At 33.9% G+C, this 72,089-nt stretch overlaps 1 protein-coding gene and 1 long non-coding RNA gene across 3 annotated transcripts; one reads left to right on the top strand and one right to left on the bottom strand.

Moving 5' to 3' along the window:
• Positions 1-24,191: 24,191 nt before the first annotated feature.
• LOC143055573 (uncharacterized) lies at positions 24,192-45,628 on the bottom strand. The gene is made up of 4 exons (XR_012972091.1): positions 45,496-45,628; positions 27,552-27,648; positions 26,255-26,419; positions 24,192-24,933 (listed from the first exon to the last, which is right to left on the bottom strand). It is a non-coding gene; the product is annotated as an uncharacterized LOC143055573 (long non-coding RNA).
• Positions 45,629-52,302: 6,674 nt separating this feature from the next.
• LOC143054326 (uncharacterized) lies at positions 52,303-54,697 on the top strand. 2 transcript variants are annotated; one of them, XM_076227303.1, is made up of 3 exons: positions 52,315-52,545; positions 52,748-53,216; positions 53,751-54,697. In XM_076227303.1, the coding sequence occupies exons 2-3, from the start codon at positions 52,991-52,993 to the stop codon at positions 54,449-54,451; spliced, it is 927 nt and encodes a 308-aa protein (XP_076083418.1). In that variant the 5' UTR covers positions 52,315-52,545; positions 52,748-52,990; the 3' UTR covers positions 54,452-54,697. The 2 variants fall into 2 exon arrangements, with proteins under 2 accessions (XP_076083417.1, XP_076083418.1); XM_076227302.1 differs by having other exon boundaries at positions 52,303-53,216.
• The last annotated feature ends 17,392 nt before the right edge of the window (positions 54,698-72,089 follow it).

Raw genomic sequence — 72,089 nt, 5'->3', positions numbered from 1 at the left:
TCAAGTACAATTTTGATCAGCACGGCGAGATTCACAAGCAAGTCATATTTTGCGGATAAAGTAGACTATCATTCTTCATAGGAGTGACTGCCCTTAAATGAGAATTTTGTTTAACCTCTTATGAGTTTTTTCTTATTTAAATAGCAATGATAAATGCACGCAGTAGTTTCTGAATTTACAGTAAAGCATTTTGTAGAGCTCAAGTTTGTTCATCATGGTCAATGTCAAAAGTACGGAATTCAATTGACTTATTATTGAATATTTGAAAATCTCTAGAAAAGATTGGACGTATGACATTTGATATTTTCTTCGTGTAAATAGATCATGTCAGAATTAATGATTTAATGACCTAGCCTATCCTGTTGTATAAGAGAGCCAAATGATGTCTTGTATAACTATCAAGTTATGAATATATGTATTTAGTCCTGTTATCTAATACACGTGACTAAATTGCTTATCCACGTGTACATTCACGTGTGATTGTTTATTTACTTTTAATTTAATAAACATTGACCATTGATCAGAATTGAATCTTTAACTTATGTTAAGTTTTATGTTTTAAATAAAGTTGCAACTTAATGAAAAAAGTTCTGCTAAACTAAAAATAAATAAGCTAATACTAAACACTGAACACTGAACACTGCCCTTTCCTGGATCTTGATAGCTTTATCTTTAACGGGAAGCTTAAAAAAGGGACGAAAGATACCAGAGGGAGAGTCAAACTAGAAGTAGAAAAATAAACTGACAACGCCTTGGCTTAAAATGAAAAAGACAAACAGACAAACAATAGACGTACACAGGTCATAACATAGAAAACTAAAGAATAAGCATCACGAACCTTACCAAAAACAAGGGGTGATCTCAGGTGCTCCGTTAGGGTAAAAAGATCCTCTCCACATGTGGCACCCGTCGTGTTGCTCATATTATGAAAAATCCGGTAAATAATTCTAATTCTAATAAGTCTAATTTATGTAGGTCACATTCATGAAAGGGAAGGGGATTGTGGTTACGACGTAAGGAACATATCCGATATCATCCGTAAAACGGCCATTCCATAACGATCAACCAACTCGTGATGGCGTCCGAAAAAATTTACGAAGGGATAATTTCATCTTCATCATTTGGAACTCTTGGTTTAATATCTTCCTTGTGAGGAGCAACCTTCTATCAAGAAAATCATGATAGGAAATACAAGCACGGGTATATCGTATCAATTGGGAGATATATACCCCGTATGCAGGTGCTCCAGAAATGTGCTACTTTGAAATGGAAAGTTCACAATTGTGAAGCTGAAATCATCTCTTTTGTCGTAAAGTTTTGTTTTCAACCGACCCTCATTGTCAATTTCTAGATGTAAGTCAAGATATGAGGCCGACTTAACTGTATATGTTGTATCCTTTATCTTTAGTTCGATGGGATAGATGCGTTCAACATAGTCACCAAATTTTGAATTATTTAGTGAAAGAACATCATCTATAGTGGAAAGTAAAGTTGTTAACTTCTTATCTTTCTTAATAAGAAGTTCCTGTATTAAGTCAGCTTCATTAGAATAAAGAAACAGGTCGGCAATAGGAGGGGCACAATTGGTTCTCTTTGGAATACCGACAGTCTGTTGAAAAAATACGTCCTCCGAAAGTAACAAATATGTTGTCAATCAAGATATTTAGCATCATGATAATGTCAGTTTTATAGAATTTGTTATTTGAATCAGAGTGGTCCTTTACAAAGTAAGATTTATCCCTCCCGAAGACAAGATACTTGTATCTACGTTGGCCATTCTTTTTTATGAAACAAAGCGATACGAACTCTTTCAATTTGTCTTTTAGTTTGGAATGTAGAATACTTGTGTAAAGTGTAGAAAAGTCAAATGTTTTAATACTATTGCCAGATGAAAGAGAGTTAGATTGTATGTACTCTAAAAGATCTTTGTAATTTTTTAGTATCCACATCTGATTGTTCACGCAACCTTTAGAATAGGCAGTTTCACAATAACTTTGAAACCCGGCTTTGATTGCTGATAAAATAGATGTTAATCATCAAGAAAGAGGTTTCGTGGAGCACTTGGAAGACCCAGCAATATACCGTTGTTTGTAAGGAAACTTATGTAGTTTTGGTATCCAATACTATGGTGGAAGATCCAGTTCTTTATCTTTGGTTGAAATTCTAAAGGAACATAGAACAGACCTATGATTATCCAGTATTTCCTCTTTGGTAAATGTCGTGATGGTAAATGTTGAGTTTCCAAGTGAATTGTCTATACCTCATTCGTTTATCAAGCAGTTAATGTAATGAGTTTTACACACACAATCGATGTTGTTTGGGGCTTTATCTGCGGGGACAACAACATACTTGTCATGGAAGTAGGATAAGTGTTTTGCAACATTTGGGTCTTTAAAGATTGATGTAGCATGGGCATTGATATACCCATTCAATTTCTGATTTGTATCAATGACTTCACAGCCTTAATTTATTCGGAAAGAGTGTCTACGTTACCTTCTCACGCTTAGCCCCATTGCCTGGCATAATCTTCGACTGAATCCATCAAAAGTTTGAAGTTGTATTTCCAATTGATGGATTTAGGCTCACGATAATTTGGACCTTTCGATAACACATTTTGAACTGTTATTGACAATGCTGAGGTCACCGGTAATAACGTGGCCAGCCGGGATGTATGTGAAGTTAGCAGCCGGTTCGTTATTCGTTATTCGATATTCAATATCCAACCGGCTGCTAGCAGCCAGTTTGATATTCAAAATTTAGTGAAAAATCATAAGAAATTAAATACTTGAAATTATAAAAAGCACGATTTTCATAGTCAAAAGGACTGAGAAGATACGTAGGAATCATTAAATGACCTTTTCAAGCTGTCGCAATTTCTCGTTGTCCTCGAATATAAACCCTTTTCCGTGCGACTTATTTGTCTGTATGTAATATAGAGTTTTGTCATAAAAACGACTTCAAAGATGTACTTTTGTGTATAATGTTTCTTACGACAAAAAGAAAAACCAATAACTCTAGAAATATTTTTAACTATAAATAGAAATATATATGGAAAGCCAAAAAAAAAAATTTCAGTCAAAAAATGTCCAAATTTTAGGACAAAGGGCACAGGGTGATGGTGAGAGCCCCCTGATCTCTCAATCTTTCTAATATTTAACAGACATTTAGTCAATAGGTAGATACAAACGTGACTAAAAGGACTTTGGGTACACTTCCTGTCTTCTATGTTTACGGAGCGCCCAAAGTGCCAGTTGGATATTCAAAATATATAGCGAAAACCTACCCGAGACCGCTTAAATGAGGTTGAGACCCCCCTGGTCTTTCAATGTCCCTAAAATTCAACCAAATCATTGACTCTGTATATATAAAGATTGTATTAGATGGAGTTTCCAGAAAAACGTCATCTTCAATATCTACGGAGGGCTAAGATTGTCACTTTTCAGTCAAAAAATGTCCAAATTTTAGGACAAAGGGCACAGGGTGATGGTGAGAGCCCCCTGATCTCTCAATCTTTCTAATATTTAACAGACATTTAGTCAATAGGTAGATACAAACGTGACTAAAAGGACTTTGGGTACACTTCCTGTCTTCTATGTTTACGGAGCGCCCAAAGTGCCAGTTGGATATTCAAAATATATAGCGAAAACCTACCCGAGACCGCTTAAATGAGGTTGAGACCCCCCTGGTCTTTCAATGTCCCTAAAATTCAACCAAATCATTGACTCTGTATATATAAAGATTGTATTAGATGGAGTTTCCAGAAAAACGTCATCTTCAATATCTACGGAGGGCTAAGATTGTCACTTTTCAGTCAAAAAATGTCCAAATTTTAGGACAAAGGGCACAGGGTGATGGTGAGAGCCCCCTGATCTCTCAATCTTTCTAATATTTAACAGACATTTAGTCAATAGGTAGATACAAACGTGACTAAAAGGACTTTGGGTACACTTCCTGTCTTCTATGTTTACGGAGCGCCCAAAGTGCCAGTTGGATATTCAAAATATATAGCGAAAACCTACCCGAGACCGCTTAAATGAGGTTGAGACCCCCCTGGTCTTTCAATGTCCCTAAAATTCAACCAAATCATTGACTCTGTATATATAAAGATTGTATTAGATGGAGTTTCCAGAAAAACGTCATCTTCAATATCTACGGAGGGCTAAGATTGTCACTTTTCAGTCAAAAAATGTCCAAATTTTAGGACAAAGGGCACAGGGTGATGGTGAGAGCCCCCTGATCTCTCAATCTTTCTAATATTTAACAGACATTTAGTCAATAGGTAGATACAAACGTGACTAAAAGGACTTTGGGTACACTTCCTGTCTTCTATGTTTACGGAGCGCCCAAAGTGCCAGTTGGATATTCAAAATATATAGCGAAAACCTACCCGAGACCGCTTAAATGAGGTTGAGACCCCCCTGGTCTTTCAATGTCCCTAAAATTCAACCAAATCATTGACTCTGTATATATAAAGATTGTATTAGATGGAGTTTCCAGAAAAACGTCATCTTCAATATCTACGGAGGGCTAAGATTGTCACTTTTCAGTCAAAAAATGTCCAAATTTTAGGACAAAGGGCACAGGGTGATGGTGAGAGCCCCCTGATCTCTCAATCTTTCTAATATTTAACAGACATTTAGTCAATAGGTAGATACAAACGTGACTAAAAGGACTTTGGGTACACTTCCTGTCTTCTATGTTTACGGAGCGCCCAAAGTGCCAGTTGGATATTCAAAATATATAGCGAAAACCTACCCGAGACCGCTTAAATGAGGTTGAGACCCCCCTGGTCTTTCAATGTCCCTAAAATTCAACCAAATCATTGACTCTGTATATATAAAGATTGTATTAGATGGAGTTTCCAGAAAAACGTCATCTTCAATATCTACGGAGGGCTAAGATTGTCACTTTTCAGTCAAAAAATGTCCAAATTTTAGGACAAAGGGCACAGGGTGATGGTGAGAGCCCCCTGATCTCTCAATCTTTCTAATATTTAACAGACATTTAGTCAATAGGTAGATACAAACGTGACTAAAAGGACTTTGGGTACACTTCCTGTCTTCTATGTTTACGGAGCGCCCAAAGTGCCAGTTGGATATTCAAAATATATAGCGAAAACCTACCCGAGACCGCTTAAATGAGGTTGAGACCCCCCTGGTCTTTCAATGTCCCTAAAATTCAACCAAATCATTGACTCTGTATATATAAAGATTGTATTAGATGGAGTTTCCAGAAAAACGTCATCTTCAATATCTACGGAGGGCTAAGATTGTCACTTTTCAGTCAAAAAATGTCCAAATTTTAGGACAAAGGGCACAGGGTGATGGTGAGAGCCCCCTGATCTCTCAATCTTTCTAATATTTAACAGACATTTAGTCAATAGGTAGATACAAACGTGACTAAAAGGACTTTGGGTACACTTCCTGTCTTCTATGTTTACGGAGCGCCCAAAGTGCCAGTTGGATATTCAAAATATATAGCGAAAACCTACCCGAGACCGCTTAAATGAGGTTGAGACCCCCCTGGTCTTTCAATGTCCCTAAAATTCAACCAAATCATTGACTCTGTATATATAAAGATTGTATTAGATGGAGTTTCCAGAAAAACGTCATCTTCAATATCTACGGAGGGCTAAGATTGTCACTTTTCAGTCAAAAAATGTCCAAATTTTAGGACAAAGGGCACAGGGTGATGGTGAGAGCCCCCTGATCTCTCAATCTTTCTAATATTTAACAGACATTTAGTCAATAGGTAGATACAAACGTGACTAAAAGGACTTTGGGTACACTTCCTGTCTTCTATGTTTACGGAGCGCCCAAAGTGCCAGTTGGATATTCAAAATATATAGCGAAAACCTACCCGAGACCGCTTAAATGAGGTTGAGACCCCCCTGGTCTTTCAATGTCCCTAAAATTCAACCAAATCATTGACTCTGTATATATAAAGATTGTATTAGATGGAGTTTCCAGAAAAACGTCATCTTCAATATCTACGGAGGGCTAAGATTGTCACTTTTCAGTCAAAAAATGTCCAAATTTTAGGACAAAGGGCACAGGGTGATGGTGAGAGCCCCCTGATCTCTCAATCTTTCTAATATTTAACAGACATTTAGTCAATAGGTAGATACAAACGTGACTAAAAGGACTTTGGGTACACTTCCTGTCTTCTATGTTTACGGAGCGCCCAAAGTGCCAGTTGGATATTCAAAATATATAGCGAAAACCTACCCGAGACCGCTTAAATGAGGTTGAGACCCCCCTGGTCTTTCAATGTCCCTAAAATTCAACCAAATCATTGACTCTGTATATATAAAGATTGTATTAGATGGAGTTTCCAGAAAAACGTCATCTTCAATATCTACGGAGGGCTAAGATTGTCACTTTTCAGTCAAAAAATGTCCAAATTTTAGGACAAAGGGCACAGGGTGATGGTGAGAGCCCCCTGATCTCTCAATCTTTCTAATATTTAACAGACATTTAGTCAATAGGTAGATACAAACGTGACTAAAAGGACTTTGGGTACACTTCCTGTCTTCTATGTTTACGGAGCGCCCAAAGTGCCAGTTGGATATTCAAAATATATAGCGAAAACCTACCCGAGACCGCTTAAATGAGGTTGAGACCCCCCTGGTCTTTCAATGTCCCTAAAATTCAACCAAATCATTGACTCTGTATATATAAAGATTGTATTAGATGGAGTTTCCAGAAAAACGTCATCTTCAATATCTACGGAGGGCTAAGATTGTCACTTTTCAGTCAAAAAATGTCCAAATTTTAGGACAAAGGGCACAGGGTGATGGTGAGAGCCCCCTGATCTCTCAATCTTTCTAATATTTAACAGACATTTAGTCAATAGGTAGATACAAACGTGACTAAAAGGACTTTGGGTACACTTCCTGTCTTCTATGTTTACGGAGCGCCCAAAGTGCCAGTTGGATATTCAAAATATATAGCGAAAACCTACCCGAGACCGCTTAAATGAGGTTGAGACCCCCCTGGTCTTTCAATGTCCCTAAAATTCAACCAAATCATTGACTCTGTATATATAAAGATTGTATTAGATGGAGTTTCCAGAAAAACGTCATCTTCAATATCTACGGAGGGCTAAGATTGTCACTTTTCAGTCAAAAAATGTCCAAATTTTAGGACAAAGGGCACAGGGTGATGGTGAGAGCCCCCTGATCTCTCAATCTTTCTAATATTTAACAGACATTTAGTCAATAGGTAGATACAAACGTGACTAAAAGGACTTTGGGTACACTTCCTGTCTTCTATGTTTACGGAGCGCCCAAAGTGCCAGTTGGATATTCAAAATATATAGCGAAAACCTACCCGAGACCGCTTAAATGAGGTTGAGACCCCCCTGGTCTTTCAATGTCCCTAAAATTCAACCAAATCATTGACTCTGTATATATAAAGATTGTATTAGATGGAGTTTCCAGAAAAACGTCATCTTCAATATCTACGGAGGGCTAAGATTGTCACTTTTCAGTCAAAAAATGTCCAAATTTTAGGACAAAGGGCACAGGGTGATGGTGAGAGCCCCCTGATCTCTCAATCTTTCTAATATTTAACAGACATTTAGTCAATAGGTAGATACAAACGTGACTAAAAGGACTTTGGGTACACTTCCTGTCTTCTATGTTTACGGAGCGCCCAAAGTGCCAGTTGGATATTCAAAATATATAGCGAAAACCTACCCGAGACCGCTTAAATGAGGTTGAGACCCCCCTGGTCTTTCAATGTCCCTAAAATTCAACCAAATCATTGACTCTGTATATATAAAGATTGTATTAGATGGAGTTTCCAGAAAAACGTCATCTTCAATATCTACGGAGGGCTAAGATTGTCACTTTTCAGTCAAAAAATGTCCAAATTTTAGGACAAAGGGCACAGGGTGATGGTGAGAGCCCCCTGATCTCTCAATCTTTCTAATATTTAACAGACATTTAGTCAATAGGTAGATACAAACGTGACTAAAAGGACTTTGGGTACACTTCCTGTCTTCTATGTTTACGGAGCGCCCAAAGTGCCAGTTGGATATTCAAAATATATAGCGAAAACCTACCCGAGACCGCTTAAATGAGGTTGAGACCCCCCTGGTCTTTCAATGTCCCTAAAATTCAACCAAATCATTGACTCTGTATATATAAAGATTGTATTAGATGGAGTTTCCAGAAAAACGTCATCTTCAATATCTACGGAGGGCTAAGATTGTCACTTTTCAGTCAAAAAATGTCCAAATTTTAGGACAAAGGGCACAGGGTGATGGTGAGAGCCCCCTGATCTCTCAATCTTTCTAATATTTAACAGACATTTAGTCAATAGGTAGATACAAACGTGACTAAAAGGACTTTGGGTACACTTCCTGTCTTCTATGTTTACGGAGCGCCCAAAGTGCCAGTTGGATATTCAAAATATATAGCGAAAACCTACCCGAGACCGCTTAAATGAGGTTGAGACCCCCCTGGTCTTTCAATGTCCCTAAAATTCAACCAAATCATTGACTCTGTATATATAAAGATTGTATTAGATGGAGTTTCCAGAAAAACGTCATCTTCAATATCTACGGAGGGCTAAGATTGTCACTTTTCAGTCAAAAAATGTCCAAATTTTAGGACAAAGGGCACAGGGTGATGGTGAGAGCCCCCTGATCTCTCAATCTTTCTAATATTTAACAGACATTTAGTCAATAGGTAGATACAAACGTGACTAAAAGGACTTTGGGTACACTTCCTGTCTTCTATGTTTACGGAGCGCCCAAAGTGCCAGTTGGATATTCAAAATATATAGCGAAAACCTACCCGAGACCGCTTAAATGAGGTTGAGACCCCCCTGGTCTTTCAATGTCCCTAAAATTCAACCAAATCATTGACTCTGTATATATAAAGATTGTATTAGATGGAGTTTCCAGAAAAACGTCATCTTCAATATCTACGGAGGGCTAAGATTGTCACTTTTCAGTCAAAAAATGTCCAAATTTTAGGACAAAGGGCACAGGGTGATGGTGAGAGCCCCCTGATCTCTCAATCTTTCTAATATTTAACAGACATTTAGTCAATAGGTAGATACAAACGTCACTAAAAGGACTTTGGGTACACTTCCTGTCTTCTATGTTTACGGAGCGCCCAAAGTGCCAGTTGGATATTCAAAATATATAGCGAAAACCTACCCGAGACCGCTTAAATGAGGTTGAGACCCCCCTGGTCTTTCAATGTCCCTAAAATTCAACCAAATCATTGACTCTGTATATATAAAGATTGTATTAGATGGAGTTTCCAGAAAAACGTCATCTTCAATATCTACGGAGGGCTAAGATTGTCACTTTTCAGTCAAAAAATGTCCAAATTTTAGGACAAAGGGCACAGGGTGATGGTGAGAGCCCCCTGATCTCTCAATCTTTCTAATATTTAACAGACATTTAGTCAATAGGTAGATACAAACGTGACTAAAAGGACTTTGGGTACACTTCCTGTCTTCTATGTTTACGGAGCGCCCAAAGTGCCAGTTGGATATTCAAAATATATAGCGAAAACCTACCCGAGACCGCTTAAATGAGGTTGAGACCCCCCTGGTCTTTCAATGTCCCTAAAATTCAACCAAATCATTGACTCTGTATATATAAAGATTGTATTAGATGGAGTTTCCAGAAAAACGTCATCTTCAATATCTACGGAGGGCTAAGATTGTCACTTTTCAGTCAAAAAATGTCCAAATTTTAGGACAAAGGGCACAGGGTGATGGTGAGAGCCCCCTGATCTCTCAATCTTTCTAATATTTAACAGACATTTAGTCAATAGGTAGATACAAACGTGACTAAAAGGACTTTGGGTACACTTCCTGTCTTCTATGTTTACGGAGCGCCCAAAGTGCCAGTTGGATATTCAAAATATATAGCGAAAACCTACCCGAGACCGCTTAAATGAGGTTGAGACCCCCCTGGTCTTTCAATGTCCCTAAAATTCAACCAAATCATTGACTCTGTATATATAAAGATTGTATTAGATGGAGTTTCCAGAAAAACGTCATCTTCAATATCTACGGAGGGCTAAGATTGTCACTTTTCAGTCAAAAAATGTCCAAATTTTAGGACAAAGGGCACAGGGTGATGGTGAGAGCCCCCTGATCTCTCAATCTTTCTAATATTTAACAGACATTTAGTCAATAGGTAGATACAAACGTGACTAAAAGGACTTTGGGTACACTTCCTGTCTTCTATGTTTACGGAGCGCCCAAAGTGCCAGTTGGATATTCAAAATATATAGCGAAAACCTACCCGAGACCGCTTAAATGAGGTTGAGACCCCCCTGGTCTTTCAATGTCCCTAAAATTCAACCAAATCATTGACTCTGTATATATAAAGATTGTATTAGATGGAGTTTCCAGAAAAACGTCATCTTCAATATCTACGGAGGGCTAAGATTGTCACTTTTCAGTCAAAAAATGTCCAAATTTTAGGACAAAGGGCACAGGGTGATGGTGAGAGCCCCCTGATCTCTCAATCTTTCTAATATTTAACAGACATTTAGTCAATAGGTAGATACAAACGTGACTAAAAGGACTTTGGGTACACTTCCTGTCTTCTATGTTTACGGAGCGCCCAAAGTGCCAGTTGGATATTCAAAATATATAGCGAAAACCTACCCGAGACCGCTTAAATGAGGTTGAGACCCCCCTGGTCTTTCAATGTCCCTAAAATTCAACCAAATCATTGACTCTGTATATATAAAGATTGTATTAGATGGAGTTTCCAGAAAAACGTCATCTTCAATATCTACGGAGGGCTAAGATTGTCACTTTTCAGTCAAAAAATGTCCAAATTTTAGGACAAAGGGCACAGGGTGATGGTGAGAGCCCCCTGATCTCTCAATCTTTCTAATATTTAACAGACATTTAGTCAATAGGTAGATACAAACGTGACTAAAAGGACTTTGGGTACACTTCCTGTCTTCTATGTTTACGGAGCGCCCAAAGTGCCAGTTGGATATTCAAAATATATAGCGAAAACCTACCCGAGACCGCTTAAATGAGGTTGAGACCCCCCTGGTCTTTCAATGTCCCTAAAATTCAACCAAATCATTGACTCTGTATATATAAAGATTGTATTAGATGGAGTTTCCAGAAAAACGTCATCTTCAATATCTACGGAGGGCTAAGATTGTCACTTTTCAGTCAAAAAATGTCCAAATTTTAGGACAAAGGGCACAGGGTGATGGTGAGAGCCCCCTGATCTCTCAATCTTTCTAATATTTAACAGACATTTAGTCAATAGGTAGATACAAACGTGACTAAAAGGACTTTGGGTACACTTCCTGTCTTCTATGTTTACGGAGCGCCCAAAGTGCCAGTTGGATATTCAAAATATATAGCGAAAACCTACCCGAGACCGCTTAAATGAGGTTGAGACCCCCCTGGTCTTTCAATGTCCCTAAAATTCAACCAAATCATTGACTCTGTATATATAAAGATTGTATTAGATGGAGTTTCCAGAAAAACGTCATCTTCAATATCTACGGAGGGCTAAGATTGTCACTTTTCAGTCAAAAAATGTCCAAATTTTAGGACAAAGGGCACAGGGTGATGGTGAGAGCCCCCTGATCTCTCAATCTTTCTAATATTTAACAGACATTTAGTCAATAGGTAGATACAAACGTGACTAAAAGGACTTTGGGTACACTTCCTGTCTTCTATGTTTACGGAGCGCCCAAAGTGCCAGTTGGATATTCAAAATATATAGCGAAAACCTACCCGAGACCGCTTAAATGAGGTTGAGACCCCCCTGGTCTTTCAATGTCCCTAAAATTCAACCAAATCATTGACTCTGTATATATAAAGATTGTATTAGATGGAGTTTCCAGAAAAACGTCATCTTCAATATCTACGGAGGGCTAAGATTGTCACTTTTCAGTCAAAAAATGTCCAAATTTTAGGACAAAGGGCACAGGGTGATGGTGAGAGCCCCCTGATCTCTCAATCTTTCTAATATTTAACAGACATTTAGTCAATAGGTAGATACAAACGTGACTAAAAGGACTTTGGGTACACTTCCTGTCTTCTATGTTTACGGAGCGCCCAAAGTGCCAGTTGGATATTCAAAATATATAGCGAAAACCTACCCGAGACCGCTTAAATGAGGTTGAGACCCCCCTGGTCTTTCAATGTCCCTAAAATTCAACCAAATCATTGACTCTGTATATATAAAGATTGTATTAGATGGAGTTTCCAGAAAAACGTCATCTTCAATATCTACGGAGGGCTAAGATTGTCACTTTTCAGTCAAAAAATGTCCAAATTTTAGGACAAAGGGCACAGGGTGATGGTGAGAGCCCCCTGATCTCTCAATCTTTCTAATATTTAACAGACATTTAGTCAATAGGTAGATACAAACGTGACTAAAAGGACTTTGGGTACACTTCCTGTCTTCTATGTTTACGGAGCGCCCAAAGTGCCAGTTGGATATTCAAAATATATAGCGAAAACCTACCCGAGACCGCTTAAATGAGGTTGAGACCCCCCTGGTCTTTCAATGTCCCTAAAATTCAACCAAATCATTGACTCTGTATATATAAAGATTGTATTAGATGGAGTTTCCAGAAAAACGTCATCTTCAATATCTACGGAGGGCTAAGATTGTCACTTTTCAGTCAAAAAATGTCCAAATTTTAGGACAAAGGGCACAGGGTGATGGTGAGAGCCCCCTGATCTCTCAATCTTTCTAATATTTAACAGACATTTAGTCAATAGGTAGATACAAACGTGACTAAAAGGACTTTGGGTACACTTCCTGTCTTCTATGTTTACGGAGCGCCCAAAGTGCCAGTTGGATATTCAAAATATATAGCGAAAACCTACCCGAGACCGCTTAAATGAGGTTGAGACCCCCCTGGTCTTTCAATGTCCCTAAAATTCAACCAAATCATTGACTCTGTATATATAAAGATTGTATTAGATGGAGTTTCCAGAAAAACGTCATCTTCAATATCTACGGAGGGCTAAGATTGTCACTTTTCAGTCAAAAAATGTCCAAATTTTAGGACAAAGGGCACAGGGTGATGGTGAGAGCCCCCTGATCTCTCAATCTTTCTAATATTTAACAGACATTTAGTCAATAGGTAGATACAAACGTGACTAAAAGGACTTTGGGTACACTTCCTGTCTTCTATGTTTACGGAGCGCCCAAAGTGCCAGTTGGATATTCAAAATATATAGCGAAAACCTACCCGAGACCGCTTAAATGAGGTTGAGACCCCCCTGGTCTTTCAATGTCCCTAAAATTCAACCAAATCATTGACTCTGTATATATAAAGATTGTATTAGATGGAGTTTCCAGAAAAACGTCATCTTCAATATCTACGGAGGGCTAAGATTGTCACTTTTCAGTCAAAAAATGTCCAAATTTTAGGACAAAGGGCACAGGGTGATGGTGAGAGCCCCCTGATCTCTCAATCTTTCTAATATTTAACAGACATTTAGTCAATAGGTAGATACAAACGTGACTAAAAGGACTTTGGGTACACTTCCTGTCTTCTATGTTTACGGAGCGCCCAAAGTGCCAGTTGGATATTCAAAATATATAGCGAAAACCTACCCGAGACCGCTTAAATGAGGTTGAGACCCCCCTGGTCTTTCAATGTCCCTAAAATTCAACCAAATCATTGACTCTGTATATATAAAGATTGTATTAGATGGAGTTTCCAGAAAAACGTCATCTTCAATATCTACGGAGGGCTAAGATTGTCACTTTTCAGTCAAAAAATGTCCAAATTTTAGGACAAAGGGCACAGGGTGATGGTGAGAGCCCCCTGATCTCTCAATCTTTCTAATATTTAACAGACATTTAGTCAATAGGTAGATACAAACGTGACTAAAAGGACTTTGGGTACACTTCCTGTCTTCTATGTTTACGGAGCGCCCAAAGTGCCAGTTGGATATTCAAAATATATAGCGAAAACCTACCCGAGACCGCTTAAGTGAGGTTGAGACCCGCCCTGGTCTTTCAATGTCTATAAAATTTAATTAAATCATAGACTCTGTATATATGAAGGTTGTATTAGAAGGATTTCCCAGAATATTGTCATATTCGATATATATATGGAGGGCTTATATTGTCACTTTTCTGCTAATCATTATCAGAATTTTAGGACAAAGGGCACAGGGCAATGGTGATAGCCATCTAATCTCTCAATCTTTGTATTACTAAGCAGACATTTAGTTAATAGGTAGGCAGAAATTATAACCTTATGTTGGAAAGGGCCAACCATATCCCCACTTGGGGTTGTGAGAGATTAAACAAGCAGCTGACCACCGTCTTGACAAAGAGAGAGACCGATTGAGCTCGGCAAATTGTGAGCTATGGGATGAAAAAAAAAACAGGCGCACCGGGTATGATTACCACGAACTTTATATTTTTTGATATGGACGATAGGATCGAAAGATCAAAAGCTGGGTCTAAAAACCGTTTAATCGTGGATATTGGTTTTGGGTGAAACAAATTGATTTTATTTTGGATTGTTATAAAGATTAAGACATCGATCCAATAACTATTAATAGCTGGAATTAGTTGTTGAAAACGTCAAAGCCCTGAGTGGTATTGCCAAAATGAACCACCGCCGATGGTACTCCCGGATGAGGAAGGATCAGTTGGATCAGTTGATCGGAACGAAGACCAACATTTTTTTAGCGTTGTTCCAACCCTATACTAGGAAGGATATTATCACCCAAGCCAAACAGCATGAGTTGATAGAGGTTAGCAGGATGTCGAAAGATCGACTACTGGATAAGTTACAGGAACAGATCAGAGAAGATAGGAAATCATTGGGGATAAAATTGAGGTACATCCACTAAAGAAAGCCTTTAAAGATGTATTTACTACCTGAAAGATGACCACTATTATTGACATGGAGGTGCAGACCTTCCTTGAGGTCTCTCAGATGTCAAGAGTGGAACTTATAGACGATTAGGCATTGAAAGGATAACAAGTCAATGTGATGCTGCACTGTGAAGATTAACCCAACAGGTAAGATGGATGATGAGAACGTGGGATACTTTCACTCGGGAAACCAGATTTTCCCTTCAACCACGGACTTGCTTGAAACCCTTGAGAAGGGTAGATTAACCCTTGATTTAGAATAGATGATAGTGAAGTATACCCGCTGCACATTTCAAACATTGGTGAACAGCGGGAGAGAGAACTCAACTTACTGCTGATCCAAGGCTACATGTGCTTAAACCACGTTTATAGCAAGGAAGTTCTGGAAACCAACAAAGAGTGTTGCGTCAACCACAAGGCAGCCAAGATCAGAGCTGCCCAAAGAAGGGACATACCAGCTGACTTTTGTCAACAACACCCACCCGATGAGAGTCCCTTTCGTAGTGTACGCGGACTTTGAGTGCTTTGATTTACCGATAAGGTTGAAATCAAAAACGATAAGGTTCTGTAGCAATACACAGTTTAATAGAAGTTTAGTATCGCATTATGGCCATGGTGAATTTTTTAAATATGAAAGTTTTTGTACAATGAAATACATTTTTAGATAATTGAAGAATAATATAGCCTCCTTAGTGGGGTTATATGAACATTTAGATTGTTTTTAGCATGTTTTATATGGTATGTATCTGTTTGACAGTCCGTATTTTTCTATCCGTACCACCCATAGGTCCATAAATTATTGTAGTGTTTATCAACAAATATTTATAGCTCGACCTTTTCAATTCAAATTATGGAAAAACGAGCAAAAATGCATGTGTGTTTTTTTAACCTTTCGATAGATATATGCCTATAGTTTCAGGAAAGGTACAACTGTTCAAACCAACGCTTAGGGGCGTTCAAACAAACGCTTACAGGTATTCAAACCTTCACTTAGGAAGGTTTACGTCAACGCTTTAAATAAATGAACGTTTATAAAGATTACAGACCCGAAACAGTGTGAGGCGCTCGCCAAGGAGTTGCAAGAGATCAAGCGGAAGATTCAAGCCAGTAACATGCAGCATCGCCTGGAGAAGATTGGACTCAACCCTGACCTTTCCAAGGTGTTAAGCCTGTGGTTGAGGCTCAGCGAGAGGCAGCTTCACCGATCACCTAAACGATCGTTTAACTTCCTGCAGCAGTGACAGCCCTCCAGCCTCCACCGCCCAAGTTTGACTACCCACTATCCATTGCACCACCTATAGACACCATCCTCGAACTTCGAGCACAGCAGTATTTGCAGATCAGTAACGATCCTTCGCCGACCACACCTTTGGATCTCGATCTCTTCATCGGAAGCTAACCAGTTACTTCTGACGACGATGATATTTTCGTGGATGGTGTGAGGTACAAAGGAACCCTTAACCTCTGGGAACTCATGGTGAAAAAGAAATCAGAATCTTTCGAGTCCGAAGTTTTTAAGACCTTGTCGACTATGCAGAGATCCTGCACAGTTCCGGTGCATGTATCAAGGCAATTAACCCTCTCGAGAACCCTAAGGCGATAAAGATCTAAGTGGACGAAGATTGTGTCTCACATCTAAAGCAAGATAAGCATTGTAGCGGACTTCAAACCGTGTTTCTACCCTCCGACTTTGACCAGCTCCTTTTTTGCTTGGATCTGTGCAACACTGCATACCGTGCTGGAAACAATGGTGTGCGCAACGCGATTATGGCGATCATCGATGCCATAACGAAAGGTGAACACATCAGCATCAAGGAATATAAGCAACTCCATCGTAATATCCTCAATTAAGAAAGGTTTTGTTTGAAAGTATGCATACGGTGGTAGAAGTTTTTTTGACACTATCACCAGTATCGCTGGTCGCATGTTCACCTCCTCTGCTGCCAAGACATTGAAAAGTAGGCCTATGAGCACTGCCACCAATGCAGCCATGATAGGAGTGGTAGGTGGTAGTCGTCAACCATGTCGTTGACAAAGTGACCCGCACTCGAAAACCCATTGACCAACGCAGCAAGCCCAATCAACAGCTCAGTGTTAAACGCAGAAAGCCCAACAACCAAACCCAGTTAAACAATTTCATCTCTGGTCGTGGCATCGGTACCATCCCAACTTCCTCCAATGCTATAAATAAATACATAATGTCTGACATCCTTACAATCACAGAAGGGTTGACCTTCGATGAAAGTCTTCAAAAATATTAATACTAGGTTCACGAATTCGAACCTTAAGCCGGCGCCCAACTTACCAACTCTGGAGCGTCACTCCTGCAGACGAAAACAAGATGCAACTGTACAAAACCATCCAGAAAAAATCCACGATCCTCTGTGGATTTCGCATGAGACAGTGTGATTTCATAGTCGTTCTCCAAGCCTCACAGTTTAACTGCCGCCTAGCTGCCAATAGTGGTCGCGAAAAGCCAAGATATATTATCGTTGCCTTTCAAACCGACAGAGATAATGACAAAACCAATAATGCTTCCGTGTTCAATCGCTGTCGATTGCAAAATATCCATGTCACCCTCAAAGCTGAACACTACTCAGCCGTCGACTTTAATACCGGTTTTTTTCAGAAAACAAGGTTGCCATAGTGTTCAAGGAGGATGTAGACTTCAGAAAGAAATTCTACAACATTGACACCCTCCTTAGTAACGGTGATGTCAACCCCTCTGATTTCATTGACATATAGCCGCTGTTGGTCATCGATGTAAGTCATCAGTCCGAGCGGACATCCAAATTCGAGCGGAATTCGAGCGTTATGTTCCCGCCAACACCGAAGCATTTGCACTTCCAATCTCCGTAGGAGTCCTAGGCATCCAGTTCGAATCGTTCGGTCAGTAGTTGAACGTCGTGTTTTAATAAATAAATGGACACCACACTGTTGCAGCAAATCGTCCACAACACAGACCTAAAACAAGGGTTTTCCATCCTTGTCTCTAGAAATGACAGTCGCATTTTTACTCTGTTCAACCCCCTCCCCCAACTACAATTTAAGGAATCGAACACCACATTGGGATTTAAGCGACAGCTTTACACATTTGATCGGGCAACAAATGTTACAAAGAGGGTGAAGACATTGTTAGCATCAGAAGCATCAACAGCATCCTGGTGAACAGTGGCATCATCAATAGCAGCTACATACACGGCTCCCAACAGTCCACTATCTGAAGCTTCCCCCCCCCCCCTGCAATCGATTCCGGGGTAAAGATCATTCAAACCCCCAAAAAATATGGTGTTCTTACCCGTGATCTTGAGAACCATCAATCGCATGCAGACATACCTCACCAATTCAGACGGCGATCCTCCACAATCTCCGCAGAGAACATCTCACCATCCGCTTCCATCTTCGCGAGGCATGAATAAATAGTCTATTGAAATACGGTTTGAACTTTATAAAAGGTCAATCTAAATATTACAGAGAGCAGACAAAAAAGGTTTCCCGGTCACCATTCGTTTATCCCACACAAACCTGCATGGTGAACACAAGATGTTGTTTATCCCGCGACAGATTGAAAAGATCACCAAGCTTCTACAAAATGGTTCTAGTGGAAAAAAGCACTAACCAATTGAAGAAAAACATTCAAAAAGAAAGTGGATTCCTATCCATGTTAGCGGAAAGGGCAATGCGAGCCTTTCCTATGTTGGCGAACACAATTCATGTCAGCATGAGGTGTTGGAGCCCTAAGTTGTCTGTGTGAAATAGCGATCAACAATGCATTTGGACCTGGATTTTACATCAAAAGGAGTGGTTGTGTGAACTGTGTGAAGGTGTGTGATAAAGGTCTGTATATTTTCCCTTCAACCTATAGTGACGGTTAGTTTTCTACTAGGCCTAGGGTTCTGGTCTGATCTGATCTGCAGCAAACAGTCCGTTCAAGAACATTCCACTTTTGATACAATCTTTATATATATAAAATCTATGATTTGGATGAATTTAATGGAAATTGAAAGACCAGGGGGGTCTCATCCTCATTTAAGCGGTCTCAGGTAGCTTTTCACTAAATATTTTGAATATCCAGTTGGCACTTTGGGCGCTCCGTAAACATAAAAGACAGGAAGTCTACCCAAGTTCCTTTTAGTAATGTGTGCATCTACCTATTGACTAAATGTCTGCATAATATTAGAAAGATTGAGCAATAAGGGGCTCTCACCATTGCCCTGTGCCCTTTGTCCTATAATTTTGATAATTTTTAGCTGAAAAGTGACAATACAAGCCCTCCATAGATATCGAATATGACATTATTCTGGGCAATTCTTCTGATACAACCTTTATATATACAGAGTCTATGATTTACTTAAATTTTGTGGACATTGAAAAACCAGGGGGGTCTCACCCTCATTTAAGCGGTCTCAGGTAGCTTTTCACTATCTATTTTGAATATCCAACTGGCAATTTGGGCGCTCCGTAAACATTAAAGACAGGAAGTCTATCCAAATTCCTTTTAGTCACGTGTGTATCTACCTATTGACTAAATGTCTGCATAATATTAAAAAGAGTGAGAAATTAGGGGGCTCTCACCATTGCCCTGTGCCCTTTGTCCTAAAATTTTGATAATTTTTAGCTGAAAAGTGACAATACAAGCCCTCCATAGATATCGAACATGATATTATTCTGGTCAATCCTTCTGATACAACCTTTATATATATAGAGTCTATGATTTATTTAAATTTTGTGGACATTGAAAGACCAGGGAGGTCTCACCCTCATTTAACCGGTCTCAGGTCGCTTTTCACTATCTATTTTGAATATCCAACTGCCAATTTGGGCGCTCCGTAAACATTAAAGACAAGAAGTCTACCAAAATTCCTTTTAGTCACGTGTGTATCTACAAATTGACTAAATGTCTGCATAATATTAGAACGATTGAGCCGTTAGGTGGCTCTCACCATTGCCCTGTGCCCTTTGTCCTAAAATTTTGATAATTTTTAGCTGAAAAGTGACAATACAAGCCCTCCATAGATATCGAATATGACATTATTCTGGGCAATCCTTCTGATACAACCTTTATATTTACAGAGTCTATGATTTACTTAAATTTTGTGGACATTGAAAGACCAGGGGGGTCTCACCCTCAATTAAGCGGTCTCAGGTAGCTTTTCACTATCTATTTTGAATATCCAACTGGCACTTTGGGCGCTCCGTAAACATTAAAGACAGGAAGTCTATCCAAATTCCTTTTAGTCACGTGTGTATCTACCTATTGACTAAATGTCTGCAAAATATTAGAAAGAGTGAGAAATTAGGGGGCTCTCACCATTGCCCTGTGTCCTTTGTCCTAAAATGTTGATAATTTTTAGCTGAAAATTTACTTAAATTTTGTGGACATTGAAAGACCAGGGGGTCTCACCCTCATTTAACCGTTCTCAGGTCGCTTTTCACTATCTATTTTGAATATCCAACAGCCAATTTGGGCGCCCCGTAAACATTAAAGACAGGACGTCTACCCAAATTCCTTTTTTTCACGTGTGTATCTACCTTTTGACTAAATGTCTGCATAATATTAGAAAGATTAAGCAATTAGGGGGCTCCCACCATTGCCCTGTGCCCTTTGTCCTAAAATTTTGATAATTTTTAGCTGAAAAGTGACAATACAAGCCTTCCATAGATATCGAATATGACATTATTCTGGGCAATCCTTCTGATACAACCTTTATATATACAGAGTCTATGATTTACTTAAATTTTGTGGACATTGAAAGACCGGGGGGTCTCACCCTCATTTAAGCGGTCTCAGGTAGCTTTTCACTATCTATTTTGAATATTCAACTGGCACTTTGGGCGCTCCGTAAACATTAAAGACAGGAAGTCTACCCAAATTCCTTTTAGTCACGTGTGTATCGACCTATTGACTAAATGTCTGCCTAATATAAGAAAGATTGAGCAATTAGGGGGCTCTCACCATTGCCCTGTGCCCTTTGTCCTATAATTTTGATAATTTTTAGCTGAAAAATGACAATACAAGCCCTCCATAGATATCGAATATGACATTATTCTGGGCAATCCTTCTGATACAACCTTTATATTTACAGAGTCTATGATTTACTTAAATTTTGTGGACATTGAAAGACCACGGGGGTCTCACCCTCAATTAAGCGGTCTCAGGTAGCTTTTCACTATCTATTTTGAATATCCAACTGGCACTTTGGGCGCTCCGTAAACATTAAAGACAGGAAGTCTATCCAAATTCCTTTTAGTCACGTGTGTATCTACCTATTGACTAAATGTCTGCAAAATATTAGAAAGAGTGAGAAATTAGGGGGCTTTCACCATTGCCCTGTGTCCTTTGTCCTAAAATGTTGATAATTTTTAGCTGAAAAGTGACAATACAAGCCCTCCATAGATATCGAATATGACATTATTCTGGACAATCCTTCTGATACAACCTTTATATATACAGAGTCTATGATTTACTTAAATTTTGTGGACATTGAAAGACCAGGGGGGTCTCACCCTCATTTAACCGTTCTCAGGTCGCTTTTCACTATCTATTTTGAATATCCAACAGCCAATTTGGGCGCCCCGTAAACATTAAAGACAGGAAGTCTATCCAAATTCCTTTTTTTTCACGTGTGTATCTACCTTTTGACTAAATGTCTGCATAATATTAGAAAGATTGAGCAATTAGGGGTCTCTCACCATAGCCCTGTGCCCTTTGTCCTAAAATTTTGATGATTTTTAGCTGAAAAGTGACAATACAAGCCCTCCATAGATATCGAATATGACATTATTTTGGGCAATCCTTCTGATACAACCTTTATATTTACAGAGTCTATGATTTACTTAAATTTTGTGGACATTGAAAGACCAGGGGGGTCTCACCCTCATTTAAGCGGTCTCAGGTAGCTTTTCACTATCTATTTTGAATATCCAACTGGCACTTTGGGCGCTCCGTAAACATTAAAGACAGGAAGTCTATCCAAATTCCTTTTAGTCACGTGTGTATCTACCTATTGACTAAATGTCTGCATAATATTAGAAAGATTGAGCAATTAGGGGGCTCTCACCATTGCCCTGTGCCCTTTGTCCTAAAATTTTGATAATTTTAGCTGAAAAGTGACAATACAAGCCCTCCATAGATATCGAATATGACATTGTTCTGGGCAATCCTTCTGATACAACCTTTATATATACAGAGTCTATGATTTACTTAAATTTTGTGAACATTGAAAGACTAGGGGGTCTCACCCTCATTTAAGCGGTCTCAGGTCGCTTTTCACTATATATTTCTTTTATGGGCTTTCCATAAATATTTCTATTTATAATCCTAATTGTTATCTAGAGTAATCGGTTTTTGTTTTTGTTTTTAAGAAAAATCCTGTATTAAAGTACTGTACCTCTTTGATTTTTTTTTTATTGACATTAATCTATATTACATTTAGACAAATATGCAAATTAGAAAAGGGTTTATATTCGAGAACAACGAGAATTTGCGACAGCTTGAAGAGGTCATGAAACTATCTCCTACGTATCTTATCAGTTCTTTTAACTATAAAAATCATGCTTTTAATGTTATTAAGTATTATTCTTTTTTTATTTTCAACTTAATATTGAATATCCAACCGACTGCTAGCAGCCGGTTGGATATTGAATATCGAATATCGAATAACGAACCGGCTGCTAACTTCACACACATGCCAGCCGGGTTATATGCGAATTGGGAACTAGTGCAATCAAGTCATATGAAACTTCAAATTAAAAAAATGATGCATCAGTTTTTTTTATAACGAAATGTCTAGTTTTTATTATAAACTGTATGTACATATACTTTTTTCTCCAGAAGTTTGTAAAATGTGTCCAAATTTAGAAGAAATTTACTTTTTTTTAAATTATTTGCCTCCAGTTAACAATTCGCCGATATGTTTTCCGTATGCAGTGAACTCAGCGTGACCTTTCTCGTAAGAATCCGGTGATTGCAATACGCATGAATATGTCATTGAAATAAACTATTAACTTATTGTACATGTTATACACGTGGTCAATATTTATTCTTATTTGTTGATTGTTTAATTAGGTGACAATTGGTTAACTACAGTCTCAAAACACGGCAACTAATTAGCTGCCATATTTTCACATCATCACAGAGCGAGAGAAAAAAAATGACGATTATACGATATTGATGCGGAAAAAATGATAAAATCGTGCACAAAAGTCTAAGTTTATGATATACATGCATTGGTTCGAGGATTGAATAATATGACTTTAATACCAAAACTTACGATAAAAGTGATAATCACCCCCTACTATTCAGTTTTAGATAGTGACGTTTCCATGTCACCACCATATGGTGATAATTTTCCTCAACTTGTTCGATTCGCTCGTGTATTTAATATATTTTAAAGAAAGCAATCTCTGTATTTCTTAAAAATCATTACATCAGGGTTTCCAAAATCACAAACATTTTCTAAATTTCATTATCGGTACAAGGGCATCATTCGTAACTATGAATCAACGTGCAGATATCTTATACTTTCAAGTATTTCACATTATATCTTTTATGGTAACATTCTATACAAAGCACAAGAAAAGCTAAGCAAACCTTTGAACATAACTTATTCAGTACATTTAGTTTAATAAGTTATAATATGGCTGTCAGGTCATTAATAATAACGTTTTTTAAAATTAAAAAAAATATTCTTTCATTTGATCTCTGCATCGGATATAAATACATTCATTCTCAAAACAGTTGTTGGCATGCTATTGGTTATGTTCCTCTCATATATTTTATGATGGGATCATACAAAACCCCTAAAGGGGGAGATTGTGCTTAAATTAGTTTAATTCAGGTTTGAGGCTTGCATTTGAGTAACTGTTAGTAGTCCTTTGTTAATTTTTAATTCATTGTCATATTGCTTAGTTTTTCACTGTGCGTTTTGTTGTGTTTGTTTATTCTACATTTGCTGGAGATAAAGGGGAGGTTTGCGATCTCATAATATTCAACACGTCGCATTTTTGCGCCTCACCCAAGTCAGGTGCCTCTTAACATTGTTAGCCTTGTAATTTTTTAGAAATTTTGGTTCATTTATAGGTTTCTGAGTTAAGTGTGACGTACATGTAATTGGTTATTTTTGTGTCACCATTAAGGATTTTATACCAGTGTCACATGTTTCTAAATGTGCAATGAGTGGTTATCCGGTATTTTGAACAAGAAAAATAAAATGCAGTGCAAGTCGTATTACTATCAAGCATTAAGTGATATAATTTTCCACATGCGAAAATCTCTAAGGCATTACAATTGATTATTTCCTAACACGGACAAACCAAATTGATTTGATCTGCTCAAATTTTTTTATTAAGGCTACATCATTTTCATATCTTTCCACACATTAGTTAATGTGAATAAACTCATCAAAGGTACCAGGACTAAATTTTGTATATACGCCAGACGCGCGTTTCGTCCAAAAAAGACTCATCAGTGATGCTCGAATCGAGGGTATACTTGAGATAACAAAATAGAAAAAAAAAGAGCTGCTAAACTGATACTATAAACAGACCCTTTAGCCTTTTTGAGCCCTTATTCAAACACATAAATGGATGACAGTCGAACAAAGATAAAATATCAAACGTTTGTGATGTCATTCGAGTGCACCAAAAAGTGTGCGCCATCATATCTCACTGACAAGTTTCATTATTCTGAGGCAGAAATTCATACCATTAGAGAAATGCTGTTCAAGAAAATGTCAAACTCCCAAAACCAAAAACTAGAAATGTTAAAGGCATCGTTTATGTATTCTGGACTTTTCTTGTCGGACTTGGTTCAGTTCCTTTTAATCATCATTTGTGTAGTTTTGAAAGAATAATACTGATTACGCCATGTCTTCCAAACCATCCCATCAGCATAGATATTTGTCACCCCTCCTAAGTATAATCCGTTCAGATTTGAATGACTGCATTTATTGTACCACCACGCACCTTGTCGCATTTGACCACAGTTACGACCACCAAAAAAATCATTATCCCTATCAATGGTAGTGAATTTCATTCCGTTATGATGCTTCATCAAACTATCGCCTAAAAATGTAAAAAAAAACTTATGTTATTGACTTTTCAGCATCGACAATTAATTAATAAAACAATATGGTACTAATAAGTTTAAGGGATTCACAGATACATGTTTTCACGGTCTGACACCCTTAGACACGATAATAGTCATAGCTATCTGTGATGAAAATTTACCTTATTCTGATATTTGTACCGAGTACGAATTCTAATCTTGATTCGAAGACCACAAACCACATAGAAAACGATATATATATACAATTACTAATCACCATTTGGCCTACACCGATGACCAATACCAATACCATAAAGCATAATAACATGCACCAGTATGAAAAATGTGAAATAAAATAAAATACGGATCCAATGCATGTACATGTCGATTTTAATTTATCTCGACTACAAATATCAAAGAAATTAGCACAGCAGGTGTTTTGATACTTGGTATTAGAAGCAGTCGTTCATCTTCATATTTTTCGCACTTATCGGGTCGTTCGGAGTACAGCTTTTCAAAAATCGATTTTGCGGAAAAATTGAATGCTGGATTTATTTATTTACAAGTTTCTACTGTCAAAAAAATATACAAATCAAGCATCCGTGTCGAAAGGCTATGTTATAATTGTTGTTTCAAGGCAAGACACTGTCTTGTATTACCGTGTTTTTCAGCAAATGCACATATACTGAGGATAGGTGTCCGTGATGAAGTAAACAACAAATTTAACGATTTTTTTGGTCATACAAGCGGGAGGTGTGGCTAGCCATTAACCCAGGTTAAACCAACCATTTTTCTTTAAATGTCCTGTACCGAGTCAGGAATATGGCTTTATAGGAATATTGTTATACAATAGTTCGTTTCTATGTATGTTGCATTGTTGTTTGTTGTTTCTTACACTTCTGTGTTCAGTTATTTCGTTGTTTTACACTTAAAGTTGATGTGTTTTCCTCGGTTTTAGTTGGTTACCCAGATATTTTTTCTCTGAAGCAAGATGTGACTTGTGAACAGCGGTATACTACTATAAGAGGAAAACAAATGAAACACCAGGTCATCTAAAGTGCAACAAAAACAAACGCCAACATACATAGAGAGGAACTATTTGACAGCAAGTGCCATATTCCTGACTGTTATTTTAATTCCATTATAACGATGACAAATTTTGTATATTTTTTATTCATTGTTCATTGTTCGTACACCAAAATGAAAATAATGTAACGTCATTGGTTGAACTCCACTTGTATAGAACATTTTAAACCAATCACAACATTTTGGTGTACGCTTTTGAAAATATTCCCCAGAATGCTTTAGATTCTGAAACGGCGAATTCTTAAGTTATACCTGCAGTACCGCTGTATCCGGTTACTCTAAGAATGTAGTTTGTGGCTGCATCTCCGACACTGAATCTGCTATACTGTGCGTATTTTGAATTACCTTCAAAATCTTCAAGGTGGACGTAAAACTTGTAGTTTCCAGAAGATGTTAGAAGATTTATGAATCTATTTCCTGTGCAATAGTAAAATAAAACTTACGTCTCCAAAATAGTATCAACCGATTAGTTTATTATTCTTATTCAATCATATTACTCTAAAGCGTTTAAATTGTCTAAAAGGTGAATTTATGGTTGTGTCATTTGATTAAGTTAACGCAAGTTGTACGCAATTACAATTTATCCGAATTGTATCAGTAAGTTAACGCAAGTTGTACGTAATTTCAATTTATCCTAATTGTATCAGGTTTTTTCCAGTTCTATAAATTTCCAAAAAAAAGTAAACCAAATGTCACCTAAAAGTCATCCTTGCTAGCCAAGGGTTACGATCCACTTCCCTCTTCTCCATTCTTGGCGGATTGAGATTGAATTTCGGAGACACAAGGTTATGATTTTATTTAGTCACAGTCGAAACTCGCTGCATCCAATGAACAATCGCCTATAACATGATCGATCATGTGTTAATGTAGAAAGTGTATGTAAACAATTGCCATGTGCTTATTGTGCAACAACTCTTTTCATCACTAAACAAACTACTATATTTAGTGACAATTTTAATGTTTTTAATTGACCAATAGAAGTTCCTATGTATGATTCTTGCACAAATGCATGGATGTCAACGTATATTTTCGTCTCCTCTTTTACCAAGTGTGTAGATCTAGACGCTATCGTGTTTTTACCTCCAAATTGAAGAGTTCAAGTGCTACCGTTGGTCAAGAATAATGTGTTCGGAATGGGCGTGACGTTATTATACCGATAGATGGCGCAACATTGTTATCACAAATGTTGGCTTAATCTGCCAAGGGTGGAGAGGAGAGAAGTGGATCGTAACCCTTTTCTAGCGAAGATGCCTAAAAGTGATCACTATTAATAATTATCATAGTGATTAAGATTATAACACAATGTTCACTGCTGTAGTCCTGTTTTGATATTTTTACCAATTATTAAAGTGTGTTTGTTTTGTTCACACAATTTTATCAATATAATGGAATTTTATGCGATTATTGTACAAAATTATAATTTAAGCTAGCTATATAAAAAGGTTAATCCACCATTTTCTACATGCTAGTACTAAGTTTCTCGAGTAGCATAAAAAAAAACGAAATGAATGGGCATATTTTATTTTAATTGATTATCATAAAAAATTACCTAACCAAAACTCAGATTTCAAATTTCCAAATCCAATCTCGTAATCACACCATCGTTTGTAAAAATCGACAGTCCCATTAATTCTGCGTTGGAAAACCTTTAAAATAAAATAAACAACATTTATGATAATGAAAATAAAGAAAATTTAGTTTAGACATTTGCAGAGACATCTTTATTTTAATTATCGTAAGGATGTATGTTAGCTAGCTATAAAACAAGGTTAATCCATCATTTAGCTATTTATTTTTGTATCTAATTATACATATTTTTGGATAGAAGCATTCCTGATAACGGTAACTCTTAACAAAGCACATCGCACGCAACACATTTTTTGTATGGATGTTTTTGGAAGATGGTATGTTACGAATCATAAGTATACAATTAGAACTGAACAACTGAAACTGTTACATCAAATTTTGTCAAAAAGTATATTTTTCAATAGTCAAAAATCATAATTTTTATAACAGTAATAGATCAAGACTGTATGCATAAAATTGAAGAAAAAAAAAATGAAGAAGCTCAAAGCTAATAATGGGTATTCAACTCAGCGAGAAATTCATGCATCTGGATGCGGCCGTCAGTTGGCCTCTAAGCAAAAGTGTGCACTAGTTCGGCGCTAATGGATGTCACACTAATTTCCGAAACACACCATCTACTAAAATAAAAATAAAATAAATACTAGACTATCAAACAAGAGGAGCATTCATACAGTGGGGTTTAACAGACTTTGTAAGATCTTACTCCTTCCCTTTACCTCGGTCAGTGAAGAATAAATGACTACACAGCAATGCACACAGTAAATAACAATTGAAAGAAGTAGGAGTCCTATAGGAAACAAAAAAGGACTACTAGCCGTTACTGACATACCATCTTCAGACCTCAAATAAATAAAGGCAACAGTAGTATACCGCTGTTTAAAACTCAGCAACTCAGACAAAAAACAAAATCGGGGTAGCAAACTAAAACTGATTGAACGATTATATCTACATGGACAACACTGAGAGTAAAGAAATGATGATACTGACGTGTATACTTCAATAAACAAAGACAGGAAATAAATAAATAAAAATCAAATCTTATCAAAAGATAAAATCCCTATCAACTCACCAATGCACGATTGATCCTATAAACAAAAAGTGTTCATGTAATACACGTCCAAATAATCAGCAAATATAGAAGAAAATCATTCAATTTTGGGCGATCATAATGTAACACGTGTTTAAACCCGATCAAAACGTGCAGATCTAGAGACGAGCATGAATTTGAAAAAAAATTTAAAGTATCTGCCTGAATTTATATAATATTAAGACAACATCCATGTTTTCATAAACATTTCATTCACTAATGAAGTAGGAAATTCATTCTTTTGATACATTTATATTGTTATCGATTTTATATCAGTAGCGGATCCAGGTCCAAATTTAGGACAAATAATGGGGGAGGGGGCAACTTTAAAATTTAAATGCATTGATCATAAAAAAGGGGTTGGTCCAACCCCTATGTTAAAATCATGTATTTGGCAACACAAGTGCGATTTTTACGATTTTTGTAAGGGGGATTTGGGAGAGGGGTGGGGGGGGGGGGTGTAATGGAACATTCTGCATTTTTTCATCAAAAATAGATCACAGCCTGTTTATTTAATTTATCAAATCATAAGATTCCTGATTTTTTTTCTTGAAAATACAAAGGTAACAAAGAAACAGGCCGGTAACAACCAGCCGAATAGTTTTTCTGCATTTGTAGTCAGGTTAAGGTCCTCGGCTATCGCCTCGGACCTTGACCTGACTACTCGTGCAGAAAAACTATCCGGCAACGGTTGTTACCGGCCTGTTTCTTTGTTACCTTTGTATTTTATCTAATACTTGTTTTGATGAGTCTTTACCTGTTTTAGTCATACATTTAGATTACGACAATACAAAAACAGGTCCGCAATTAATAATGTTCACAGTAAGTTTCCATTTGACATTTTGATAGCGTGATGATTACGGATCGTCAATAGAAATGTTATCAAAACCCAACTGAACTCATACTGACTTGCTATCAAAATCTTGGTAAGATTATCACTAAAGATATACTTTAAGATCCACAATATATAGTACATTAATCATAACATTCAACAAATTCTATCTTTGAACATGTCCAGAAATTTATCAATGAAATTTATGCTTAGATATCCAAGTCGCAAAATTATTTTATACTTGTCAAGAAACTTATGCAATGTGCAGGAATCTATTTTCTTTTCAAGAATAACAATAATTATATTGTTAAAGCCATTTTTAAAATTTGGAGTTAACTGGAATTAACTTTCTTTGTCCAGGGTTGAAGTTGAATCAACTACAACCAATGATACGATGCAATAATAAGTTTTACTTCGAATTCCCGCTGATGAATTTAAGCAATATTTGCCCAGGATGTTTGCTACTCTATTTTATCAATTTGAGTCAGATTTTCGGAATCCTCTGGTTTTATCCATGTATTGCCATTAAAAATAAATTGCCTTCTAACCCCTATTTTTCTTTTCATTATTTTATAACATTAAGTTTAAAAAGCCATATTTCAAAATCTTATAAAATCCTTGTTATTTTTTCATAGTTTTTAAAACAAAAAAGGTGCCAATGTTAAATGTATGAAAAATCTAGAGAGAATTAATTCCCGCTAAATTTTCAATGGCTTATATCTCGAAAACAAGCACACGGACCCTCCATTTTTTTCTTCTTTTTTAGTTTCTTTCTTTATATTCTATCAATTCATAACCGTCTTTTAAAAACCTTGTTATTTTAAAAGAAAGTAGCGAACATCCTTAATACTTACAAGCACTTTTATTTCGTAATGAGATGATGAGGCAAAGTGATATTTTACGGTAAAAAAAAAAGAAAAACTTTGAACAGACCCGAAATCCTCAATTTAAGCATGTCAGGGGAGTGTAAAATTGACTTTAAAAGTAAGTGCGTAAACTAGTGAAATAAATAAATTAAGAAATAAAAATCCAACTTATTCGTAAGATGCAAGTAAATGGTCTGGGAGATAAGCTTCTGTTAAATAAGTTTCATAACAATCCATGAAGATTTTCAAAAGAATCATGTCAAAGAATTCTAATCCCAAACTCTCTGTACATGTTAAATGTAAAAAAAAGTTCTCCAAACAGACACAGATACGTTTTCAACTTTTACATCTGTTTGTTTTGATCACAAATTGTTGTCAACATAAAGGAATTCTATGCGACTGTCATAAAACTAAGAGGTTAAGATTAGCCTAGCTATATAACCAAGTGTAACCTACATAAAAAAATGACTGTAGCCAATTAGGAATATGACGGTTGTATCCATTTATAGCTGCGTAAAATCTTTTGATTCTGCGATTTATAACATACAGATAATATGTATGTCAGATAACTGCGAGTACTCTCAGATCTGTTCATTGTGTCTTTGTGTGTCGGGATGTATAAGTACCGTGCCACGTCCACTTGTATTTTTGTCCATCTGATGAGTTAAGCCTTTTTCACCTGATTTTTAGAGTTCGTTCTTATGGTGTACTGTTATACCACTGTCCCATGTTAGGGGAGGTTGGGATCCCGCTAACATGTTTAACCCCGCCACATTATTTATGTATAGGCCTGTCCCAAGTCAGGAGCCTGTAATTCAGTGGTTGTCGTTTGTTTATGTGTTACATATTTGTTTTTCGTTCATTTTTTTACATAAATAAGGCCGTTAGTTTTCTCGTTCGAATCGTTTTACATTGTCTTATCGGGGCCCTTTATAGCTCACTATGCGGTATGGGCTTTGCTCATTGTTGAAGGCCGTACGGTGATCTATAGTTGTTAATGTCTACGTCATTTTGGTCTTTTGTGGATAGTTGTCTCATTTGCAATCATATCACATCTTCTTTTTTTTTTATAATTTCAGTTTTGTATTTCCCTTTGAGTTTGCTTCTTTGTTTGTTTAACCAGACACAAGTTGGTTCCTTTTTCCTTTTTCCTTTTTCGATATTCAAATTTTGAAAAATATTACAAGTCCAAACTAAAAAAATTTTTTCCTTCAAAAAATTTTTTCCTCAGAATTTTTTTTTCCTCAAATTTTTTTTTCCTCAAATTTTTTTTTTCCTCAAATTTTTTTTTCCTCAAAATTTTTTTTCCTCATAATTTTTTTTCCTCAAATTTTTTTTTTCTCAAATTTTTTTCCTCAAAATTTTTTTTCCTCAAATTCTTTTTTCCTCAAAAAGTTTTTCAAATTTTTTTTTCGTTTCCTTATTCGGTTTTCATTTCCATATACAGTTTCTATTTCCTTATTCGATTTCCATTTCCTTATTCGATTTTCATTTCCTAATTCGGTTTCTTTTTCCTTTTTCAATATTCATTTCCTTTTTCGGTTTCTATTTCCTTTTTCGGTTTCTATTTCCTTATTCAGTTTCCATTTCCTTATAGGATTTTCATTTCCTTATTGGATTTTCATTTCCTTATTCGGTTTCTTTTTCCTTATTCGGTTTCTATTTCCTTATTCAGTTTCCATTTCCTTATTGGATTTTCATTTCCTTATTGGATTTTCATTTCCTTATTCGGTTTCCATTTCCTTTTTCGATATTCAAATTTTGAAAAATATTACAAGTCCAAACTGAATTTTTTTTTTCCTTCAAAATTTTTTTCCTCAAATTTTTTTTTTCTCAAAATTTTTTTTTCCTCAAAATTTTTTTCCTAAAATTTTTTTTTTCCTCAAATTTTTTTTTCCTCAAAAAGTTTTTCAAATTTTTTTTTTTCGTTTCCTTATTCGGTTTCTCTTTCCTTATTCGATTTTCATTTTCTTATACAGTTTCTATTTCCTTATTCGATTTCCATTTCCTTATTTGATTTTCATTTCCTTATTCGGTTTCTTTTTCCTTTTTCAATGTTCATTTCCTTTTTCGGTTTCTATTTCCTAATTGGGTTTCTATTTCCTTATTGGGTTTTTATTTCCTTATTGGGTTTCTATTTCCTTATTGGATTTTCATTTCCTTATTGGATTTTCATTTCCTTATTCGGTTTCTTTTTCCTTATTCGGTTTCTATTTCCTTATTCAGTTTCCATTTCCTTATTGGATTTTCATTTCCTTATTGGATTTTCATTTCCTTATTCGGTTTCTTTTTCCTTATTCGGTTTCTATTTCCTTATTCAGTTTCCATTTCCTTATTGGATTTTCATTTCCTTATTCGATTTCCTTTTTCGATATTCAAATTTTGAAAAATATTACAAGTCCAAACTGAATTTTTTTTTTCCTTCAAAATTTTTTTCCTCAATTTTTTTTTTCTCAAAATTTTTTTTTCCTCAAAATTTTTTTCCTCAAAATTTTTTTTTTCCTCAAATTTTTTTTTCCTCAAAAAGTTTTTCAAATTTTTTTTTTTCGTTTCCTTATTCGGTTTCTCTTTCCTTAGTCGATTTTCATTTTCTTATACAGTTTCTATTTCCTTATTCGATTTCCATTTCCTTATTTGATTTTCATTTCCTTATTCGGTTTCTATTTCCTTATTGGGTTTCTGTTTTCTTATTGGGTTTCTATTTCCTTATTGGGTTTCTATTTCCTTATTGGATTTTCGTTTCCTTATTCAATTTCCATTTCCTTATTCAATTTCCATTTCCTTATTCGGTTTCTTTTTCCTTTTTCAATGTTTATTTCCTTTTTCGGTTTCTATTTCCTTATTGGGTTTCTGTTTTCTTATTGGGTTTCTATTTCCTTATTGGGTTTTCATTTCCTTATTGGATTTTCATTTCCTTATTGGATTTTCATTTCCTTATTTGGTTTCTTTTTCCTTATTCGGTTTCTATTTCCTTATTCAGTTTCCATTTCCTTATTGGATTTTCATTTCCTTATTGGATTTTCATTTCCTTATTCGGTTTCCATTTCCTTTTTCGATATTCAAATTTTGAAAAATATTACAAGTCCAAACCGAATTTTTTTTTTCCTTCAAAATTTTTTTCCTCAAATTTTTTTTTCTCAAAATTTTTTTTTCCTCAAAATTTTTTTCCTAAAAATGTTTTTTTCCTCAAAAAGTTTTTCAAATTTTTTTTTTTCGTTTCCTTATTCGGTTTCTCTTTCCTTATTCGATTTTCATTTTCTTATACAGTTTCTATTTCCTTATTTGATTTCCATTTCCTTATTTGATTTTCATTTCCTTATTCGGTTTCTTTTTCCTTTTTCAATGTTCATTTCCTTTTTCGGTTTCTATTTCCTAATTGGGTTTCTATTTCCTTATTGGGTTTCTATTTCCTTATTGGGTTTCTATTTCCTTATTGGATTTTCATTTCCTTATTGGATTTTCATTTCCTTATTCGGTTTCTTTTTTCTTATTCGGTTTGTATTTCCTTATTCAGTTTCCATTTCCTTATTGGATTTTCATTTCCTTATTGGATTTTCATTTCCTTATTCGGTTTCCATTTCCTTTTTCGATATTCAAATTTTGAAAAATATTACAAGTCCAAACTGAATTTTTTTTTTCCTTCAAAATTTTTTTCCTCAAATTGTTTTTTCCTCAAAAAGTTTTTCAATTTTTTTTTTTCGTTTCCTTATTCGGTTTCTGTTTCCTTATTCGATTTTCATTTCCTTATTCGGTTTCTTTTTCCTTTTTCAATATTCATTTCCTTTTTCGGTTTCTATTTCCTTATTCGGTTTCTATTTCCTTATTGGATTTTCATTTACTTATTCGATTTCCATTTCCTTATTCGATTTCTGTTTCCTTATTCGGTTTCTATTTCCATATTCGGTTTCTATTTCCTTAGGTAGCACTCCACAGTTAAAAAATAAAATTAAAAATGAACCACAAAATGTTTTATCATCTCCTATTCCTGGATTTCTAATACATTAACCTATCTGTTTGTGTTGTACATGTGCATATGTATGTAATCAGTATCTTCCATAGATTTGATTTTCAAAAGTGAAAAGGGTGAAAATTAATTCCTTTTATGTGTATCCATGGCAACATTCTGCATTTATTTCCCATTAAATATTGCAAAAAGGGGGGTGAACATGTCACATTTCACCCAAAAATTTGGATCAAACTAGAATTTCAATGCCTTTGAGTGACACCTTTTCAGAAACTGTTTCCCTAAATCTTCCTAATGATCAAATAAAAAATGGGTGTCTTTCGCCTCATTTTTTTCGTAAAATCCAATCACAAAGTTCGTGCGATAAAAAGTTGGAAAAAAAACATTGCAATAATTGCCGGACCAGTGTATGGTAGGGACATGAAAATACGGACTGTCATACAGAAAACAGCCTATATTACATACATTACATAACCTTGATGTTCATATAAACCCAATACAAAGATTATTTTAATACTCAGCTATCCAAAAATGAATTTTATTGCACACTAGCTCTCATATTTGAAAAATTCACAGGGGCCAAAATGCGAAACTACACATCTAACTGTGGAGTGCTACCTTATTCGGTTTCTATTTCCTTATTCGGTTTCTTTTTCCTTATTAGGTTTCTGTTTCCTTATTTGATTTCTTTTTCCTTATTAAATTTTCATTTCCTTATTCGGTTACTATTTCCTTATATTTTCAACTATCAAACATCAACACACACCAAACTGGATGTAATTGAAAGATATCTAGAGGTCAATATACAGGCTCGAACAAAAGACAAAAAAGGAAAAATATAGCGAGCTTTTTTTAGGATGAAGATGTAGTAAAGACCGAACGTCAGTTTTAGTCGGATATACTTTAATGTTAGCCTTACATGTTGTCCTGGAACTCATTCCTCATTTATTCGTCAAGTGATCATCATTTTATATTGTTAACGTTTCATTGCGTACATCGCTTAATGTGCGCCAGTTTTAGGAGTTTTATACAGGACAGTGTAGGAATCCATGTTACTTTCCCCTTTCTCTGAATAAAGAAAACTGCTCAGCGGGTCATGTGCACAACTACAAGGAACATTCAGCGGACACGTTCTTCTTCTTCTTCTGGTAAGCGGCCACCGTCAACTGGTTGTCCAAAGGAACAATTCATGGCTAACCACAACGTGAGTTACATTTAAAACATTACAAATTTTGTATTTACATCAGCCATGAACTGTTTTAATATCTTTTCTTATGTTATAAAGAAATTATGAACATTTTACCGTTCAAACTGTTCGTATCTGAGATGTTACAACTTAATTCCAGACAGAACCCGACGTGTGCAAGAATATTTATCTATTTATTATTATAAAGAACTTTAACGGCTTTATATATCTACGAACTGTTTATCCGTATATTTTATGGACTTAAATTATCATTGAACACATTGTAAAATTGTATTTATATTTTATTTTCAGTTTTTCATCTTTTGGATTGGTAGTAAAATAAAAGTCAGCTCCTGATTGTTTTATCCTTACATTAACCCAGTCATCTTGGTTACACTCACTGGTCCGGCCAGTACACATGTATAGATGTGTATATATATCATTGATTCAGTGGCGATGGCAAATAGACACTGATAAGTCTTCAATAAAATTTTATAGTTTTGAATGTTTCTTCATCAGTTGACTAAAAATAAGTGGAGGTATGTTCTTATTGCCGACAAGAGAGGCGCTCTACCTATATTAATTTGTGCATAAAGCGATTGAAAGTTGTTAGATACTGAATGCTTTTACCACACATGCGCCTAAGTTTTAATCTGTGTATATATACTTAAAATACGATGATAAAATTCATGTCTTGTTCAGGATTTCTGTCAGATCCAACCATGTAGAAGTCATGTTTGTGAGCTATGGTTTTAGTCGATGATGTTCATGAAGGATCTGTAGTACAAAGTATATCACTGGATTGAGCTCTCTGTCTAAGCGTATCATTAAAGTGCTTTGCTTTGAGCTGAGTTCATTGCGGTGCAATTCATTTTTTGTGAAATAAAGATTTGACAGACAACTCTCATGTACAAGGATTTGTCAAAGTAGTACTAGTATTCATTCTATGTACAATGTATGTAATCACTGTGCTTAAACGGCCGTGGGTAACTTAAGTTACCCACAGCCCAAGATGGCGGACTCTAAACTTGTTGAGATGATAGTTGATACGAAATCTACTTTTTGCAACGTTTTTCATGATCTATGTAAATATTGAGAAGACTTTTGAATCAAGAAATCACTTGCCATCACTACATATGCGTTAATTTTGACTTCATTTTAGCGCAAGGCCAACTTTTAAAAAAAGCATAAGATGTCCGTAACTTATAAATCAAAAATAATCAGATTGTCCGTAACTTATAAATCAAAAATAATCAGATTGTCCGTAACTTTATTTTCGGATGTGGGTAACTTTGTTTTCAAAACTGTAAGATTAACAATTTCAACACTTAAAGGACAATAAACACTATCAAACCCTTTAATTATTACATAGATTTATACAATAACGATACGCTTCAAAAAGCAAACAAGAGTGTCACGGATTTTCCGTTAAATTAAAAAAAAAATATTCCTGGGATAAAACGGGATTTTACGGTACGGCGAAATTGATCTAACATTCTTCTAGCTTTAAAGATTGTTCACTGATGAGTCCTTGGTCGGTGTAGCCGCGGAAAAATTGATATCCTTTCCTTTAAATCATGATATTCTGAATTGTTAGTCTCTTCACTATATCTAGTGTGATGTGTTGTTGATTTCGAGAAAAAAAAATGCCAATATCTAGGAATAGATGGAAGGCTATATTGTTCAACAGGATTTAGTTTATTATAGCAATAAAAGTAGATTTAAAAGCTTCTAAAAGTTTCATTGACCTCAGGGATTCAATAAGATCGGGTATCATACATATCTTCTTTAGAGGTTTGGACTGATATATCTATGTATTTCTGCTAAGGATTGTCCTCCGAAATTGTTCTCCTAATGTCATTTGCATATGTTCACTATTAATTGATTGATCGATTTTTGGTTGCTTAACGTCCAGTGGCAAATATTTCATGCACATCCAGACGGTAACAAGTTCACAATAAATACTATAGGTAGGTCTTGAAATAATAGAAGCCATCTTGGATGAAGATCGGGGAAATATGGACTGCCACTGGAAATTAATGGTATATCGGATAGGGACAGAAATTTTGCCTAGCTACAGGCCACCTACGGACCCATCAAAGAAGTGTTGCAAGGGTTCTTAACGTGCCCTCCTTACACGAGGCATCGGATTTAACGTCCCAAATCTGACCGGACGTGACTGCGTAGTTGATACATCCCGCACAGCCAAACGGACGCCTCACTTCGGCAAGCGTTTTACTGCCGGTCGGGAGAAGACCAAGTGACCATATTTCTATTCCCCAGTCACCCTTTGCGGTGTTCACTATTAATGTAATTTCTACAGTTGGAAATGGTGAGATTTATAACCTGCATGTCATGATTTATCATCTAAAACTTAAGCAGTAAACAATCTATAAAGTCAGTAGAATGTATGATTATACATTAATTTTGCCGTACAATTTTCTACATAAGAAAATGCCTGTACCTAGTCAGGAAAATGGCAGTTGTTATCCATTCGGGTGAGTTTTGGATTTTTCCATTTGATAAGGGACTTTCCTTTTTTAATTTTCTTCAGAGTTTAGTATTTTTGTAATTTTAGTTTTTAATGCCTGTACCAAGGCAGGAATATGGCCGTTGTTTTCTATTCGTTTGGTGTGTTAAATTGAGCTTTTGGCTTTGCAATTCCATAAAGGACTTTCCGTTTGAATATTCCTAGGAGTTCGGTATTTTTGGTATTTATCATTTCTTTTTTTTATAATTACATCTACGAATAAAGATTCTTTGAAAATTACTGACATCATGCTAAAGTTACGGACAGCCCTATTGGTATAAGGAAAAAAGTTACGGACGAGCTGTTTTGAAGTTACGGACATCATAAGTGTTTTGGAAAATCGTGCTGTAATCAATTATTTTCTAGTAATAAACCACGTTTTACATTGCAGAGTTTTCTTAAAAGATTTATATAACTTTTTAATTACTGAACATTTCTTTTGTATTCATTGTATTATTATCATATAGGAGCAAACTTCCTAACCGAAGCCAGGCGGCTCCATTTTGGGCTGTAGGTAACTTAAGTTACCCACGGCCGTTTAAGCACAGTGATTACATACATTGTACATAGAATGAATACTACTTTGACAAATCCTTGTACAGGAGAGTTGTCTGTCAAATCTTTATTTCACAAAAAATGAATTGCACCGCAATGAACTCAGCTCAAAGCAAAGCACTTTAATGATACACTTAGACACAGAGCTCAATCCAGTGATATACTTTGTACTACAGATCCTTCATGAACATCATCGACTAAAACCATATCTCACAAACATGACTTACTTCATGGTTGGATCTGACAGAAAACCTGAAAAAGACATGAATTTTATCATCGTATTTTAAGTATATATACACAGATTAAAACTTAGGCGCATTTGTGGTAAAAGCATTCAGTATCTAACAACTTTCAATCGCTTTATGCACAAATTAATATAGGTAGAGTGCCTCTCTTGTCGGCAATAAGAACATACCTTCACTTATTTTTAGTCAACTAATGAAGAAACATTCAAAACTATAAAATTTCATTCAAGACTTATCAGTGTCTATTTGCCATCGCCACTGAATCAATGATATATATACACATCTATACATGTGTACTGGCCGGACCAGTGAGTGTAACCAAGATGACTGGGTTAATGTAAGGATAAAACAATCAGGAGATGACTTTTATTTTACTACCAATCCAAAAGATGAAAAACTGAAAATACAAATATAAATACAATTTTACAATGTGTTCAATGATAATTTAAGTCCATAAAACATACGGATAAACAGTTCGTAGATATATAAAGCCGTTAAAGTTCTTTATAATAATAAATAGATAAATATTCTTGCACACGTCGGGTTCTGTCTGGAATTAAGTTGTCTCATCGCAAATACGAACAGTTTGAACGGTAAAATGTTCATAATTTCTTTATAACATAAGAACAGATATTAAAACAGTTCATGGCTGATGTAAATACAAAATTTGTAATGTTTTAAATGTAACTCACGCTGTGGTTAGCCATGAATTGTTCCTCTGGACAACGTGTCCGCTGAATGTTCCTTGTAGTTGTGCACATGACACGCTGAGCAGTTTTCGTTATTCAGAGAAAGGGGAAAGTATCATGGATTCCTACACTGTCCTGTATAAAACTCCTAAAACTGGCGCACATTAAGCGATGTACGCAATGGAACGTTAACAATATAAAATGATGATCACTTGACGAATAAATGAGGAATGAGTTCCAGAACAACATGTAAGACTAACATTAAAGTATATCCGACTAAAACTGACGTTCTGTCTTTACTACATCTTCATCCCAAAAAAGCTCGCTATATTTTTCCTTTTTTGTCTTTTGTTCGAGCCTGTATATTGACCTCTAAATATCTTTCAATTACATCCAGTTTGGTGTGTGTTGATGTTTGATAGTTGAAAATATAAGGAAATAGTAACCGAATAAGGAAATGAAAATTTAATAAGGAAAAAGAAATCAAATAAGGAAACAGAAACCGAATAAGGAAAAAGAAACCGAATAAGGAAATAGAAACCGAATAAGGAAATAGAAACCGAATAAGGAAACAGAAATCGAATAAAGAAATGGAAATCCAATAAGGAAATGAAAATCCAATGAGGAAATAGAAACCGAATAAGGGAATAGAAACCGAAAAAGGAAATGAATATTGAAAAAGGAAAAAGAAACCGAATAAGGAAATGAAAATCGAATCAGAAAATGGAATTCGAATAAGGAAATAGACATCGAATAAGGAAATGAAAATCGAGTCAGGAAAAAGAAACCGAATAAGGAAATGGTAATCGAAAAAGGAAAAAGAAAACGAATAAGGAAACGAAAAAAAAATTAAAAAACTTATTGAGGAAAAAAAAACTTTGAGGAAAAAATTTTGAGGAAAAAAAAAATTTTGAGGAACAAAAAATTTTAAGAAAAAAAATTTTGAGGAAAAAAATTATTTGAGGAAAAAAATTTTGAAAAAAAAATTTTGAGAAAAAAAAATTTGAGGAAAAAAAATGTGAGGAAAAAAAATTTTTGAGGAAAAAAAAATTTGAGGAAAAAATATTTTGAAGGAAAAAAAAATTTCAGTTTGGACTTTTGAAATTTGAATATCGAAAAAGGAAATGGAAACCGAATAAGGAAATGAAAATCCAATAAGGAAATGAAAATCAAATTAGGAAATGGAAACTGAATAAGGAAATAGAAACCGAATAAGGAAATAGAAACCGAAAAAGGAAATGAATATTGAAAAAGGAAAAAGACACCGAATTAGGAAATGGAAATCGAATAAGGAAATGGAAATCAAATAAGGAAACGAAAATCCAAAAAGGAAATAGAAACCCAATAAGGAAATAGAAACCCAATAAGGAAATAGAAACCGAAAAAGGAAATGAACATTGAAAAAGGAAAAAGAAACCGAATAAGGAAATGGAAATTGAATAAGGAAATGGAAATCGAATAAGGAAAAGAAAATCCAATAAGGAAATAGAAACCGAAAAAGGAAATGAACAATGAAAAAGGAAAAAGAAACCGAATAAGGAAATGAAAATCGAATAAGGAAATGGAAATCGAATAAGGAAATAGAAACTGTATAAGGAAATGAAAATCGAATAAGGAAAAAGAAACCGAATAAGGAAACGAAAAAAAAAATTGAAAAACTTTTTGAGGAAAAAAAAAATTTGATGAAAAAAAAATTTGAGGAAAAAATATTTTTAGGAAAAAACAATTTGAGAAAAAAAAATTTTGAGGAAAAAAAAATTTTTGAGGAAAAAAAATTTTGAGGAAAAAAAAAATTTGAGGAAAATAAATTTTGAGGAAACAAATTTTTTGAGGAAAAAATAATTTGAGGAAAAAAATTTTGAAGGAAAAAAAAAATTCAGTTTGGACTTTTTTTCAAAATTTGAATATCGAAAAAGGAAATGGAAACCGAATAAGGAAATGAAAATCCAATAAGGAAATGAAAATCCAATAAGGAAATGGAAACTGAATAAGGAAATAGAAACCGAATAAGGAAAAAGTAGCCGAATAAGGAAATGAAAATCCAATAAGGAAATGAAAATCCAATAAGGAAATGGAAACTGAATAAGGAAATAGAAACCGAATAAGGAAATAGAAACCGAAAAAGGAAATGAATATTGAAAAAGGAAAAAGAAACCGAATTAGGAAATGGAAATCGAATAAGGAAATGGAAATCAAATAAGGAAACGAAAATCCAAAAAGGAAATAGAAACCCAATAAGGAAATAGAAACCCAATAAGGAAATAGAAACCGAAAAAGGAAATGAACATTGAAAAAGGAAAAAGAAACCGAATAAGGAAATGGAAATTGAATAAGGAAATGGAAATCGAATAAGGAAAAGAAAATCCAATAAGGAAATAGAAACCGAAAAAGGAAATGAACAATGAAAAAGGAAAAAGAAACCGAATAAGGAAATGAAAATCGAATAAGGAAATGGAAATCGAATAAGGAAATAGAAACTGTATAAGGAAATGAAAATCGAATAAGGAAAAAGAAACCGAATAAGGAAACGAAAAAAAAAATTGAAAAACTTTTTGAGGAAAAAAAAAATTTGATGAAAAAAAAATTTGAGGAAAAAATATTTTTAGGAAAAAACAATTTGAGAAAAAAAAATTTTGAGGAAAAAAAAATTTTTGAGGAAAAAAAATTTTGAGGAAAAAAAAAATTTGAGGAAAATAAATTTTGAGGAAACAAATTTTTTGAGGAAAAAATAATTTGAGGAAAAAAATTTTGAAGGAAAAAAAAAATTCAGTTTGGACTTGTAATATTTTTCAAAATTTGAATATCGGAAAAGGAAATGGAAACCGAATAAGGAAATGAAAATCCAATAAGGAAATGAAAATCCAATAAGGAAATGGAAACTGAATAAGGAAATAGAAACCGAATAAGGAAAAAGTAGCCGAATAAGGAAATGAAAATCCAATAAGGAAATGAAAATCCAATAAGGAAATGGAAACTGAATAAGGAAATAGAAACCGAATAAGGAAATAGAAACCGAAAAAGGAAATGAATATTGAAAAAGGAAAAAGAATTAGGAAATGGAAATCGAATAAGGAAATGGAAATCAAATAAGGAAACGAAAATCCAATAAGGAAATAGAAACCCAATAAGGAAATAGAAACCCAATAAGGAAATAGAAACCGAAAAAGGAAATGAACATTGAAAAAGGAAAAAGAAACCGAATAAGGAAATGGAAATTGAATAAGGAAATGGAAATCGAATAAGGAAAAGAAAATCCAATAAGGAAATAGAAACCGAAAAAGGAAATGAACAATGAAAAAGGAAAAAGAAACCGAATAAGGAAATGGAAATCGAATAAGGAAAATTTGATGAAAAAAAATTTGAGGAAAAAATATTTTTAGGAAAAAAAATTTGAGAAAAAAAAATTTTGAGGAAAAAAAATTTTGGAGGAAAAAAAAATTTGAGGAAAAAAAAAAATTTTTGAGGAAAAAAAAAATTTGAGGAAAAAAAATTTTGAGGAAAAAAAATTCTGAGGAAAAAAAATTTTGAAGGAAAAATTTTTTTTAGTTTGGACTTGTAATATTTTTTAAAATTTGAATATCGAAAAAGGAAAAAGGAAAAAGGAACCAACTTGTGTCTGGTGTTTGTTTACTCTATACTGAAAATGAAATAATTTTTTTTCAGTTTGCTTCTTACATTATCTGTGAACAATAAAACAAATTTCAAAGAGGTTCATAAACTTTTATAAAGTTGATAAAGTAATTATTGATGTGTAACACACTTTCTCTTATGGTTGCAGCCTGTTATCTGTGTTTTGCATGAATAGATATTTCTCGTATCACATAACACGGAGTGTGATTCGAAAAAAAAAAATGATACTAAAATCTGCGTTCATTTGAATGCCTTATCAGCATCATAAGACGATAAATATTACGTCATTTCCATCGGTTACTCGTTAGGTCATTGATTACTTTCAAAGGTTAAGACGATTGACATTTCGTCCATTCTGCATTAGTTGTGAAATCTATAAATAACTCCTGACTGTATTTATTTGTTAAGTGTAAACAATACTAAGTCTAGTTTAGTATATGTAATACGAAAACATGATGTATTTTGGTCATAACTGAGCTTCTGTCTAAAACTGCTAAAGATCCATGAAGGTTTGAAAAAGTTACTGATCATGTAAGATGTTAAAATACGGAACAATGAAAATAAATATTTTTTAAATTTTGCTCTGGATACTGTATTTTCGTCATGTACAATCTTCTGTTCAAATTTAATGGAATTCTGTAATTGTTTGATTTATTGGTGTCTAAAAACATTTACAGCAGGATGAACATAAAAGTTGATGCCGCCGATTCTGAGGGTTCAAAGGATAGAAAAAAGCCAAACATTAACTACAGAAGTAATAAACTCGTCATTATTACTTTTTATTCAACAATAACGCCTGTTTTTGATTCGATAATCTTGTGCAGTTCTTTTTTGACAAAAACTGATCTTTATTTAGCTGGCTTGACAAAGTGAACAGTTTTTATACGACCGCAACATTTTTCACGTCGATGTCGTTGTCAGTGTTGTCCGAAGACAAATGGTTTCCGGATAATAACTTTTAAAATGTATAAGTAAATGGAAGTCAATTAAATTTTATTTCAGTTTATGAATTAGGGGCCCAAAGGGACCCAAAACATACATTTATCTAGTTTCAGGACAATAAGTTGTGTATTTCAATTACTTTGAAATTGTACCACAATGTTCATACCATCAAGTAGAAGGTTGGGATTTATTTAAAGGGTTATTGGGCAAACAGTCCAGAAATTAGGGTCCAAAAAGGGACCAACAACAAGCATTTTTGAAGTTTCGGGATAATAACTTATGTTTAACTGTATGGATCTCTCTCACATTGTATCACAAGGTTCCATATAATGAAGGGTAGGCTTGGTGTCAGTTTGGTGTTAATATCCCTGAACATTAAGGAATAAGGGGCCAAAAAGGGCCGAAAAAAAACATTTTTCTAGTTTACAGACAATACCTTGTGTTTAAGTGTATGGATCTCTCTGAAATTATACTAGAGGAAAGGCTGGAATTGAGTTTTGGGGTTCTTGCTCCAAGGGGGGTTCAATAAGTGAGGGGCCAAAATAGGGCCAAAAAGAAGCGTTTTTGTAGTCTTAGTATTAGAGGCAAACGAAGGGGGAACAAGGGTTTTTTTCTAGTTAAAGGACAATTAAGACAATTTTAAAGCAGTGTAAGGGAGATAATCCAATTCCAATAAAAATTTTAAGAATACTGTTAAATATATGTTGATTACTTGATTACCTCCCTTACACTTATAATCCCTTATAATTGAAAATTATTTTAAAGGAAGTGATAATTGTTCTGAGATGTGTCGCTGTAAATTTACTTTTAGAAGTTGCTGCTAATTAGTATTGTTTTTAACCGTGACTGTAAGTTATTTTATATTTTAATACTTTATGATGTATTTAAATGAGTAGTTATTGTTGTCATGTTAATTGGAAACTTGAATTGAGATTCTTTTTGGAATAAGGGTTTAAAGGAGGTGAAAAAAAATGAGGAGGGGTGGGGGTAACATTTTTCAGATTTCAGAAATTAAAAAGAATTTTTCTTCAAATGTTTTTTATAAGGGGATTTATATTCAACATCATAGTGTATTGCTAACACAAATTAAGTTCATAAGACCACATTTAATCTGTGTCAGAAACCTTTGCTGTGTCAACTATTAAATCACAATCCAAATTCAGACCTGTATCAATCTTGAATGTTGTGTCCATTCTTGTCCCAACTGTTCGACCTCTGTGATCGTATAAAGCTGCGCCCTGCGGAGCATCTGGTTTAAACCAGAGTACACTACTCATTGACATCTGCATTCTGGACGAAAGAAATAGTAAACAAAATACAGAACAACAAGTTTTTCAGTAAAATAAATATCTATATCTTCACCACGTTAACGACACTTACTGTCCATCCGAATCCTGCTGTATCCATGTCACAGTAAACACCAAACTTTTCAGTTGTTGGATATATTGCATATACCCCTGATTCACTTCCTGGTGGAAGATCACTGCAATCACGTGGGCGAAGTTTTGAAAAATATATAAGAATATAGATTTGTTAATTTAGTCGTTGTCGTTGTTATATCGAATTTGTGTTTTTTTTTTTATGAATTATGCCGTCATGTTTTTCGTTTTAATGGTTTTGAGACCTTTTACAGCTGACTATACGGGTATGGGTTTTTATCATCGAAAGCCGTATAGTAACATATTATTGTTAATTTCTATGTCATTTGGGCTATGGTGGAGTGTTGTCTTATTGGGCTATCATACACATTAAGACATCAAAAACTTGCATAGGACACTGTATACAATGTTAAAAGTCTAACACTAACACGCATTCTGCACATAGAACTCCATACATGCCATATGTAATACGAAAATATAAAACACATTTGTTGTTACATTTTCTAGTTAATCGTTATAACCCCCCACATTGATTAGTGAACTGACAGATTTCACATATTGTTTGCATATATAAAGATAAAAGTTGCATGTGACTTCCACGGGTAAATTTTTTTTCTTCTGAAATATACTTTGTTGAGCCATATCATTTATGTCTTTATCCAAATATTGGTGACCTATGTTTCGTGTGTTCTGCCAAACGTAATAGTAAATACTCATGATAATGAAGCTTCAATATAACAACGTTAACCACAAAAAACTGGTTGGTTGAACTACATCCCGTTAGAGCCGTTGGTCAGTTGTGTGAAAAAGACACTTTCACTCCGCAATAAATATGAAAGGTAAACACATTTAACGCCATGAATGACACATTGTTAACTGATTTCCTTGTGTAAAAGGTTGTGCCATGATATACTAAACTTACGTGTGTAGCTATCAGGTGAGTGCATAGGTAATGCCACACAATAGTAACCTATTTCCTTTGTCATGCATGGCTGATAAATATTACAGCTGTTACCATTGCATTGTCCAGCAAGTTTCTGAAATTTAAAGAACAAACATTACATAAGCATGGAAATTCAGCCTTTTAATTATTCTAATTTCTATACCAGGTGTACGATATTATCAGCTCCGACGAATATTATTACTCTTCAGTATAACAGAAGCAGTCGCACAGTGTTCTCAATAAACTTATACGTTGGAAATTGACTTTCGACTTTGAATGCACCTTTTGTATCATTCAAATAAAAAGTTCGCGGAAACGTATCAGTTTTGCGTTTGTTTAGTGTTGATACGTCTTGTTTGTGATCTATATCGGATTGACTTCGTGGACTGCATTTTGGAGATATGTCTTTTGAAAGAGTTGCATTTAAGCTTTAATTTTTTTTCTCTTATCTTCATTCATAATTATTTCAGTAATCTGCTTCTTCTCAAATGTGTGTCTCTCGAACTTTGATCCGCCATCTGTTTAAATTTTTTATCTTGAAACTTTAATTTTATCTATAAAATCCGTTTTATTTAGAAATAGACATATTCTCAGATGATAAATCTGACAATCAGTTTGTCTAGTCACCAATTAATGAAGTTAAGTTAATAGATGTTATTCTTAAAGATTATCGATATAACAGGGAAAGAAACAATTTGTTGTTTGTTAAAGGGGCACTAGCTGTCAAATTCATGGTCATCGATTTGACTCAAATTCTCATATTTGATTTATAACAAAGTTAAACATTTATCCAAACTATCAAAAGTCTAAACTGAACAGTTTACAGAGCATGGGGTAGATAATATATAGGTTCGTTTCGTGTGTATTTTAGTCCAGACGCCATCTAATTAACTATCGATTTGACCTCAGATGACCATATAAGCGATGTAAACATAAATAAGGATATGAATGATTAAACCAACACGTGCAATTGGATTTTTATAGGTCTGTTTGATTTTATTTTATAGATTAAAAATAGATGTTTCTCATTGTTTTTAACCGTATAAGAATGATTTTATGTGCATCGACTTAGTAATCAAATGATTAACCGTAGTTTCACTTTCATTGTTGACATTCTTTTTCTTTAAATAACCAGTACACGAACAATGCATGCGTTGTCAATCTCTTGCTAGGGATTAACTTGAAGTTCACATGAATACGGATTTAAAGAGGTCGACTCATTCACTTGCAAGTGAAAAACTAATTATCAATGTTTCTTAGCGTAATTTGACAAAATTGAACCTTTTTGGCTGCAAAAAGTGAATTTTTATTTCACTATTTTACTTTCATTATTGATTGAACAGAAAAAAATCAAACTTTAGATTTTTTTATATCTCGTAGCTAGTGCCCCTTTAAAGAATAATTTACAAAAAAAACAAACTCCATGATTAAATTAAGATAACAACTTTATGAAGCATGTCAAAATCAATCACTCGACTATTACAACCAACAAATAAACTTTTATATTTCTGTCTTGTTTTCCGAGGAATTTTATTATGCAATGCCAACTTTTAAATTCTATTTAGGAATTAGCACATTTTGTACATTTTTAAGCTGCTTAGAATGAATTGATCTTAAAGATTTTCAAACAATCAATTTTATCAAAGACCACTAAGCTTAATTTGTGATTCATGAAATGATCAGAAAATAACTTAATAATAAAATATTATAAACACATTTTTAAGACAACTTTATTGTTTTACATGAATTTTGATCCTCAATGCTGTTCAATTTCGTATTTCTTTTTGCTTTGATTTAATTTCATCCTTGCATCATACATGTCATAATAGTAAGCAGAGGTACCAAGGTTATTATTTGCTACGTCTTACGCGCGTTTAATCTATACAAAACTTTTCAGTGACGCTCAGGTCAAAATAGTTAGAAAGCCAAATAAGTACAAAGTTGATGAACATTGAGGACCGAAAATTACAAAAAGTGGTGCCAAAAAACAGCTGCCGAGGATAAGAAAATCCTTAGTATTTCGAATAATTCATACATTGCATAAGTGAGTGTTTTTAATTAAGAATTCAAGGCGTGTTCCTATACAAAAACATAGTCGTCTTATAAGAATAAGACTACTATTACTTTATTAATCCAATTATGGACCCTTGCGGGTTTTAAATTTCATACAATGATTACAATAATTTGTGTTGTAACAATGAAATAATAAAATTTAATACATCACAATAGAACACTGAACAGTTATTGCATGCACATGGAAGAGAAAGTAATATGGGAGACAATGAATTTCTTTAAGGATTATTCCCCTTTACACATATATGGTGTTTTGAGCTGCATAAAAATGAAATGCAGCCCCAACTGATTAGATATAAGGGTATTTTTCTCCCATGTACACACAGCAACCAACTACTAGATAGTAATGTATATAATTATATTTTTTTTTACAATTGCAAGCCTATGATAAGCACCTTAGAGATTTGACTGCAGTTTATTAATGCATATATAAGCATTTACATATTAATAGATGAAATATGCATACACATAGATAGAGAAATGAATATTTAAATTTATATTTTTGAATTTAAAATATAGATATATATATATATATATATGGATAAACTAGAAGAGATTTAGCCATTTACAGAATTTGTGGATCTCAATTCAAAACTCTGGATAAAAAAAAACTTAACTTTTTAGGTAAACGTTTATCTTCAGTGGTCATCAACCATAAACATTTTGATTTGCAGTCTAAGTTAATGAAATTTTGACAGTGCTCATGGGCTTGTGCAAACAATAATTCCCGACATTCATTATATAATGGACAGTTTATTAAAAAATGAAACTCATCTTCTATATCATTATGAGAACAAAAAAGTCCTCTGTGACCTTTCTATAGGTTTGTTCTTATGTCGCTCTTTTCAACTCGTAATTTTTGGACACTTATGTGAAAATTACATAATATTTGTCTTGATTGAAAACTTTGAATATAACAGCATATCACAGATTTGTACACAATGATTTTAGCATTCAGCTTTCATTTGATGATTTCATTTACGGAAAACTCAGGTCATTCAAAATAAACATGTGCCTTTTTGAAATTCCATGTCCTAAGTCGTCAGAGTATACATTCATTGTTAATGAATTTAACAGAAACAATAAACTATGATACGAACCAAATCTCATTGGAGTATATAAATATAAGGTATATTAAAAATAATAAGGTAAAACTACGACAGAAAAAAGCATTCAACATTCAAGTATTTTCTCCAGTTTATAATATACTGTAATGTGTTCGCAAACCGGTGAGAACCTTTCTAACCAACCAAACCAACCACCAGACCAGACAGACACCAACAACGAACCAAAAGAATTTACGAGAAATATGAAGGCTCAGAATACATGAAATAATTACTAATACTGCTACTACATACTGCATATCACACAAATATAGTTTCTAGGTCAGCGCAGTCTCCTCTTTTTATGTGTGTGTGTGTGCGTGATACGGATTGTATTTTTATATGTAATGTAATAAGGTATCAGATCCGCCTTTACATTGATGTTCTGAATGCAAACACAAAATCGTTTCAAGTGTATAATAACTTTTATTCACCAGACATAATATTAAAAACAGAAATAAATCTCTTAAAACAGCAATCAACAATTAGTAATAATCCGTAGATTAGACGAACAGATAATAATACTCTAAAACAGCAACAACAAAAATCAACATTCAAGAAACACAGATTCTATCATCAACCCTCCATATAAATACATGTAAAATACTACACAAATAAATAAGTCACAATTTTCGTAACCCTCTTTCTATATCATAAAAATATATTAACAGCAGCACTGAATATTTAAAACAAACGGACACTTTTGCCGACTTTACGCACCTTTCCCCTATTCAAAGTTGAAATGCATTATCAAACTTTATTCTCAAAACTTATAATATTTAGAAAACAAGAAAACTATTAAATTTCTGCCTCCGTTAAAAACTGGAAACTGGAACAATTAAATGAACTGCATAAATAATTATATTGCATATATATTGCAACATTCTGGAACTTAAACTGCTGCTTTAGAAAAACTGTACCTTGAAATTTATGAGACACGTAAATAAAGCTGCTAGCCGGCGGTAGGGACAAGCTGGAACTCACGTAAAAGACTATCAATCTTACGCTAGTGTTGTTGATTCGCGTGGTAGAAATTCCAAATATGGATGAAATCAATGACCTAATAAGGAAACTTCCTTATAAGGTTCATATCTTTGCACTAAACGTCTGATCAAATGACATCATAACAGCCCAATTACTGTCAAAAGGTGCGCAACGTCGGTGCAAAAATAGTTCATAAGAACTTATTACAATAATAGGAATAAAACTCTCTTCTACATAAACCTTACATAAAATACTCTAACATTTATCCCTATTTTGAAAAACATACAAAAATATAACTACAACATATTCAGGACAGTCTTCAAATTATACGATTTCTATTGTCACTATATTTATAATAATACTCGTGACTTCCGGTAAAAGCAAAAATGAAAGTAACGTACAATTAATCAATAGCTGCCGGTAAGAAAACACACGTTTTCTATCATTCTGGAACATACAAGATTAAAACGATTAAACTATATTAGGTAATAATGAAATAAAATACACACATTTACTGCTTTAATAAAATAATACAAAGTACGGTTGTCAGAACTATAGCCAAAACTATGTAGACAATGTCAATAAAAATTTAGGCACTGTTATCTGTCAAAAACGTCACAATACCAATGATCCTAGTAGACACAATTTATAGCTTTAAGTTTTACACTGTAGATAATTTTTTTTGGATTATATGGCAAGAAATTTATTTAAAACGAAATACTGTAAAAACCTATTGCGTTTAAAGATTATAGAACTGTAAGAAAGTAAAATCACCAAAATACTAAACTCCGAGGAAAATCCAAGCGGAAAATCAGAAGATAAAATACATCAAACTAATGAACAGCGACTGTCATATTCCTGACTTAGTACAGGCATTTTCATATGTAAAAATGGTTGATTAAAGCTGTTTTTTAAACCTCTCACTTGTATGACAATCGCATCAAATTCCACACCCGTGGTAAAATATAATATAAATAGTCTGTCAACTGATCGGCCACGTCATGCTTTGTGCATGCTGTACCGATCCTCCTCTCACATTTTTTTAATGCTTTATCGGAGGTTAATCGGTGATAAAGATCTCAGAGAATGATGACGTCAGACCATAAGCCATCTACAGGAAAATTCACGAATGTGAAACTAAAAGTTATTAAAACACGGAAAAGAACAAGGTGTGATAAAAATAGTTATAACGCACTCGTTCTATTTGAGCAGTCAAAAAAGCGTTGACTGTATATTTCTATGTCATATAAGTTACTGAACCGATATCACTTTTTCTCATGAATATGTAAATGAAAGTTGCCGGAACTATATTCAATTATTCATGAGGACATCTTCAACATTTCTTTGTTTCCAATTGAAACAACAGAGCGTCGAACGGCTCAACTTGTTTCTTTTACAATTGTTTTTTTTACACTTGTCAATACAATTCGTTTAAAACCTGTAAATCATTATGTTTTACATGTTTTATGCTTATTGTTGGGTATTTTATTCCATAACCAAACGAATTTGTTCAACATCGCAATGGTTTGAACAAATAACATATTATTGTGTAATAATATTACTCCACCAGCTATAAGATCCTTTGATAGATGGTATTTCCCCCAATATTTAGATAAACAAAATAACAATAACACAATAAACAACACTTGAGTTTTTTTTTTGTCCCGAGATAACAGTATGAAGACAATAATAAGGACTTTTATTCAATAATTAATATAATTTAATAGAAAAGTTACATAGAGCTCAATTTGAATAAAAAATCATATTCACCGGCGAAAAAGGATATTCACCGCGGGAAATTGTGCAAGCGGTTTATTTTTAGATTTCGGGAATTTCCCTAATTATATTATCCAATGAAAATTAATCTGCTATTTCTCACGAGATCTTGTCGTCTGTCCTTACATCGACAACAAAAATGGCAGGTGTTCACGACGAATCAACTGAAAATGTGAGGAAACCACGGTTTGCAAGTATAAATGACGACAAATATCAACAAATTTTAAGGGAAAAAGATTCAATCAACACCCAAAAAGCCACAAAAAGAGCAATAAAGCTATTCATAAATTATTTAGAGGAAAAAGACCTGCCGAGTGACATTGAAAACTACCCCGTCAATGAACTTGACAGAGTTCTTTCCAAATTTTATGCAGAAGCACGGAATAAAAATAGGGAACTTTACAAAACCACAACATTAAAGAACACCAGATACGGGATAAACAGGTATTTAACTGAAAAAAGAGATATTGACATTATGAAAGACCCAGACTTTATGAAATCAAACAAAATGTTCAAGGCTATGTCGGTTCAACTGAAACGTGATGGATTAGGAGGGATTGAGCATTATCCACCCATTGAAGAGGACCATATTAAGATTTTATAGTTCTCTAACACAAATGGATCCAGTGTCTCTTCAACAAAAGGTTTTCATAGATTTAATGTTGTACTTTGGTCGACGAGGACGGGAAAATCTCCGGAATTTAAAAGTAAAGGACTTTGAATTTTCTAAACAAGGTTATGGTGACAAAGAACACAGATATATAAGAATACAACGGGATGAACTAACAAAAAATCACAAGGAAGATACAAATACTGCAGTTGGAAAAATGTACGAGGTGAAAGGTAGGTACAAAATAATTTTGACATTTAGTTACATTTGTAATCACTCTGAAGCAATCACTCAGTGTATAAATACTAAAAAAGTTTAAAAAAATCCACCAAGGGATTGATTAAAACACTATGGCAAAAGATTAAAGTAAATAAGGCCGTCCATAAAACAAAACAAAAGTAAATAAGGCCGTCCATAAAACAAAACAAAAATAGATATTGATCAATTTGAACTCAGGTACTGTGCTCCAGTTTATGGTGATACATTTGTACATATACATGGACACGTTCTTATAAACAAATACAAATTCAATATGGTAGTAATGAAAACACATTCAAAATGATATTAATAACATCAAAACATGAGCAAAGATTTCTGTTATCTTAATTTGATTTATTTCATTGTGGTTTAAAGGTACACACTACATAGAGTAATACATGTATTTAAATATGAAAAAGGAAAATGTGGTATAATAGCCAATGAGATAACTCTTCAAGCATTTAACTGTAATTTTGATTCCTTATTGACCAGTTTCCTTTATTTTTCAGATGATGCTAAGTGTCCAGTAAAGAGCTTCATCAAGTACACAACCAAACTCAACACAAACTGTGAATATTTCTTTCAAAGGCCAAAAACCACCATTAATGATGACTCTGTTTGGTATGATGCAGCACCATTAGGACATAACACCCTAGGTGCTATGATGCCGGCAATATGTGAAAAGGCCGGTCTCGGGAAAAGATATACTAACCATTCACTTCGTGCAACAACTGTCCATGTTTTGGATGAGGCTGATTTTGCTGGAAGGCATATTATGTCAGTAACGGGTCACAAAAGTGAAAATTCTTTAAAAACATATACCGGGTTTACATCAGACCGTGCACTACATAATATGTCAAACGTAATTAGTGAAAGTCTTCGGACAGATGCTACATCTACAACTTCTACTGCTGCAGTTCCTGATCGTAATGTTGAAGATATGTTCCAAATTGAGAATGACAGTGACATTATTGACTTCATGCTTTTGTCTTATTCGCAAATGAATAATTTATGCCAAGACATTACTAGTACTAACTCTTCGCATGGACCGGTGGCTGCTTGTGAACAGCAACAAGTAAATGTTAACAAAACAGCAACATATTCAAGCTATCCATGTATAAACAATTTTGGAAATGGATATCCAAATTATCCTGTCATTACAAACAATTATGGGAATATCAATATCAACTACAATATCATTCCAAAGTAAACTGTCTATAGACATTTTTATTGTTACATTGTGTAAAAGAACCTGTGATTACTTCAAAAAACATCTTAATACCTGTTTTCAAGTCTGTTCTCTAATTTTTGCAAAATTAAATTTGTGTTGGTATTAAAAGATTTCTTTTGATTATTATTCTTACAAAAAAAAAGGATATTTCAGGGAGATAACTTAACAATAACTATGAATAAATCATACAAATATCCAATAAATTGCAAAAAAAAACCAAACAAATTAACATGCACATACATATACATGTATATTGAGGAATATCAAGGACAATACACTCTTTATTTTCTGTATTATTGAATAAAACAATCATTGTCTTTTGTTTCGGTAAATGTGTGGTTTTATTGACTTTTGAAAAAACTGATATTCACTTCGGCCGTTGGCCTCAGTGAATATCAGTTTTTTCAAAAGTCAATAAAACCACACATTTACCTCACCAAAAGACAATAATTGTATAATATTTATGCTGATTTGATTGCAGGTTTGACCGTTATGCCGATCTTTTGTCTGTCACTATCGTAAAAGGTAAACATTTTAGTTAGAGATACAACCTGTTTCGTGGTTAAAGCAGTGAAAATTCAAGATCTTATGATTTATTTCTTAATTATATGATGTTGTATTTCAGATTTCTTTTTTCGTCTATATTGCTATATTTTATATCTCTACCTGTGTGACGTTAACATAACTGTATATTTGAAATTCTAACATGACGTCCTTCAAACGCTTTGAGTACACACCCGTGGTAAAATATGAATATATTGCCAGTGCTGTTCCGATTGTACTCCCACGTCATATGCTTTTTTATGAATGAGATACCCGACGTCATAGAACAATGACGTTAGAATATAAGCATTTTACGGGAAAATACACGCTTGTGAATCCGAAAATCATCACAAGGAAACATACACAAATGATGCTAAAATGTGGCAAAAGCCCTTTATTGTACATCATATAAGACATATAAATAAATTATCATTCAAATTCATCCAAAACTGTCTAAATACATTATTTTAAATAGTTTAAACATGTCACTAATGCAGTTTGCTCCGTTCTTTTACGCTAGTTTATTAGTGCGTTTATTTATGGGAACGGCAAATATTTGTCTACACCTAGAGCGCTTCGATCCAAAAGAATTGCCGTATGTGTCCTATCAGAATCGAAATAATTCATGGGGGCTTGAATATATCTAGATTTTACCACGGGTTGTCCCTTTATGCCGATATTTTACCCCTCGCTATCGCTCAGGGGTAAAATATTTGTCATAAAGGGCCAACCCGTGGTAAAATCACGATATATTCAAGCCCCCATGAATTATTTCTTAATTTTTACCTATTATGTCTGTTTGTTTTGTTCACGCATTGTTGTCAATATAAAGGAATGTGACGGTCATACAAGTGAGAGTTTTAGTTAGCTATAAAACCAGGTGCAATCCACCATTTTCTACATAAGAAAATGCCTGTACAAAGACAGGAATATGACAGCTGTTATCCATTCGTTTGATGTGTTTGAGCTTTTGATTGTGACATTTGATTAGGGACTCTCCGTTTTCAATTTCCTCGGAGTTCAGTAATTTTGTGATATAACTTTTTGTTATTTGTTCTTAAATATGTTGTATTGTATTTACCTGTGGAAAATTCGACGGTACAAAACTATTTCCAACACTCTTAACAAGTTGACAAGTACTAACTCCGGGATCGGAATCACTTATCTGACAAGTGTTATTCCATGATATAAAGTTAATCGATTTGCATACTTTGACTCTCGAGCAGTACTGAGCACATACAGACCACATTGGCATTGATATCTGAAACAACACATGTCCTCTATAAACTATGTCTTTTTGCGTTTTGATAACGACTATTTCACATGAAGTCCAAACAATCAGGAAAACTGAAATGAATGTCAGGCGGTACATAGTTTGGAATTTAAATAACATGGAAAGTAGTTATGTTTCTTGCATTTTCCGACAAGTAACGCATCTATTTTCTTGCATGTATTCCTGTAGATGTCAGCTGGTACAATTGTTTGCAATTGAACTATCATAGAGTGCGCATTGCATTTCACTCACAAAGTCGGTTCTGTATACTTTGAACAAGTTATCTAAATGTTTTCATATACCCATGTCTTATTCAGTTGATTGTAATTACAAGTAATGATTTTCATGTATCTATTATAATTAAATGTTTCCTTTGGGAATATTCAGAGTTTCCAATCGGAAAATTTCATAATAATACTATATAAAACTCTCCAGCAACCTATTCAATTAAATTTAACAGAAAGCCTTTGTTGCCTTCCATCTAAAAAAAAGAAATCTTTACAATTGGTGATTTTCTTTATCAAAGTAAATAAACTTATCATAGATACCAGGATTAAAATTTTATATTTACACTAGAAGCGTACAAAAGACTCGTCAGTGACGCTCGAATAAAAAAATGTTCAACAGGCCAAATAGAGTACGAAGTTGAAGAGCATTGAGGACAAAAAGTCCTAAAAGTTTTGCCAAATACAGCTAAGGTAATCTATTCCTAAGGTAGAAAAGCCTTAGTTTTTCAAAATTTCAAAGTTTTGTTAATAGTTAATTTATAATTATGAACATATCAATGATAACTCAAGTCAACATAGTACTGACTACTGGGCTTGTGATACCCTCGGGGAAATCAATCTCCACCAGCAGTGGCATCGACCCAGTAATTTTATATTTAAAATATAAAGAAATACAAATGGTCAACGGAAAATAATAATGCAACGACAAAATGCTTACCATCAAGTCAGTATTTCGAAACGCAAAGGAACATCATATAATGACAAGATTAAAACAAAGGCGTCAGTTTCTAAAATTTAATGGAAATCGTTACTGTATATTTTCCATAATTATTCAACAAGTTGTGCATTAGTACACACTAAAAAACTACAAAAAAGCATGTTTTTTCTTTAGATTGATCCTCAACAAAACTTACCAGATTTCGCTTCTTAAAGGAGTAAGTTCGATAAGGGCCATATTTGGCCCCAATTATTAAGTTTAGAAATGTTTAAAGTTGACTTAAAGACATGTGAGAAAGTTATATAGAACTATTTCTGTCAATGTTTTTTTCTAAAGTGTTCATTTTTACATCCCAATTAGGTCAAAATAAGGGATTTTGGCGAAATTTTACAAAATCAGCCAGATTTCAGTCAAATTTTTTACAAGGAAACATAGAGCACAGGCGTCGACAAACTTAATATTCAAGCTAGACATGTAAAATGATATTACAAACATTATTTTTAAAGATTACCTTTGTCGACGTATGCGCTCTATGTTTCTTGTCCAATAATAAATGGAAATTTAGCCATTTTCATTGATTTTTCGTGGAAAATCGAAACATGTACTTTTTGTGACGTCATGAATAAAACGCATGAACGTAAATAGTCAACAAAAAAACTTATTTCCTATCTAGTCACTGTATTAGCTATGATTTATTGTAAAACTGGTAAATAAATCCTAATTTTTAATTTAAGGTACATAAAGGGGCCATTTTAAGGCCTTATCGAACCTACTCCTTTATTTTATCATCTTTGTTTTTAAAACTTGAACTATTTAACATTGAGTAGACCACAGGATGGCAGAAGTCCCTCAAGGAACCCAATACATGCCATTTTTATATCTATTTTGGTATTGTGGTAGAAACAACAAATCTTACAAAACGTGGTCAAGGTAATGCTGCATAAAAATAAAATCCTACTATATTTTCACCATCAAAAAAATAAAGATAGAAGTAAGAGAATTTGTTTATCATTTCTTATTATTTTTTGTTATTTTGTGTTAGATTGTAACTTCTCTATATATAGTTTAGAATCAACCGGTACAATTCATAGTACAAAGAAACACTATGCAAACGAGCAGTCCTGTGTTTGAAAATAACAAACCCATGGGCTACCATGAAACTAGGAAAAAGACTTCCCCCAAAAAACATAAAACCAAAAAGTAAATCCAAAAATACAAACAAAAAAAAAAACACCTGGAAATAAAGGCAATAATTCCAGACATGAAATTGTTGTTCAAAGTATAACTCGACCAGAAGGAGTAATAACAGCTAGGTCACATCAGATTGCATACGATAAAGGGTCGAAAAATATATTCTCTTGAATTTGACAGATGTTGGAAATTAATTCTACATTACATTGAGTAAAAAAATATCTGAGTCATAAACATATATACAAAGCATACATATTTTATTTATTTGGTGTTTTTATAAAGAATAATTTCGAAACTTGTGGTAACGTGGTTACTAAAACTTGCACACAGGTACAAAAGGGTGTGTGTTTGATTTGTTTACTTTCAGCATATTGTTATATGCTAGGAAATGATATGCGAAATGTTGTCTATAGTACTAGGCAGGATAAAACTACACTCATGACAAGTATTCGTACCTTAAAACAAAAATAGATTTGTTGAAAAGTGAACATCTAACAAACACTAATACGGGAAAATCAATGGTTGTATTTAACCTATTATAGGAAGCTGTACATGCACCGACCTTGTGTGTACTTTCATGTCTTATAATGTCATACCAGTCAGTTGAAATATTACAAAAAAGGAATCATTCTGTGTAGATTAAAAAAAATCCACATTTTAAAAAAAAATGTTTTAAAATAGGACTATGTTGTGAATATTAGTAGACAGAGGAACATACTCTGTGAATTGCTGAGCCTTTTCCAATATTTTGTTAAAACAGAAAGCAGAAAAAAAAATCACAAGTTTCATTAATATAAAGGTGTTACTGAATGAAATTATTTTTAGAGCAATAACAACAAATTATTTACTAAAAGTAAAAAGTAAAAAGCATTGTAAGCCCCATGCTCGACAGCGGCGGATATTTAAGGTTTACGTTAGGACTTATTGAAGCCTTGAACACAATTTGTTATGGAGACAAGCGTTTTGTTTTCAAATTTCATACATTAGGCATTTGCCTCAATGTAGTTACGACCATGTAATAAAAGTTAGGTAAGTGTTCCTGAGAAAATATACATCAAGTTAAATGAAACCAATTTGCAGAAATTTCAAGTATAAGTTAATAATATTTATACTTTTATTATTAAAAGATTTGGGAAGTGTTTCCCGTTTTTTTTTTTTGGAAAAAAGATGACTTTATGAAGAATTTAGTGCCATCTTATACTTTCGATTAGACCTTCTGAGTTATTTATTTTCAATACATTGCAAGTCAGGTAATTTATTTTCAAACTACCACAGAACAAATCAAGGCTGAGTTATTTATTTTCAAAATCCTCCTGCCCCCCCTCCCCAGAATATCAAATGGTCGTCCCCTAATTGGGTGAAAGGTACCCCAAAATTTTATTTATTGGACTACAAAGTGGACGTTTTGCGAAAATGAGAGGTATAAATGGACAAAAAGGAACCTTAAAATCAAGACAAAGGGTCCATTGGTGGTGTGTATCGCTCTAGAGTAATCATTTGTATCATAGGCACCGTTTGTAGACAAAACAGATAGATATTTGATGATTTGTTGGTCAACACTATATTCTATCATGATGCGGCTTGATTTGTATTTTTTTAAGAAAAAAAAACTTGATAGTAATGATACAAATAACCAATTTTACAATGGAAAAAATAACATTCAACAAAAAAGTCTATTTTAGGTGTATTACATGTACCACCAAATCATAGCACGTTATATTTCGTTGCATACGAAAAAGGGTATAAAAATATTCCCTTGAATTTGACATTTGTTGGAACTTTGAATGCAAGTTAATGACATATCATTTTTTACGCTTAGTTATAATTTTATATTCTACATTGTCAAATGCCAAATATAGAGATATTATATTAAATGGCACAAAGATGCGATACACAATTCATTCCCACTTGATGTTCACCTTAACTGCTATGTGCATAAAAGCAATTAAGGCCAAATACCAACTAAAATTTATTGAAGCTAAACGAATAATTATTTCTAAAACTCATTTCACGCTTAAGATGAAGTACAGAGAACATACATATTTGATTTTAATTTTCTGAAGGTTATGAGGGACACGAAATAAATTACCACACATTTTTATAAAAAGAATATGTTAATTGGGGCGATTTACTACATTTAACTAACAAATTAAACCAAAGTCCGAAGTACTTTTTGAGTAAGCGATCCAGGTTACACACCAATAACCTGTAGAAATATTTTGATTAACAATTGTTTGTTCAACGGCTAATATTTACAATAAAATGTTCATTTTACAAGCGCAATTAAGAGGTAAGCCACACTATTTACCTGGTGTATCACCAACGTTCGAGTATTGCCCATTCTATAATGAATTTACCACACTCCTTAACATTTCATTTTATTGCGGTATTTCCGAATTTGAATCATTGAAGTGACGGAATAACCTTCATAATGGAAGTTTTCATTTGTATAAACTTATGTTTCCTATGACGTTTTAAATTCGCACCTAGATCTTTATAAAATTTGGCGGAATTTCTTTACGAGTATACTTTAATTCTATACATGTTCTATGCTCAGATGCATTATTTCTTCTTGTTACGCATAAGAATCCAATAAAGTTATGCATTTGTTATAATCTTTATTTACTTGGAATCCATGCATGTGTATCGATCATGAATACGTCATAGGGAAGATTATTAAAGAGTTTCGGAAACATTGTCTTTTAAAGTTTAACCCAAGGTGGAACTTTCTAACGAACTGATTTATTCAAGAATTTGCAAAGATGTACCGCATATAAAAAGTCAGTAATAAGGAATATGTTCTGTCAAAATAATTGCATAATTTGGAGAATGAACCAATGAGATTCAATATATTTTTGCCTTCAGTTGCAAATATTATTGATGGTACTCTGAGGTAAACGAATTAACCCGAATAAAATATTGGCTATTCTGAGTAAAAAATATAAATTTGCAGATACAAGTATTTTTGTTTTTGTTATTCCAAATAGAATATTAAACTGGCAAGACAAAATACAACTTATAAACATGTATAATAATTCCCTGAACCAAGTTAGTAAAATGGCAATTTTTATCTTATATTAAGTTTCTGTATGGTTTGCATTATCATTTCTTTTTGTTGCACTTCAATGTTTCTGTTGTTTCTTTGTTTTCCTCTTATATATGATGTGTTCACTCGGTTTTAGTTTGTAACCCAGATTTATTATTTTCTCTCAATCGAACCTTTGAGCAGTGGTATACTATGTTGCCTTTATCAAGATATACATACAACCCTTAAGCTTTATTAAATGGACAATTACCATTTTCTTTTAAGAGTTTGATGATTAGTTAAGCCTCGGTCACACCTTACCAGATAGCACAAACGGACGCCTAACGGATGGAAATAAAAGTTGTCCGTTGACAAAATTGTTATCCGTTGGGAGTCCGTTGATGTACTGACCGAATAAAACGGACGTGTAACGGATGCATAACGGACACACACCGGATATGTAACGTACGGGAAACGGACACGTACCGGACAGAACGGATGTCGAACGTACATTAAACGGACGAGTACCGCATAAAACGGACATATAACGGAAGCTTACCGGATAAAACGGATGAACAAGATATACGGAAAAAATCAAAGGCGACAATAATAATACATGTAAATCGCATAAATATTCAAAATGTTTCTGTGTAACTGGTTTTGGTTTGTTCTTCAAAATTCCGCCAAAGGGCAGTGTCTGGCCTGCATAAGAACTGATTGATTGTGTTGACGTGCCTCTAAGATCGATTATGAATAATAAGAATTCATGAACCTTAAGAAATCTGACATACCAATAATTGGCTTTTCTGACGCGAAATTTTCAGTTGACATTTATCCGTTTCAGATCCGTTCATCATCCGTTTTATCCGTTATACGTCCGGTAGAAGTCCGTTTCTCATTCGTTCAACATCCGTTTTATCCGTTAAACGTCCGGTAGAAGTCCGTTGGTGAATTTATCTTCCAGACCTCCAACGGATGTATAACGGACACGTAACGGATACAAAACGGAAACGAAACGGACGATTACCGTACAAAACGGACGCCTGACGGACGTTCAACGGACATTCAAAGTCTTGAACATGCTAAAAATTTGCCACCAGACAGAACGGACGTCGACGGATAAAACGTACGCTCAACGGACATGCAACGGATATGGACGGACGTCTAACGGATAAGAACGGACGTCTAACGGATAAGAACGGACGTCTAACGGACATGAACGGATTGAAAAAAAGTTATCGTTAGGCGTCCGTTCGAGCTATCCGGTAAGGTGTGACCGAGGCTTTAGGGGTTATAGTGAAACGTGCTTATAAGTAAGTTATAAAATGTGTGGTTTGTTGACGTTTTAATCGTCAAGTAGTTTACAAATTATGGACACAGGTAATATTTGAACTATAATTAAAAGATAAAAACTGTTTTCATTAACCTGTCAAGTTTTAAATCAATTAAAATTGAAAATGCTAGAGACAATTTCATGGTGTTAACCAGAAAGAAACCCATCGACACGATTCAATAAAGTTATAATGAGTTACAGGTAAATATACGGTATTCAACAATTGACACATCTTTTTCAATTTCAAAATATCTAAATCGTTCGAAAATGTGAATACATCTAATTGATTGCTTTATTTATTAGCGTTAACGCCACTCGTATAAAGACCCTCTATACATATTATGCTACTGCGGATTCATTTTTTTCGTGGGTGACGATTTTCGTTGATTGAGGAAAACCTGCATTTTCGTAGATATTAAATTTGGTTTTTGCAAAGTCTGCACACATTAATTTCGAAAGTTTGTAATTCGTTGCATATTTAAATTAATTCCCATGAAATCGCCGATAATTGGTATCCAATGACTATTAATGCTCTTAGTTTTGCGTTGGTTTAAGAAACCGGAGTACTCTGAGTACCACCGACCTTCATTACGAAAACTGAATCTTAGTCAATGGAAATTGGAGTCGAACGCACCTGCAATAATCTGAATTCGAACTAACAACCTCAGTGTTAATAGGCTAGTGATACAATAGTTCGATCTCTTCGACAACTTGGCCACCGAGGCCCCGAATATATTAAATTACCATCTACGATCATCTAATTTCCTAAATGACAAACAACATTATGATATAAAAAAAACAATAAAAAGACAAAAGTTTATGGGGACTTGCATTTTGGTTGCCACATAAACATGCTTTTCTTGCAATGAATAAATAGCAAAGAAACATATAACGTGCGTTTCTTCCCTCCATCCGTTAAAACAAATGTTTTAAATGGCGATGTGAAATATGTTGTTTTATTCATATCAAAAGACGTACTTGAACCAATAATAACAATTATTGATATTTATGCGAATCGACACACATATAACGACTCAACCTTTTAGTTGAATGTACTATTACTATAATATTCATGAACATGATTAAAAGAAAAAGGGAAATAATGACTTCATAATCATTTGATTTAAATAGAAAATTTAACTTTTGTATAAAAAAATCCTCTCTAACCGAGCCAACCTATTGATTTCTACAATGGAACTGTCATATGCACAATACAGATTTATGTTACATATATTCAATGCTTTTAACAAAAATATCGAACTCAAAGTAAAATTTTTAAAAGTTTATAAAACCTGACACAACCAATTGCTTGACTACATCAACCTTAACACGACGGGTGTCACATGTGGAACAGGATTTTTTTTTAACCTTCCGGAGCACCTGAGATATCCCCAGTTTTTGGTTGGGTTTGTTTTGCTTTAGTTTTCTATGTTGTGTCTTGTGTACTATTAGTTGTCTGTTTGTCTTTTCTTTGTTAGCCATGGCTCTAGCAGTTTATTCGAATGATAAGTTGGACTGTCCTTCGAGTATCTTTCGCCTCTCTTTTATACATTGTTATAAAGAGGAAAAATATGAACACTTGCTTGTGACTGTCCATAAGACATGGATTTAAAAAAAACAAACAGATGCACTCAAAAAGATGAGTACAAGAATCAACGATGTACAAGATAGCATTTGTTGTAATAACCTATCTAAGTGATGGTGACTGATGTCTCTATTATTTAAAACTGTGGGAAGGACTTATACGGTAAATATAAGAGTTGGTCGTTCCACAGTTTTAAAGTTCTTGAGGAACATTGATCCAGACTAGATTGGATCCGGAAAAGCAAAAAGGGTTAACACAAATATGTTACATTACACTTTGACCCAATACCGTAGGCATTTGAATATATATATGATAAATCAGAATCGTTTTATTAAAATTTTCACGGAGTGACAGATGAATTCAGCTGACTTTGAAGTATAGAATGTACTCTAATGGAGAGATTTGTTTAGCTTAGAAGTAAAGCATTTGAAATAGATTAATTAAGAACTAAATTATGGCTATTATAAGATAAAACATTCCCTCGGAAGGAAAGGACGTTGCCGTTACCGGTACTACTATAACACATAGTAGCCTCAGGATAAACATATATGTTTTAATTGATTTTATTTAGTATTACAAAGGAGATAAATCAACGTAACTAAAGTGAGTGGAAATGTGAAAAGACATATCTCACGATGTAAAACAGGCGAACGAGTATCCGAGTACTAAACCTGTACTCGAGTACTCGGCCTTCCGATCAAGTACCCGAGTACTCGAGTATTCGTTGCCATCCCTACTTTTTAAAAATTTATCAAAGGCCAAAACTTGTCATTAATGAATGGCTATTATCTATTTTGAATTTATTGAACCATAAAACTAATTTTTGACTCTTCACATGGAATAATCCGCGAAGCGGATTATGTAAAATGTGAAGAGTCAAAAATTAGTTTTATGGTTCAATAAAATCAAAATAAATTATTGCCATTCATTATAAATAAATTTCTATCAAAACTAAGGCTCAAAGAACTTTTTATATTATTTATATTTACAATAACAACGTACACACATGTAAGCGTATGAATACACATCGTCAAAGTGGGCGTGTCGACATCAAAATTGACAACATTGAAAATAAAACTAATAATTTTAACCAACCAGAAAATTTATTTATTAGTAAATAGTCATTGCATTTATAGTCATAACTGTAACGCTGTTGTGTACTCAGTAAATTAATATATTAGACCAAAAAAAAAGCAGTCCACAATAAAATCATTCAAAAATATACCACGATAGAAGCTACATACAAAGGTTATTTCCCTTTAAAAACCAGTACTTATTGCAATGACTGAAAAGCGTTAAAGTTGTTTGAAATGTAAATACTACTCAGAACTAGTTAGAACGAGATAAAATAGGTGAAACATCTATGATCTACTGTGAATGCGACCAAGAAATGATATGGATCACCCGGCAGATGGTTTTGACTGCAACTGGATAACATTTTGAAAAGTTTGGTATTTATATACACTACCTATTAAAGAAATTGACCTCTCATAATAATTGGACATCGGTAGATTTTATACTTATAATCATTTTTCTATAATAATCTATAGACCATCGAACATCGCCTATAGGACCATCGCACTTAGGCGCAGACCAAAGCATTTCAGCATGACCATCGAATTTCACCTCCGAATCCAAAGTATATATATTTATTCTCACATTTTAATTCTATATAGTTTGGAACGTGGTGGATTTAGATAAATACAAAGTAATGCGTTTGACATTAAATTCATCAAATGTTTGTCTTCTTAATTTTTTTCAGGTTTACTGAGTATGGTTTATTTGTTCGTTGTTATTTGTCTTTGTTAGTATGTCAGTTGAATTAAGAGTGTGTGGTTAATTGGTTGAATTAACTCGCCGTTATGTTTTGCTCTTTTTGAGTTTTTAAAATAGAATCTTTTAAAATACCAATAATCTTGGTTTTGTGTCATTAAACAAACTGTACCAATTTTCTACACCAGATGAGCATTTCGACAATCATTGTCTCTTCTATGATGCTTAAAATCAATATATATTTGTATATTAAAACGAATTAAAAAGTATGCGCCTTTCACTAATTTAACTGTAAGCAAATGTTCTTGAATATTCAATGTAACTACGCAGATCATCATTTGTTAAGAATGGTAATATTAGTTACATAGTGTGCTAGTGACCTAATACGGTATACATGGGGTATTTACTGACCCCATATATACCATATTACGTCACTAGCACACTATGTAACGAATTTATCTTACCGACTATCTTAACGTGTAAAATTTAGACTAGTGACCTATCAGAATGAGGAAGTCTTTAATACAGGTAGCATTAAGAAATAACTTCCACTGGTCCTACGAAAACAGATGCCATCAATAACAACTTGTTAATAGGTTAAAGTGTGTTTTATGAATTTAATTCAATCTTAATCATCAATTTCTTCGTCTGTTGAAACCTTTAAAATTGTTTCTCAGTACCGTTTTATTTTTATAAAGGGACGTAACACCACTACTAACCGTGTATGAAATAAGCCCCGCATACCTACTAACCTAATATGAAATGTACACAGTCTCCAAGCGGACGCTTTTAACCAATCATATTTCTAAAAATGTGTAGAAGGTAAGATATTATGCACAATACAGAGAAAAAAGTTATCAAGTACAATAAATGTCAATGCTACACTTACCCGACATTAAAAAAAATGTTCTATTCGTCACGTCATTAACAATTTAATCTAAAACGATTAAATCAGTTGCAATAATACGTTTATGTTCTTGGTATATTTCTAAAATGGACTAACGACTGTCTCTGATTTCACAGGTAACAAAAGACTAATAATATTAACAAGGACTGTGAAAAAGTAAAACGCGCATGCAGCTGCAGCCATGAAGAATCCGGTTGTTAAATAGTCTTCATCCGGGTACCCAAAAAATGGGTCATAGTCCATCAATGTTTTATAGTGTATCCTGTACTGGTTCAGTGCATAAGCAAGCATAATACCTAAATGAAAATTTACACATTATTAATTTCAATTAATAATCAATTTTGATTAATGATTGTGTTTGAAAAGTTTGTTATTGGTTCTGTCGGTTGCAAAAGAGGAGCGTAAGATACCAGAGGAATATTCAAATTTATAGATGAAAAATAAACTGATCACGCAATGGCTACAAAAGAAAAAGACAAATAGACAAACAATATAAAACAAAACACAACATAGGAAAATAAAGACTAAGCAAGACGAACCCCACTAAAATCTAGGGGTGATGTTCTGTGCTCTGAAAGAATATGCAGATCCTGCACTACATGTGGCACTTGCGGTGTTGTAAGCAGTTTTGATCATTTGATATTGTGTAGTTATACAGATTAATATAACTTTTGAAACCAACTTTTACTTTCTTTTATGTTTGAGTGCGTGTAATTGAGTGAGAAAGTGACATTAGTATCAAGTTGAATATAAACGGTACTAATTTTACTGGTCAAGATGCTCATTGCACAATTAATGTCTCTTCAATGATGCACGAGGCTTGATATGCGAATATCCTAAACAAATGGACATAGTATAACCAAAACATGGACATGGAATCACATTAGAAAAGCTTAGATCCACAAGGAAATATAATGTTTGTTTTGTCGCAAATCAATAAAAACATGATATAATTATACATTTACTTGAGAATTGTGACTAAAATAAAATGAAAGGATATTCGATATTTAAAATAAGAAGACTTTAAAAGACTGTTACAAATTGATTGCCTATAAATAAAGAGGCACAAAAAGTATAAAAAAATAATGTATTTTTTGTGCTCGTTTTCCAGATATAAGCCATTGATAATTTGGCGAGAATGATCCCCTCTAGATTTTCTATACAATTAACATTGGCAGAATTTGTTTTTAAAACTATGAAAAAATATTTTGAAATATAGCTATTCAAACTATTCAAACTATATGTAATACAACGAAGAAAAAAAATAGGGCTTAAGAAGCCAAATTTTTAGATGAATAAAATCAGAGGATTCTGAATATCTAACAAAAAAAATTTAAATCAAGAGAAGCGAACATGCTTAAGTTATATTTACCTGCGGTCATAGAAATTGCGGATGATGTCAATCTGCAGACAAACAAAATAGAACGTTTCTTCTTGATTACAGGAACCAAACTTGCTAGTCAAAGAATAAACACCGAACAGATTCCTAAGAAAGGTGTAGCTAGAACAAGGTGACGGATCAGGTCTCTCCATGTGTCTAAGAAGATAGAAAAACAACAGATTTCAAATTTAGATAAGCAGCTAACTATATATATCTATCATACAATACCTGTACAGAGTACATATGTTTTTCAGAAAAATCATGATAATAATAAAAACACAGATGGGATGTATCCATCCTTTCCTGTTGCTATTTTTCTTTTTATTAAGCAACAATTTTAACATGTTAAGGAAGTGGGGTTTGGTATATAAAATAATTTTTGTTCATTAATAAAATGAATGAAATAGTCATCATGTTATTGTATATGAATGCATAAGTTTTGTCTGATATTTGTGTTTACCTTGCAAACAAAATGAAAAATGAAACTCTTTGTGGATGACTTGCATGTATATATAATAGGCACAGATGACTTTTCTGTTCGTTGAAACCACTTCATTAATGGAACATTAAAGTCAACATCGTAGTTATAATGTAATTAATGAAAAGACAAACAGAAGTCAACAAAACGCTAGACAGAAGACCACATTTGGTGGTCAGGAAAGGTCCTTCTCCACTTTCGAAGTAGGTTGGTTCCCTCCGTTAACTATCCAGTATGACTCTGGATTATAAAAATATTATTATCAAGCATTTCATTAACGGCCAGGTACCAGTCTAGACCAATAGTGATGTTCAAGGAAAGTTCAAATTCGGTGCTAAGTGTTATACGGTAACATCACAATCGGAAAAGGGAGTTAGTTTCGCTTGACACACAATACTAAACCTGGAAAGCTGGAAGGGGTAGCAGTTCATTCTCAACTAAAGTGGGACCAAAAGTGATGTTCAAGGAAAGTTCAAATTCCGTGGGTAGTGTTATACGGTGTTATCACAACCACGGAAACAGGACTTGCGCTTGACACATACAAAAAAAAAAGAACTTACTTAATGAATAAAAACGTAATCCACATCACTTGAAAGTGACTAATGTATATTATTAATGGAAGCATTTGTTAAATGTACTTCTTTACATTAATATCTGACAGTTTTCTGTTTGTTCTAGTATTTCACAGATTGGTGTATTTTATGTATTTATTAGAACTGTACACTGTACTAACGAATTTACGGAGTACAAATTCAGTATGTAATTTTTATGTATGTTTATTTTTTCTGTAGAAAGATAAACATAGGTGTATAAAAAAATATTTTTGAATATTAAAAGAATACTTGTAAATCTTGTTATTAGTCCACTAAATGATATATTCAAATATTTATATTGTGTATTGGTCATTTTAAAGCTGTATTCTTAAAAATTTAAGTAGCTCCAGGATGACAATTACGACCCTTGCTTCAAATTGGACGATTTCAGTTTTTATCATTGTCGATCTGTTGTTATTTTTTTCGTATGTTGTGCTCTTTTTCGGCATACGTATCAGGCATATTGAAATCATCTTTATTGATTTACCTACATAAAAGTACGTAATGATAAAACAGCAATGACAAAATATAACTGAAAAGAAAAAACAACGTTAACAGCCAATATTCCGTTGAATTTTTTTTTCTGTATGGTGCTTTAATTAACATTATATTTTTTAAAATGTAAAAAAATGTAAAAAAAAAATAAAAATATTGCTAACTCACCTTCAGCCATTTTTTCAGGTATATAAGTTTCATCAAATTTCCGTTTATTTCCTGTGGAAGCATCATGACTAGCCCAGAGAGTTTGATAAGCATGTAAACGCATCAAATATATACCATCCCCTTCTACTTCACGTTCAATGCTTAACAAATTCCAATTTACTGATTTCAAGACAGAGCCACCAGCCAAAGATATAGCTAATACCAATGAAGATGCTGACAGCAATAGAAGAATAGTATGCACCGACATGCATTTCATTGTGAAAACAGATTGCCAAATTATTTTTGACTGATATTTATAATATATTTTTGTATGTTGTCTAAATCCACAAGATAAGATAGAAAAATGAAGTATACAATACTGTATGTATTATTTAATGTATCATATTTGAATATGTGATTTATATTTCGAGTCTAATTTAAATAATGAGATAAACTTTTATCACAAGCATTAATATTTTTTCATTTCTATGTTAATAAAATTCTTATATAACATATGCGGAATGAATGAAACAAAGTCAAATATATATTATGTATAAGAAATTAAATTTAATGAAATGGACGTCAATCAATTGGTCAAGAACGTGTCTGAATTAAACAAAAATATTAATGTTTCATTTCAAGATGTCTGGTCTAAACACATGCATGTTATTTAACGCCAAGGAACAATAAATATATTTAACTAAAGCGTGTATAGAGTATTAAAAGATTAATGTCCATATAGATTGACACTTGTGGAAAGTTTTATATAAGCTTATTTGAAACGTTAACAATATATTTATGAAAGTATACATTGACCAATGCATCCTCCACCTTTTTTTTTAAATAAAAAAATAGTTGTCAGACCCGGAAAAGATATGTTGTATACCTATTGACTGGGTATGAGTTGAATAGTAAGTGTATTGTCCCCGAGGTGCAACTATTGCCTTGAGTCGAGGCCGAGGGCAATAGTTGTATCCGAGGAAAAAATAAACTTACTATTCCACAAACATCCAGCCAGTAAGTGTTTTATTATACCGAAAGAGATGTATTGTCCCCGAGATGCAACTATTGCCTTGAGTCGAAGCAGAGGGCAATAGATGTATCCGAGGAAAAAATAAACTTACTATTCCACAAACATCCAGCCAGTAAGTGTTTTATTATACCGAAAGAGACTACAGGCAATAAATGTCGGGGCTAAATCAATTATCGTAATATACAAAGCAGAAACACAACCACACAGTTGTAAATCACGTTAAGGAAGCTGGCTTGTCACGTTTTGGATTTTTTGTCAGATTTTCGGAATCCTCTGGTTTTACCCATTTGATTGCCTTGAAAAATTTGCCCGGTGACCCCCATTTTTCTTTTTGTAAATCTTTTACATGTATAATGATATGCTCTCTGTAAAAGTCTTATAAAATTTTAAGTACTTTTTAACAGTTTTTAAGAACTTCAACCTGTCAATGATAAAGCTATGAAAAGTCAAGAGAGAATATTTTCCCGCCAAAATTTCAATGGCTTATATCTCGAAAACAAGTACGGTGACCTATATTTTTTTTTGCTCTTTGGATTCCTTTATTAATTCCCTATCTATATAAACTAGTGTGTTGAAAAGTTTATTACTTTGAAACTGAGAAGCGAACTCCCTTAACTTCATATATATTCTGAATTCTTAGGCTACATCCCGCACTGACGTGAACCCTAGATACAACTGGTGTAACGCGACGTCGTAATTCCCGCGACATGATCAACACTACCCAATCCCGTAGTTGCATTTGAAAGGCCGCGAAATATAATGACGCTTGCGGTTAAATAGTTCTAGCGATGTCGACTGATCAAATTCAACGCTTTTTAATTTTTTATCTTTTTTGCAATTTGAAAAATAGTTAAACTATTGCGTATTTATTTTATATAGAAAATGATAACGGAGGTAGTATAGATATGTATTTGT

Source organism: Mytilus galloprovincialis, chromosome 12 (assembly GCF_965363235.1).
Source record: "Mytilus galloprovincialis chromosome 12, xbMytGall1.hap1.1, whole genome shotgun sequence".
Taxonomy (NCBI): Eukaryota; Metazoa; Mollusca; class Bivalvia; order Mytilida; family Mytilidae; genus Mytilus; species Mytilus galloprovincialis.
The sequence above is the reverse complement of the archived record's forward strand: the minus strand, read 5'-3'. Positions and strand labels throughout refer to the sequence as shown.

What these genes read in the sequence shown, in the direction of transcription:
- LOC143054326 (XM_076227302.1), top strand. Translation starts at nt 52,991, where the DNA reads ATGGATCCAGTGTCTCTTCAACAAAAGGTTTTCATAGATTTAATGTTG. An exon ending in AAAAATGTACGAGGTGAAAG is followed by an intron (nt 53,217 to 53,750) that starts GTAGGTACAAAA and finishes TTTATTTTTCAG; the next exon opens with ATGATGCTAAGTGTCCAGTA.